The 72,089-nt window shown below is 38.7% G+C and overlaps 3 protein-coding genes across 4 annotated transcripts; all 3 read left to right on the top strand.

Moving 5' to 3' along the window:
* Positions 1-34,940: 34,940 nt before the first annotated feature.
* LOC122345545 (ankyrin repeat and protein kinase domain-containing protein 1-like) lies at positions 34,941-44,646 on the top strand. The gene is made up of 15 exons (XM_043239776.1): positions 34,941-36,911; positions 37,510-37,648; positions 38,417-38,559; positions 38,645-38,731; positions 38,815-38,965; positions 39,494-39,655; positions 39,750-39,859; positions 40,251-40,379; positions 40,453-40,544; positions 40,614-40,725; positions 40,862-41,032; positions 42,699-42,769; positions 42,859-43,026; positions 44,295-44,412; positions 44,494-44,646. Exons 1-14 carry the CDS (start codon positions 36,834-36,836, stop codon positions 44,365-44,367), a joined length of 1,686 nt encoding a protein of 561 aa, XP_043095711.1. The 5' UTR covers positions 34,941-36,833; the 3' UTR covers positions 44,368-44,412; positions 44,494-44,646.
* On the top strand, positions 44,514-46,525 carry LOC122345120. The gene is made up of 5 exons (XM_043238949.1): positions 44,514-44,655; positions 45,537-45,742; positions 45,817-45,902; positions 46,028-46,182; positions 46,298-46,525. Exons 1-5 carry the CDS (start codon positions 44,514-44,516, stop codon positions 46,342-46,344), a joined length of 636 nt encoding a protein of 211 aa, XP_043094884.1. The 3' UTR covers positions 46,345-46,525.
* A 418-nt stretch (positions 46,526-46,943) lies between these two features.
* Positions 46,944-67,486, top strand: LOC122345544 (E3 ubiquitin-protein ligase UBR2-like). 2 transcript variants are annotated; one of them, XM_043239775.1, is made up of 30 exons: positions 46,944-47,309; positions 49,503-49,762; positions 51,689-51,767; positions 52,545-52,655; positions 52,878-53,008; positions 54,240-54,378; positions 54,620-54,682; positions 55,036-55,156; positions 56,325-56,432; positions 56,925-57,013; positions 58,818-58,916; positions 60,031-60,194; positions 61,650-61,749; positions 61,850-61,978; positions 62,059-62,242; positions 62,900-62,961; positions 63,041-63,151; positions 63,291-63,356; positions 63,781-63,903; positions 64,487-64,550; positions 64,645-64,769; positions 64,877-64,929; positions 65,009-65,111; positions 65,230-65,278; positions 65,584-65,738; positions 65,937-66,039; positions 66,137-66,246; positions 66,920-67,000; positions 67,087-67,267; positions 67,343-67,486. In XM_043239775.1, the coding sequence occupies exons 1-30, from the start codon at positions 47,226-47,228 to the stop codon at positions 67,423-67,425; spliced, it is 3,330 nt and encodes a 1,109-aa protein (XP_043095710.1). In that variant the 5' UTR covers positions 46,944-47,225; the 3' UTR covers positions 67,426-67,486. The 2 variants fall into 2 exon arrangements, with proteins under 2 accessions (XP_043095710.1, XP_043095708.1); XM_043239773.1 differs by lacking the exon at positions 58,818-58,916 and adding an exon at positions 59,000-59,098 and having other exon boundaries at positions 46,946-47,309.
* Positions 67,487-72,089: the final 4,603 nt, after the last annotated feature.

Here is a 72,089-nt window from a genome sequence, read left to right as displayed (position 1 = left end):
ATATATATATATGTATGTATATATATATATATATGTATATATAATTTATTTGACTTACGAACATTAATTTATTATTCATCTTATTTAATGAGAAAGAAATATAGATTTTTAACTGAAGTAGTTATCTTTATAATAATTTCATGATTACTAATAATGTTAAATGCTGAAATGTATGAAGCACTTCAACATGATACTATTGAAATGCATTAAGCTCTATTTTTAATCCATATGATGTTTTTGCTCTAACATTGACAACGAAAATATTGTCGGTTGTCTATACTCAGGTGACCAGCACTCAAAGTTCGCTCCAATATGCTTTGACAACTTGCAATCAAAGGCCTCCACATCTAAATGTCATTCCTCTCGGCTATTCTGAAACGATGAGCGCGATTTAATATTGCCGGTGAGCTGATCGTGACTCGGCAGCTAAGCTGGCGTCGAAGTATCTCTTGAAAAGTCTGGCGCTTGCCTACAATTACTCTGTGTTTGACGAGACGCTAAACCGAACATTTTTGCTTAAGCGGCGAACATCAATTGGTCTTAAGTAATGGTCGAAGGTCACCGGAAGAAAACGAACTGTATCGCTCGAAAAGAGAACGAATAAAGCGGCAAAGCGCTCATTGAAACGGCCGCGCTAACGCTGTGACTCGTCCTGTTTTCTTTCAATTTCTTCTTTAGAAATACTCACTGAAGGTGAACGCTGACATGTAATCTTTTGTCACGGTCTTTGGTGATTAATTCACTCCAAGAAATGATAATTCATCATATAAGTGAACAAAGGATATTCGGCAGGTAACAATGACACACAACAACATGAACTTTTAGAAATACGTTAGTCTGCCCATTGGCTTGCAGGCGGCTGCTACAATTGTGATTGTAGAAAGATTGTTGTTAATATTTGTGCAGTTTGCGCAAGCTAAAACACTTTACAATGCATGATTTAGTAAATATGCGACTTCAACTCTGCTACGTGTAATAATATTAATAATAATAATTATTATTATAATTATTAATGAAACATGATTTTTCAAAAAATAATAAAAAAATACAAAAGCTGCCAACTATGCATTTTACAGTATAAACTTTAATTAATAACATTTTAAATATAACCAACAAATTCAGCAACATGATACTAAAAATGTAAATAATGCTGTATGATATTAAACAACAGAAGAAACAACGATAATACTTTTTGCTTTGTAACACTGCTAGTGTATGGTTGTGCATTCTGCTTTCATGCCATTTCTGCATTTAATTTCTGCAATTTGCTGTATTATATGCTGGCAATGCCAATACAATATTCCCCTATTGCATCTGTTTCCAAATAAAATGCCAGCTATAAATACTTTCATGAGATTAATATTGGATTGCATATGACTCTTCAACTGTGACTTTTCATATTCGTCGCTATTGATGAAATAACTAACATGCGATATCAAAAATATCTGGTGAATTTATAATAGATATCGTAATTGAAAAACACAATGTAACCTTTTCTGAAACATACTGTAATAGGGAATGTAGTGATCAGTCTGACCTGGAATGGCAAGCGAAAACAATACAGAGTGGCCAGATCTTATTTTCATTCCTGGAGCATGCCTCTATCTGTGTGAGAGGAGTGGGTGAGTTTTATGTAAATATAACTATATTGCCTAGGGCAATTAATATTCTCTCTTCATCGGCTGGATATGACCCATTGTATGTTAAGCGGCACTAAGCTGTTACCAGACAACTAAAAATGGAGAAGTCGTTTAAGCTTGAAGTGCAATATCAACTGGAAAAACGAAGGCGAGGGAAAAATGCTTCGTTTGATCTGCAGGATGGCGCGAGTGCCGACTGTGCGATAACGACGGTGTGCTGTTCCCCATCAATTACCGGTCTATTTTGTATATTTCTGCCCACTTTATCCCGTCGAAGATAAGCAACTTATTCTTGTCTTGTCGCTACCAGCGACTGTAGATGAACTGGAAGTACTATTGAGAGAAATTGCATTTCTCGCGCAACGCTTGCGAATGATTGAAGGAAATCATGGAGAAGAATGGACGACCGAATGACGAATCTTGCAAATCACTGTTGGAGAAGACGGAGGCGATCGATTGAAGAGAGAGAGGAAGCGGCACGAATGCTTGCACAAAAAAGCGATAAACAGACACTACTGTGCGAGCCGGTTTCAGTCTGAAGCATCAACACAAGCATGATCCTTCTAGGTGAAATCAAACGTGCAGATGAAGACTGTTGAAGAATATATATTCATTTCTTTCCTTTAACGATCCATTCATTATCTATTATCTGTGCATTTTATGAACTATCAGCAAAAAAAATGGTCTTCCGAAATATGATATCTTGAATTTGCTGGAGCGAAGGAAAATATGTTTGCAGTAATAAATGATAAATCTGTGCATTCATTCATTGGCGATGGACAACAATTGTACATTAAATCGATTCGCTCGTAATGATGCCGGTAAAATATGATTTTATTAATAGTATTTAAATGCATTATTTATTTGGTGTTTGTTTAACTTATTTATTTATGGCATTAGTAGCCAGAGTACATGTCGAGACTGTCGTGAAACTCTGGTTCGATTTAGAAGTGGTTTCTCTGACCTACGCTCACCTGTATATGTTACGGAGTGCGCTGTGCAGTGTCTTAAGCTGCTCACGGCACTTGGCAGCTTGTAAATTCGTGCTGCTTGCGGCCGCGGCAATAATCTGCAACTACAACATGTCAGCACAACAATAACCGTCTATTCTCGGAGCAAATACATTAACATCGTCATATAATTACATTATGGTGTGCTTTCAAGCGCACCTTGAGTAAATATGGGGTGTCAAAATCTTTTGAATTAACTGTTTCGCTAACGCATTTATTTAGAAGACCACATGTCAGAATGGTTCTTTATATGTGAGGATGAGAATATTGTGGTGTGGTTAATGGGACTTGTTGTGCTCATGACACTTTGCTATCGTTGTTGAGCAAAGCTGCAATGCCAAGTCTTCGGTGGCACACAACGTGTGACCAGCTAGTGAGCCAGCAGAAGAGCTTTGTAGGAGCATATACTAGCTTTTGTATGAATATTAAGACAACATGAAAACATATGTTGCTGCTATGCTACACGACTAAGTGTACTAGGGAGGTAAAGCAAGATTGCTGTTAATTTAAACTGTGTTTGCTTATTGGGTGTAAAAGAAAGCGTGCTAAGCATTATCTTATTTAACTGTTTAATAAAGGCTGTTAGTGAAAGTAAACACATATTAATGTCTGCATACTAACTTAGCAGCTTAACAACTACCTACTAACTATTAATAATAATATTTATTGAGAAAGAACAACAACTGTTGAAGATTCCAACAACTGTTACCTATTAAAAGTTATGCGAAATTATATTTACGTGGTGGCAAACGGTGTAGTTTACACTATGTTAGTAGTTGATGAAAGAGTGAACAAAGTGAAGCTCATAATGTCTAAAGTGAGCTTAATTCGTATTTAGGCAAATGTATTTTTGCTTTTGACACGAGGAAAATAGCACAATTCTAACAAAGCGATTATCAATATGACTGAAATAGCTGCTGTTAGGAAAAATCGCTCATCGTCTCTGTCTGGTATGGTCATTAGAGATTCAATTCAGTATATTTTTAAAACTGAATTTAGTGTGCTTGCTAAGTGAAGTGTGGTGGGCGGCTGCTGTGTTTGACAACTGTCTGGGCGCGGCTGTGTGGCCTTTGTTGGCTGGCGTCTTTGGTCACATATCACTGCGTCCCGACTATTCCGTTTGTGTTTGTGCGTGTGTTTGACAAACGCGGCCTGCTGATTCGCGTAATGCGCACACACGCACACACACACACACGCAATTACTGCAAACTATAACTGCATCGTGCCCGATATGCCCGATAATGATGCCGATGACTCAGCGAGAAATGTACGACTTTACACCACGTCGCTTGTCAAGCTAGCATTTCTGAATCGAAACAAACCTGTTATTCCAGCTTGATTAACCGACGCCTTGAATTTTTTATTTATTTATTTATTTATTTTTGCATGCAAACAACATGAAACTGCTAAATTGCCTGGTCATTGACAAATCAGTTATGGCCTTAGCATAACATTTGAATGCTGCGTATGTCAGCTCATTACCGCTTACTCTGGCCTCAAGTGAGTAATGCAATATTTTCAAACGTAATATTTGAAATTAGACTTTTAATTTCACACCAGAAGTGTGTTAATTTAAATAAGCTTCGAATGCGCAACCCATTGGTTTAGAAACGTGACATTGTTATAACTGATAAATGCCTTATATTAAATGTGACTCTTATTACATTTAACGTTGATTACAATATCGCACTCTGCGGTGTTTTAATGACGCGGCGCTTTCACCCCCATTATCTATTGAATGCGATGACCTCAAGTAAATGCCAGATAACGGCGTTACTGATATGCTCGTCGCGGCTTCTGCCGGCTTTCAAAACCAATGTGTCTTTGATTCTCTCTTCGGTATGAATGATGAAAGCTTCGGGGAGAACAATGTGACTCGGTGTTCGTGCGAAAATGTCTTCTCCTGGCCAGGCTGATAGGCAGGCTTTGAAGCTGCATGTCAATGCAGCGACAACATTGAATCAATGCCAGAAGAAAATCAACTGCAATCATAATTGCTCTCGCGCTCTGCGCGAGTAACAAGCTTTATGTATAAAGTTTATATAATGTTTTATCTGTGTTATGGTGTTTGCACAGAAATGAACTATGATTTAGTTTTCCACTCAATAAATTCTTAATTACACAACATTATCGTGAATAGTTGTTAGTTTAGGTATTATTGGGAACGAAGATAAACTCATGCATTAATATGTGTTAATTGCAACTGATAAATGGCTAATATTCTAACAACTGCGTATTTTATTAAACAACGGATTAAAGGAACTAGTTAGAATTTGCTCTCGTAAATGTTTCTGATATTTATAACAATTAACATATAAGTTATATGTTATTATTGGGGTCAAGGGCTGATTTGCTGTGACTTTATGCATAATTTTCTCTTGTTAAAAATTAATTTACATGCAGAAAATAGAACTTACATATTTAAATTTAATACCAAATAATTATAAATATACGAATAATGCATTAGCCAAGCAAGCAAAACATGTCTTTTGCGGATTTCATATTCATTAAATGTCTTATTCAAGCGCTTGTAAACCTTTTTGTATTCTTTGAAGGCAACTTAGTTTCGAGGAATCTGGCCAGGGCTTCACGACGTAAATTAGCATAATGTAAATGATTGACTGGAAGTGTGTGCGATTTTCACCCGGAAAACGAATATTAAAATGACCTTTACATCTTCCTTTATATGATGACCTGGAGCCTCCTGTGACATGATTTAGATACCCATCTTTACATCTTACTCGTTACATGGCCACATGACACCCGATCTGAAAATACGAGCCTGATACATTACAGTTAACTGAGTGTGAGCGATGAAGCGTAATGCTGCTTCATTTGACAAATCGCTGGCTTCTGTCAGTCTAAATCGCTTTATCATCCACTTGAAGAACTCTTTGCTGTTCCTTTATTGGCGGTTATGTTTACATGCTGCATGAAAACCAAGCGACTATCTTCTCAATCATGCGCCATTTGAGAAAGATATTGACTTCGAAGGCGTCGCTAACGGCTGAGCGCAGCATATTTCGAATAGCTAGAAGTGAGAAAAATACGAAGCTGTTGTATGATGAACACGAACAAACTAACACAATCAATAACGAACAAATTCAATGAATTATTGCTTGCAGTCCCGAGCACTTACAAAGAAGCGAATGTTACCTTCGAATCGCTTCCAGCTGCATTTATGGCGGCTTGATAATTAGAAAATACGAAATATTGCAGTTGTATCTATGGCAATGAGAGGAAATGAGCAACTATGTGATAAACACATTAATTAAAAAATTTCTAATTTAAACTGCCTTTTGAGAAAGCGTGGTGTGGTTATATCGTATTCTGCGGCTAATTCTCCATCGCCGAGCAATCGCTTTTCGAAATTACCGGCATTTATGAGCAGAGAAGCTATTATTATTCATCGTTCGTTTTAACGCATAAAAAACAGTGATTTATTAAATTCTCTCAAATATATTGCTCTTCATAATTAAAACTGCTAATCTTTAATTTACAAAGTACATATAAGCGTGTGCTGTTAGATCATTCAATGATTCATACAAATCACAGCACACAAGTGAGAATAACTTTAATAAATGTTTCTATTTTCTTGCGATCTGCATATATTGCTATATTCTTTATTTACTTTTATATTAGGCACAATTAATGTTATTGAATTTTTAATATGAGTATAAGCATTGTGCGTGTAACATGTTGAGACACTGCACTAAATATGTATTGCTTTACAGTTCATATTCAAACGCATGATCATTAAGAGCAAACTGAGAATGCCATATTAGGTAACGCCTTTACAATGTACAATGAATAATTGGAAATTTTTAATCTTGCTTATTGTGTGCATGCATGTGCTATTTTTAATACCTATATGAGCAAGGATGGCTACTGAATATCTTTTTGTATAATTATTCATTTAGTAGCTTTTAAATAACTTTTAATATGAAAAGGAAACGGCTGTCATACGAACCATCGCTGTCGAGAGCACGTAAAAATCTTTGGATGGAAGCGACGTGATCTTCCAGGTGAGCTGCTAATATAACTCAGCTTGCTCTCTTTTCGTCGCTTTCATGCGAACTGGAAGATGCCGGCCGACCGTCGAAGCCGCGGCTCTGTGAGCCTATGAAATCTGCCCTTGGCCGAAGTGTCGGCATATTCACCTAAGAGTGTAGATCACGGTGATAACCCGAAACCTCACAGCTACCATCTGCCTGGTGTCCCAGAAGGAAACTCTGATTATGAGCCGCTATGTTCGCTGTCGCTGTTCCTCAAAATCGCCTTGTAAACAATGGTGGCCGGCTGGCGTAAAGTCGATTTAGCGGGGAAGCGGCGCGAAGTAGCAACTGCCGTGGAGTCGAAAAAAGTCGACTGGCGGCGGATCATGCATGACGCACAGAAACAAGAAAGATCCTGTTCACGCCATGTACGCTGCGCTCTGGTACAGCATAAACTTCGACAAATGAAATCAGGGCGTGGCGATGCGATGAGAAGTGCCTTCCGGTCAGCGACCGCAGGCCGCACGCGTGATGCGACGGCTGAAGACGTCCCGCAGCTACCGGCGATGAAGACTGTTATGCCTGCAACAGGCCTCGTATCTCGGGCTTTAAACACCGGGCAATTTCCCGGCCAATGACTACGGTGATAAACTATGCCTGCTCAATTCAATTAGAAAACCGGCGTAGCTGTTACGCAACTAGTCTGGCATAATGCTGACAGTGCAATGTAATCTTTGCGGAGATATGCGTCTTTTTGTTTGAAATCGCGCTGTTGAACTCAGTCTATTTCTTTTGCATGCTGACTGTTTAAGTTCAAGTGATTATTTTGGTGCACCAAGGGGAAATAAATTCCAGTGCTAACTTCTGTGAGAACTGTTTTTGTTCCAGAAGCAGTCAAAGAGACAAGTAGCTGGCGCTGCAAGTGTTACTGGCTGTTGCTGAAACTATGATCTCTTTGAGAGAATTGAGTAATTTGCTAAGTGTTGTGTGTTTCGTTTGATGAAACTGCGTCTGTCTACTAATGAAAGAGTACAATTTAACTACTCGTAAGAACACACATACGAAATAACAACCTGTGAAAGAATACTCTTTGATGTGAACTGAATATAAATAATGTAACTATGGTAATGTAATTTGCGCTACAGATGTAATATATCCAAATAATATATACGAATGTATATATCTGCATATATAACAGATATTGACATGTATATTTATGTTGTTAATAAATTAATTAATTATTCTTTTAAGTACTACGAAGTGACAAAAATATCGTACATATTTAACACAGTTGCTGCCTTCTAAATGAGTGTGTGATAACAGCTGAGGCAATAGTGAAACCTCTGTGGCTGCGAAGTAGGCTATGTAAGCAAACGAATATTTTTTTAAATGCGCTTTATTCTACGCAAAACATGCAGATGTTCATCGTGTTCTTATCACATCGCATCTCTGTCCAGTCGAAAGAAGCCGTTGGCGTCTTCTATTCACGCGACCTCATGCGGTGATGCTCTTGCTATTTTCGAGGTCGCGTCGGCGGCCTCACACGCGACGCGCGGCAGCTTTCAGCGTGTGTTACTGCTGCAGCCTTTCAGCGCATCGCGTATCTGCAACACTGAAAGCCAACACGCTCTCCTGAGGCCCAACACAATAACGAATAACTGCTAAACATACATATAACTGAGTCATAAAAAGCAGTCGGTTCATCAGAACAATCGGCGCGCTCTAACGCAGGCTATTTGTGTTGTGACAGTAAACGAGTTTGAAGTCGGTGCTGGTAAACGGAAATAAAGATTGATCGCGTCTTCTTTGTGCGATAGCTTTTAACTCCGTGACCGATTCGGCACAGTCTCCACGAAAGCGAAGACAAATGTGCCAATATATTTTACAAATGACATGAGGCGTCGGCGATGCTGTCACTGTTTAAACAAATGTCCTGAGACTAAACATCCTCCAGTCTTTTGTGTGTCTTAATGTATGAGTATATAGATTTCATCTCATCGTCTTCTTATATACATACAGTACTTTTCATGTCTTGTTATGAAAAAATATGAAGTGTTGGATAAAATATGAAATATACATTCAAAAGTTTGGACTTATCAGTTTTGTTTAGTTTTTGTTTTGTTTTTCTTTCAAGGAAGTCTTTTATATTCCACAGTCCTTAAATTTATTTGATTAAAAATTTGTAATATTGTAAAATATTATTGCAATTTAAATCACTATTTATTATAGATATTGTCAAAAAATATATATATATATATATATATATATATATATATATATATATATATATATATATATGTGTGTTTTTTTGACAATATCTATAGTAAATAGTTTATTAAGATTATAATTTTTTAATTCACATCTTATCCATTTTTTCTTATCGTGTAGATAATCAAGTTGTAATTAATACAGTCATCAAAATTACCAAAGCTTGACCAGAGCATATTTTTGTGAAAGTCTGCCATAGCCTTTTAATAGAAAACCTGCCTTAAAGCACGCAGAAGTATATATATAAATTTTTTAAAGTTACAGAGTTCAAACGGTTCTGCAAAACACGAATGAGCCGTGTGTTATCTGTGGGAACTGATTAGTCTTGTCTCTTTGTTTCCGCTCATGCAGTCTGGTTTACACGAGTCTTCTCTGCCTGAATGCGTATTAACGGGTCTATCGAGTCATTACTGATCTGCTGGAACATCGCTCTCTCCCCGTAATCTCGTGCTTTCTCTTTATCTCGCTCATTTTCTCTTTTCATAATTCTGTCTTTTTAAGCCACCGGCAGAGCTCCGCAGTACCGAGTGTGCGAGACACTGTAAGCTTGAGGCGACTAAACTCTTCCTCTTAGAGTTCTCTGTGGTGTCTTTCTTCGCTATCACAAAAGCACAGCGTGCAGGGCAGCATCCAGCATCAGATACACATCAAGTTTGGGTATCGACAGCTAAACACCTGTCGTGGTAATCAGACGGCTTATGCCTAAAGAAACCTTAAAGAGTCATTTGAAGGGTAACGTCACCTCAGAGAAGCTTTATATCTCTGATTGATTCGGTCAGTCACACATTTAAACTCAGGTTAAAGAAGGGTAGGCGCATGAATATTTTGAAATGTCTTTACTATATTTTAAAATGTAATGTCTTTCTCTAATCAAAACTGAATTTCGGCATCATTACTCGAGACTTCGGTATCACATATGATCCTTCTGCTCTGTCACAGTTGGGGAAAAAAAAGATTCAAGATTCAGACTCAAATCATTCAGATCTTAGAGTTTCTCACTGATACTGACAGTTTATTTGATTATAAGTAACAGATTTATTTCGCTTTTTATTTTAACAACACATAAAACTTAGAGACATTTAGAAACCTTCACCATTTGCATTTGCTGCTTTTCAGATGCCAGTTTTTGAAAGAACTAATTATTTCACCCTGGTTCCAGGCCCAGACTTTCCATCTAATCTTAAGTGCAAAGAAAAACTTATATTTCAGAATTTGTCTCTGAAACACTGTAGAAACCGTTACATAAATGCTTTTGTTTGGAAAGGATGCGTTAAATTGATCAAAAGTGACAGACTTTTATATTGAAATATTTCAAATCGAATTGTTTTATTCATCAAAAAAAAAAAAAAGCAAAAAATATCAATGCTTTGAAGCCTCAAATCTGTTTTTAACCTACTAACAAATGTTTCTTGAGCAGGAAAACGGCATATTAGAATGATTTCTGAAGGATCGTGTGACACTAAAGACTGGAGTAATGATGCCGAAAACACAGCTCTGCATCACAGGAATAAATTGTATTTTAAAATATATTTAAATAGATAAACATGTAATAGTATTTCAAAATATTGCTCTTTTTTGAATTTTGATTAGCTAAATGCAACCTTTGTGAGCATTAAAGACCGCTTTCAAAAACATGTATCAAAAATATCTTTTTTATTTTAATATTTTTCTTTATTTAGTCCATTTAGTAATATTTATTTATTCAATCTGGTATGTTCAGCTGCAGTGTTTTCTTGGATCGAGTGTGTTTTCAAATGAGCCGACAGCCCTGGGTGCTAAAACCTGCACACTGAATTTGTTAGCAGTCTCTTTTTTTCTCGGGTCATCAATAAGCGGTGACTGTGGAGCAGTTTGATTGGAGAGCAGGAGAAGACGGCTGGCATGTCTGTCATTTCTTATGCATGCTCTTTATTGTAAATGTCACGGGTTCACGGGGTGGTGGGGGAGGTTTGGGGGGTATTGATTATCTTACATAATTAAGCATTCTTTAAGTACTTGGCTTTTGATTGGGCTTTCAAATGCTAATTCTGACCGCTTGTCTCAGAGCACGCCACAATCGGAGCTTGATTTGTTGGGATAAAGTTGATGTTAACGGATAATGGCGGGATTGCAGGGGTGACCTCTTGCATTTTAGCCAGTTTCCAAAAATTAGAGGGTAATGCAACAAAGGCCTGTCAGATGTGAGGTGTCAGACACGGACCCTGCTACATCAATGACCTTGGCCCTCTGCCAGGCTATCAAAGGTTATGAGGCTGTAGGCCAGAGATGATAGAGACTAGTTTATGAGGCTTTGTCAGGGGTCCCAGCTTTCTCTCCTGAGTGTAAAATCTCCAAAAGAGCTCAACAGACCACATTTTGAAAGGTGAACAAAAAGGGTTGCAAGGGAGGTTTAATTTTTATATATATATATATATATATATATATATATATATATATATATAATCCACTTTTAATCACAGTAAACAATAATTAAAGTCCACTATACTTGTCACAAGTTTTGTTATATTGTTGTAATATTTTCTTATAAAATAAAATAATACGTAATATTTTTTGTTTGTAATTAAAAATTATTTTATTTCTGGAATTATCAAATAGCTCCTTCCTTTAATAATACTTTTGCTACCAAATAATTATTCCCCCTAACGATATTTACAACATTCACTAATCACTCGTGCCAATAAAGCATATATTTATGCAAAAAATGATCCAGATAATGACTTAATGTTTTATTATTTGCATAATTTGTAATCAAATTGATCCATGTAATCAATTTATGTCAAATTCATTGTAACAGTTTTACATTTTGACAAATTATTCATATAAATGCATGCAGTCTCATTCATATCATACCAGTCACCATAAAAATGATACGATTGAGATCATACAAATTCATACGACATCAACATCCATTTCCTATGAGACCAGGTTGTATAAATTAATATTGCGGATATTAATATTCAGTCATTGTTGCGTCATTGCATCACACACACCCCACCTACATCATACATCTATATATACACACAAAGAACATAAAAACAATGACATTTAATCAACGATTTGTTTCTCTCTGTAGCATAATTTTTTTTATTTGCGTCCAGTGGATATTCTCCAACATGAAAGAAGAGAAATAGCCGAGACACACTGTTATTTTTGTTTTCTTTGCATACAAAAGTATTCTTGTCACTTCATATACTTTACTGAATTGAACTGCTGATGGCGGAGTGTCTTTCATACTTGACAGTGTTCATTACTTGGCAGTCAATGGGACACTCACAAGACAGTCATCCAAACATATCTTAGATTGTGTTCTGAAGACAAACTAAACTTTCATTGGTTTGCTGCAACATGGGAGTAAGCGATTAATGGCCAAATTTTTATTTTGTGGTACAGTAACCCTTAAGAAAAGTTGGAAAAGGGGAGAACTGGTCTGAAGCTCACTTCAGTTATGAGAGCGGGTTTCATTTATTCGAGTCTGTACCCCTGGGCCAGAGTCCTGATCTAAACCAGTTTAAAAATCTCTGGAAAAAAAATTTGGCGACAGTGGTACGGCTAAGAAACCTTCTACAGTCATGGAACTGTGGAAGAGGCTGAAAGAGTGGGCTAAGATCACTTCAAACTAGTGATGCCCTGCTGCTGAAGTCATTCAAGGCAAGGGCCCGTACACTTCCTACCAATTTCTGACAGCCGTGACCTTTAGACGTTCGAGTGTTAATCGTTCTTTGCTCCTCAGTCATTGCTGTTCTCTAAATTTGATCACTTTGTAGGATAGCCACAACTAAAATTACTTCACATTTTGAACAATGAATATTACATTCTTTCCAAAAAAAAAAAAATATATTTAACCTCCACTTCTGGATCTGTTAGCTAGCATATCTGTAAATGTGTGACACGAAAAACGCTTCTTATAGCTCCGTTAAAACACACACACACAGCTTGTGCCGTTATTTGAACAATCAAAACAAATAGAACAAAGCCAGTTTCATCATCTAAGGTAATATTATTTTTGACTGAATTCCCCAAGGCAAGCACAAGCAAGAAAATCTTCTTACGGCTCAAAGAGAAACAGATTGCATTTAAGATCGTGATCACACGGGGAATAATGCAACCCTGTACGTGCCTGTATCTCTTCGGCCCTGAAATGAATATGTCTGTGTGCCTGTGAGCTCCGGTCATTTCTGCTCAGCTCTAGCAAATTTCACTCCTAGACAGACTCGAGGGGTCACGATTAAGAGGTGGATCATTGCGGATCCAGACATATGGGTCAAGACTTCTTCTGGGTCCGCCGGTCTGTCTCACACATAGCGCATTATGATGTTGCCACAACCTCTTTTGGGTCGAGATTATCACGCGTTCATAAAAATCACACATAAAAAGGAATTCACATTTTATTTGACATATATATCATATATCAGTTGCATTTGCAGTAGGCAAATATCAGATGCTTGTTCATTTGTATCATCTAAAAATGTCAACTGTGTTATTGTGCTGTTTTTATTAATAGTAATTATATCTATTATTATTTTTATCTATTACACTTATTATGTGAGGTAACCTTATCAGCATACATCGTTCTAATCTGCCAGCCTGCTCTCACCACAATTTGTACATATTTTACAAGGTGGCTAAATTGTACGAATTCGTACGACCGCACAATTCATAAGATTGCAATAAGAAATTACGAGTTGCCAGGTCTTATGAATTTGTACGAATGGCCTACACCCAACTAAATGTAACTGCCCTTAAACGTACCCGTCTCTGGGGTTTAGGCAAATTGTGCAAAAACGTATGAGTGAGGTCGTATGAATTTGTATGAATTGGCCACCTTGTAACATACCTATGAATTGGTTGTGAGACCGTATTGAATCTGCTGTAAAAAAAAATTTACAAGCAATTTTTCAGTAACAATTTTTACGCTAAGCTCTTTTGCAGTGATTAAGGCCTAAATATATATAGAGGTCCCATATATATTTGGATTGCACCACCGTAAATCGTATTTTGGTGTCAGGTATACAATTACTTCTGCTCCGGAGCTTATTAAATATACATTTTTAGTAGTACAAAAGACGCACAACTTATATGAGGAAAGTGTTAAGATGAATCTTGCAACACAATTTAATAATGTTTGCACAATTTTTTTTCCTGAGAAACAGCCATTGTTAGCCCAAGTCATGTTATTTTTAATTTGCTTTAGGATATATAAGATGACTTAGAATGCTCATCTATGAATCACAAGTAAACCCTTGCAACCCTTCATTTTTTGACCTCCTGTTCTTTTCAACCTACGGTGGCTTCTTTATTTCTTTATTTGCAACTGCTAATTTGCGATTGATATATTGCGTTGGTCGATGGTTCTTCAGACGTTCTTTTTTTTTGCGCGCTTTCGCAGAATAAAAAAAGAGCCATGCATTTCAGATTACAAGGTGAGTAAATAATTGTGCTGATTTTTAATTCAAATTTTGCCTGAGCTAACCTTTTAATACGAAAAAGGTAAATCCGTGGTCAAGTTTGAAACATTCATTGGCTGGTTTTCTCCTGTGGAGGGAACTGCTATTGTATCTGTAACACAAGCTTTTTATCTGGATTGCAGCGTGCTGGAACCATAAGATCCACATTAAGTAGCTAACTAACCCCTGCGGTTGGATTAAATTTAGAGTTGCCGTGGACCCGCTGGTTTCATTTCCTAAAACATTTCTCGAGCGTGACTCAAACAGCTGCGTCAGTCAGCGGGAGGCACTATACATTAAGCCGCCTCCCTGCCGGCAAACTGCGAATAGTAATTAAGCTATGGAAGCAGCTAAATGAGGCTTTAACAATCGTGCCAGGCTTATGGTGGCGTCTTCGTAACTCCGTGTGAGCGAGCGTTTGGCACGGAGAGAGGTCTTTTGGTACAGATCAAAAAGAAAGGTGGGAGTTAAACTTTGATCGTCCTCTTCTTCTTCGCGTCTTTTGATCCCTCCCAAACGACCCGTACACAGGAGGAACTCTTTGAGCTCTGAGGATTTGAAGTGCTCTGTACTTCGACTTTGTCAATTGTCATGAAACCACACGTTTACACGCCGAACAAAAGATGTCTGTTTTGAGGCAGAGGCGGTCATTAGTGGGTGTCTGTATTGATTTCATTATGTTGTAATACATTTTCTTTTCTAAGTAAAATTGAATTGTACAACACAGCACAACTGATCAATTTAATTGCACAGGAGGCTAAACAGATATTGACCAGCCAAGCATGAGATGTACAGGCTTTTTTGCCGTTTCTCTGGCAGACGTTTTATCATAGTTGTGCCTGGCAGATGGTGGATCCTCCAGCATGACAAAATAAAATCAATTGAAGTTTCTTTGTCTCCCTTTGCGACTTTTCCCCATCATTGCTGTATATCACTTCAACTTTCATTTGCCGTTTCAGGTCTTACTGTGCTGCATGATTCTGAGCTGACCATGCCAAATGAATGGTACTGTATAACATTAACATAACTGCTTTTGCCAGGTGCCTGCAGCATTAGATCAGTACTACGCTAACTTTTCTTGCAGAACCCTTTTCATTCAGTGGCAGTTCTGGCTGACTGGAAGACTTTTTGATGTCGTGAATGCTCGGATATAATAACCCTCTTGCGAGAAACCCTTCTATTTAACTTTGAATCCAGCTAATTTGAATTATAAAAATCGCTGGGAAAAATATTGATTTGGTTTGTTTGCTTTAGAAAGGTGTCTGTTATGCTCGCCAAGGTGGCGTTTATTTTTCTATTAATTGTGTGACATAGCAAAAACACACAAATAACATGAGAAAAACCATATCCTCATTTTTAGAGTTACACATAGCTTGGGAGAGCTATCGTCATTCATCTATCCTTGGTAAAATGAATGACATACATGGAATTCCAATAGAGGTGAGTTTTAATAACGAAAAGAGTAACGATTGTGTAAATACTGGGACACTTACACAATTACATAAGTAATTAATCAATGATCTTGAACTAAACTAGAACAGGAATGACCAAATAAGGACAGACAGGAACAAATTGGGAAACAGGAAAACGAAACCAACAAAATCTATATATACACACTAGTCAACATTTGATGTGGATCAAAACCTTTCATCAAAGTTGTCCTAAAAAGAAAATGCGTTCTTGTCTTAGAACTTCAATGAACTTTTCAGATCCACTTCAAATGTTGACTGTTACACACACACACACACACACACACACACATACACACACATACATACATGCATATAAATATAATATAATGTGTGCTGAATTAGTTGAAATTCTGGTAATTTTTCTTGGTCGTCTTTCTTCGTCTGCCTGTTCGACTGCGTATGGTACCCTGAAGGAGTATTGGATATATATATTGGAGTATATATATACATATTGAAGTGAGAAGAATGCTTCCCATACCCAAGAGATAAACTGTGGTCCTCTATCCGACACAATGTCCTCTAACTTGCTAACTTGAGGGCAAGCAACTCCCTGTTCTGTTGCCAATATCTATTTGCAAGAAAAGGTATGAACCTGTGCAGAAACTTTCGGAGTACCTCATGCATGAAGTCCTGGAATACGGAGGGGGCATTGAGAAGCCCATACAGCATGACCCGATATTCATAGTGACCAGTAGGAGTTGTGAAGGTGGTCCACTCAGATATTCGAATGAGGTTGTAAGCACTGCGGAGGTCCAACTTGGTGAATACAGTGGAGCCGCAAAGCTGCTCCAAGGCCGCTGGAACGAGAGGAAGCGTGTACCACGATTCTTCTTTCTAACCACTGGCTGCCACCAGAGTTCTGAGTCTAAGGGCATACTCAGTGATAGACATAGCACCTTGACATAAGTGGTATGATTGCTCACCAACCGCTGAATCACCCTCGGTTCTGCAAAAAACCTGTTTGTACAGCAAGACCCATCTGTCAGATAGATTCTGCCCATTGCAGTGTTGAACCTGTTAGCAGAGAAATGACAAAGGCGATCTTAACACATGATATAGAGAAGAGATTGCATCTCCAGCGCCAGCAAGCATTGAAAACCGAAACCGTTCCTCCGCCAGGCCAGAGAAGGGCGCTGGAAGGGCCAAGGGTCTGGTGAGGACAGTAGGTGAAGGATCGGGCAGCGTGTCTGCTACATACAAATGAGCTCCAACAACGAGGAGAACTGCGGCATGGGCTTTATGCAGGACTTGATGATGGGTCCAGAATGGTGTGCAGGTGCTCGCAATTAATATTCAGGTGAGAGTGATCGCTGGGATTGGGATAGGATTGAGCCGGATCAATCCGTAACAGCTGCTTCCATTTCTTCTTCAGTGGAAAGATCAATTTTTGTCGAGGCTGATTTCATTTAATTCGTTGTGTCTTATTATATTCACTGCAAATTATGACTAAAATGTACACGTTTAATAAGGTTAAGAAGAAAATACACTTTATTTACGGCCTTTATTTATGTTGATATTGGGTTTTTTTGTTGTGTTTGCCTAATAGATGTTACGAATGGTAAAAAAATATAATAAATTAGCCCTAGCATGTACAGGAAGGTCGAGGCAGCAGGTTTAGTTGTCGTTTCCCCCGAGGGAAGGGGGAGTGTACCCACTTCTCCAGGCACCACTGGCTAGAACTAATCTCTTTCCATGTCTTTCTCTGTGTGTGTGTCCTAAAAAGTTCACCTCTCAGTAAGCTACACTCCTTCATTGCCATGGTAACAACATGTCATCCCTCTGTAGTCTTTATTTTTAATTATTTTTAGACAAATGTGAGCCTTTTTTCCCTCTATAATTCTAATATTTGCTGGCAGCCTGCGAGTCCCCAGGCAGGTCCAGCGCGATTAGTGCGCCCCCCCGCCATTTGCATAAGAAAAGTGAGGCGACGTTTGCGCTAGCAGCCCTGGAGGAGGATTAGCAACATTAGCATTCTGCAGTCTGCAGCACGGTGTGTGTGCTGGAGACTTCAGCTGCAACAGGTTGCTACTGTGTGACCTTTACAACTTTCTGTCCAGTTTTTCATTGTTAAAGTATTTTCAGTGTATTGCATTATAATGAAGGTATAAATGCAATATGGCTGTAGATATCTAGAAACTATTCAGATAGGAAACATGTTTTGTTAGTTGCTTTTAAGGGAAATCTATGAATATCAGTTTTGGATTGTTCTTACTTTTAGTCTGCATGTAGGGGAGTAGGGGAAGATGAAACATGCAGTATCACATTGGCATAGTTCACCCAGGAATAACATTTTTGTCATCAATTACTTACTGTTACTTATTGAAAAGACCCTCAGGCCATCCAAGATATGAGTTTTTTCAACTGAACAGATTTGGAGAAATTTAGCATTGTACCACGTGGATGCTTCACGGTGAATGGGTGCCGTCAGAATAACAGCTAAGCATGTATGTGCTTCCAGTTACCATATTTGGCGTTCTCAGTTTATGAGGATTGATCAGTTGTTAAGCCTACATTAAGCCTGCGTGTAGATTACATTCATAATGTTTTTCAAAATTTTAGTGGAGGGACAGAAATCTCCTAAATTTCATGAAAAATATTTTCATTTGTGTTCTGTATACGAATGTAGGTCTTATTAGTTTAGAATGACTTAAGGGGAAAATTACAACATTTACGAATTTTGGATCAACTACCCTTTAAGCTTTCAATAAAAAAAATATCTAAATGATAAAATAGAAATCTTATGATTATAAGATTAACTCATATTACGATCATTCAAATTAAAACAGATGTTCGGGGTTAAATTTACTGGCTTTGGCTCCTGTGAAGATGTTACTTAATGGTCTCAAATGAACCCAGACAGCTGGCATATTTCCTCTATCTATTCACACAAAAGCGAATCGGCAGGGAGCAGAACGTCTGTGAAGTGAATTTTTTTCTTTCCGATTTGATAAGCTTGTTTTGTACTACATGCACTCAGCCGCTATCATCCTTTATATCTACATTCATCTTTAGAGATCACTCCATTTCACATTTGTGATTTAAAGTTCCACTCCACTTAGGTGTACGAAGACGTCCGAGGATGTGTGTGTGTGTGTGTGTGTGTGTGTGTGTGTGTGTGTGTGTGTGTGTGTGTGTGTGTGTGTGTGAGAGAGAGAGTGAGTGCCATCACATGCAGATTTAAGTAGTCATTAGTCTCCTAAGGGATAATTGGTGTGTTGTGGAAATCTTTGGTCCAAAGCAAAACGCTTCCCCACAAAAGGGACCACATCATTACACCACGCTTGTTAGAGGAGAGGATTGGACTGCCACTTCGGGGTCGGGCCCCTGCCTAAGCTCACACACATTCATCTTCACTCATTTGCCGTCCATAATTATCCTGTGTGGATTTAACAGCGAGTTGTTTCTGCGGAGCGGGAATATGAGGGACCTCTTTGGCTCTGTTCCCCATTAAGGTGCTTCTCCTCTCCTCCTGGAGATTAGGCGGCTCAAATGAAAGGCCTCTCCTCTCAGAGCGTGACCCTGAGGTGCCTGTTGGGTGCGTATCGGCATCGTAAGTGGTGGGCCTCCCCGTAAGAGCAGCGCTCATTAGCGTTTGTGTACGCCCGAGTACGGGACACGGGGCGTAATGTATGATAATATATTCGCTTGTCGTTTCCTGTTGCATTTTGATGAGGAACGTCCAGCTGAAATGACCAGCGTATGTCGTGTTTTGGATGCTGGCGTAGGGTGGCCAGGTCTGCAAAATAGGTTCAACACAATTGCGATTCAAAACTAGCCCAATTACATTTTTTCAGATTTTCTCCTCCATTGAAATATGACCGATGCTTGCTTGGTCAACTAGCGATACTAGAAAGGTCAGGTCAGCCAACTTGACCAGCTGCGTTTTGCTGTTGTACTCTGGGTCAGCAAAAAGAGACATTTCAATTTTAGAATTATAGAACGTCACGTGGTTTAACCAACAAATTCAATTGAATAAAATTGAATATGTGCGAATTTGCACATCTAAATTGCTATTGTGTGTGTAGAAAAAACTTGAAAATATCATTAATTATTCATTTGTGGTAAAGAAACAATTTCGAATTAATGGTAATAAAAATGTTGTGTGTTTTTTACCAACAATATCAGCATGTGTAAATACATGTGAGTTTGCACATCGAATATATGCGTATATAAAAATACGGAAAAAAATAGGCTTCAAATGTAATTAATTACTTCATCATTAATTCATACATATCCATTCATATATTTTTTCCTTTAAAATAATATATATATAATATATATATATATATATATATATATATATATATATATATATATATATATATATATATATATTATTTAACCTAATGTCACGACTCTTTTGTTTTGTGTTTATGTATCGTTGTCTTCAGGTGTGTCTCAAGTTAATTTAGTCATTTGCTTTGTGTATTTAAGTCCAGTTTGTTTCAGTTCAGTTTGTCCGATCAACGCTATTTTTACGTTTGGTTATGTTCTGTCTGCCAGCCTGTATGAATGTTTCTTTGCGCTTTAGTAGAAGATTAAAGACTATTGAAAGTTATACTCTCGTCGAGTACTCCTTCTCTAAACCACACCGTGACAGAACGATCGGACCCTACAAAGTTTAATAGCGGCGTGTTTCCCCCTTTTGTTTTTTTATTTTTGCCTAATGTTTTCCCGTGAGAACAATCCCAATTTCCTCATCCTCCTGCTGGAGCAGTAGGATTGCTCTCTCGAGGGCTACACGGAGGAGTTCATCGCCCTGTGCTTGATCCACTTTTGCGGACTCAACACCTCCACAGGAACTGGGAGCTGTCTGGGAACGGCCCTCGAGAGAGCGTCGCCACGTATTTCAAGTGGGTGCTCGAGGACAGCGACACCAGCCCCACTCCCGATCCCAGAGCCCAGCCCACCACTTCACTGCGACGAGGAGCACCAGCCTGAACCCACCGATGACGCAGTTGCGAAGTCTGACGCGACCACAGAGCCATTGCCAAAGAGAGTGACAGAGTAGGCGAGTGAACCGGCCAGAGAGCATGCCACGGTGGAGAAAGCAGAGTACAGCAAGAGTGCGGAGTGGAGCTACGCCCACTGCACCACGGCTGAGGATGAGCTGATTATACATCTGGGGCTGCTGCATCTACAAGTAGAGCTGAATAACTTAGATCTGGAGTTGGATCTGACACCTCCCCTGTGTCCTGAATGCCCGCTGGACCCGTCCAGCCGTCATGAGTCCCTTCCCCAAGGGCACCCCTGGACACTGTTCACCAAGGGCGCTCCCCAGAGACTGTTCCCTAAGGGCGCCCTCCAGTGATGGCGCCTCCTCCAGTGACCGCGCAGCCAGCACCTCCTCTGTCGTGGGTGGAGGATCCCTCACCTCGTTGTCAAACCTCTGAGTCCTGGACTTCCCCCACGGCCCATAGACTCGCCGGCTCCCCCTTGGCTCCTAGCTCCCTCCTCTCCACTGTGGCCCATCAGTCCACCAGCTCCGAAAGGCTCCGTTGTCCCTCTGGCTCCGCCTGTCGTCGACCATCCGTCACCTCGGGATTCCTCTCCTCTGGCTTCACCTGTCCCTCCATCCCTCCGGCTCTGTCAGGCTCCTCCATCCCTCCGGCCTCACCTTAGTCCTCTGTCGCTTTTGTCTCCACCGCATCCTTTTCATTTCCCCGTTTCCGCATCGGTTGCTGGTGGCAGCGGCGTTGCCTACGCTCTCCAGCTCCTCGGTGTCAACCTGGTTCTTTGGCTCTCCGCCTCCGTCTCCGTCTCCTTCACCACCTACTCTGCCACCGTCAGCCAGCCCCATGGAGTCGACAGCCACGGATCTCCTCCTGTCTCTTCCATGGCTCCTCCCTCCGTCTGTTCCACCGTGGATCCTCTGGGCTGTGCTCTCGATCCCACAGATCTCCTGCTCTGGGGGGGTGGGGGTTAATGTCACGTCTTTGGACTCTTTTGTTTTGTGTTTATGTTCCACGTGCTCTTTGTGTCCTACTTTTTGTTCCTCTGTTAATTGTATAATTGTCTTCAGGTTTGTCTCGTTAATTTAGTAATTTGTTTTGTGTATTTAAGTTTGTGTGGTTATGTTATGCCTGCCAGCCTGTATGAATGTTTCTTTGCGCTTTAAAAGAAGATTAAAGACTTTTGAAAGTTATACTCTCGTCAAGTACTCCTTCCCTAAACGACACCGTGAAACCTAAATACATAGTCATGTTTGTCAAAAATAGACTATATGATTTCCTGTTATGTTTTTATTTTCCTTCCCGCATGGTTCTTGCTTTGGTTGCATGTTTATCTTCAACAAAACTGTTACATTGCTTTTTTTCTAATTAATAATAGTAAAATATTATGCCAAACTACCTAATATGATTTTATTTTGGGAATGTTAATGGCTTAAGAGGCTTTATTCTTCATTATGATATAAGGAGTTACGCAACCCTGACATTTTTGACTTCATGCCCACACTAATTAATAAGTGAAAATGGATTTCAAGTTCAAAAATTCTAAATGTCAAAATGGCATATTTATGTCCTTGTCAGTTGCCTTTTTTATAAGCATTTTTGAACGAAATACATTTTGGAAGAAAAAGAAAGAAAAAGAAAATTGTAGTACCATTGACCTGAATAACAAAGCCGTATTTGTTGGTTTTCACCAGTTGGACAAAACCAACACCAGTTTATTACGATTTAACATTGAAAAGAATGAGATTTCACACTGGTTTCACACCAAAAGATTTCTTGCAAACATGAATCTAAATGCAAACATTACATTCCTGTAGATCTATTTCTATGTCACATTTTACATCATTAGATTGTTTGAGAGCTTATGACAAGCATTCTACTTTTGATTTCACATTGATTTTAAAGAGATGTGTTGCACTGTGATTTTCTTTGAACCCGAAGAGATTTGAATACTGTTCCAAACCTGCATGATTTATTTCTAACTCATCTCCTTGTCCATGCAATGAAACTCAGCGGGGTCCAATGTTATTTGAACCCTAAATTTCTTTGAAAAAGAAAGAAAGAAAATCTTTTAGGTTTGTAATAAGTTCAGGGTGACCTGGCTGCTTTTGACAGCTGTTCCCGCCCCGTGCTAACTCTGTGCTTTTTCTTCTTCTGTCTCCAGCCGGCTGTCCTGATTCGCTCATTAAAGAGGTTCATCATTTCCGAGTCCTGGGAAATGAGCAGGTAGGTTTGGACTCTGAGATCCGCGGGTCTCACTTACACACGTGTACACACAAGCTTCTAAGCAACCTTCCTCGTCCCCGATCATGGCTCATGAGAAATCCAGGTTCATCCTGATTGTCAGATCGTCACATGCAAGAGGCTCTTAATTGGCCCATCTGCTGTTCCTCCATGCCATCCAGCTCCGTGCCATGGTTGCAGTCAGGAACGGGTTTCCACATCCTTTCTAACCACCTTTGAATCATCTTTCACACCAATTGGAGCCGTTATTCCACACCTTTGCAAAGCACCATTAGGGATGTTTCTGTCGACATGCTTCCAAACATGTTATGTCAAGTGGCCTCTCCTGACATCTGTGTGCATCTTGTTCGTCTCACTCACTCTTGTTCTGTTGGGACAGCGGGCTTGTGAGCCAGATGTCAAAAATAAATTTACTCTGGATGCATACTTGGTTATATTTAGATTATTATTTTCGTGTGTGAAATCTTTAGTATGATTTTAACGAAGTAAACTTAAAATACTGTTATATTGTTAGTAATATTTCAAGATGAACACTTGGGGGACTGAAGTTACATTGCTTGATTATTCATGCAAAAAAATTGTGAACATCAAATATAATGAGACCTTTGAGGAATGTTTATTCGTTGATTGCCAAAAGTATTGGGTCACCCCCTTCTAATGGATAGGTTTGACTACTTCAATAATATTTAGTGATATTTGCTATATATGCAGTGCATGTAAGTAGTCTTTTATATAGCTGCAAAGATATCATTGGTTACTTTACAAGCAGAATTTCAACTCACTTTTTGTCAATGTCAGCCACAAACATATGCAGATTTTGGGCGTCTTACTAAAACTGAGGTGTTTTTTCCTCCTCAAAGTATGAAATGTGATAAATGACTGATAAAAAAACTGATGTTACAAATATAACACTCAACAAAAAATACACGGTTGAACTTTTTTGTTCTCCAAGCTGTTCCATTTACAGTTTTTGTAAATTGCTTTGGCACATTTTATGAAACAGTCTTAGCATTCTCTAAGCTGTAAGTGCAATTGTCAAAAACTGTTTGCCGGGAACATCACAACACTATTGCATGTCTGCAAAACGTAGTAGCTTTCCCAAAACATTTCATTCATGCTTCAAAACAGAAATTGTGCCGGTGACCGTAAGTCAAATTCACCGTCGCTTACATTATCTTACTATTGCTGTTCCACAAGATGTGAATTTTCATGTCCCGCATATCTACAGACAGATGTGCTTTACAAATATAATACAGTACTGCTGTAGCTGCTGCTGTTTAAGGGTGTACGTGCTCCCGAACTTGATTGTTTGGAAAAGTTGGGATTCCATATTTAATTACAATGTCAAGTAGGGTTGCAAAATATCTGGTAAATTTCTTAGCAGGCATGTTACTACTAGCCATTTATTAATAGTAATTAATCACATACTAATGCTTTATTCTACATGAGTTTATTCTACGTCCCTAAACCTACCCAATAACTAAACTTAACAACTACTAACTAAAAATAAGCAGCAAATTAGGAAATTATAATGGCAAAAGTTGTAGTTAATGGCGACTAAGGGTTCTCTAAAGTGTTACCAAAAATATCATATCATATATATATCTCATTTGGTGCATGAGAGGTTAAAACAAAAACCATCGCTATTACAACCAATGCTTTTTATTTTCAAATATATCAATCACACTCAAAACATCTTTATACAATTCAATTGCGCATAAGGTAGTTTCCATAAAAACACGTGTTCGAGGTTTATTAACATACATATGTAATTAACAGCAATTAAGCTCCCTGTAGTGTTTTTATATCTAACTAATTAGCTGTGAACGGTGAATAACTTTCCTGAGGTAAATTCAATGTTAAGTGACATATTGTTCACAAGCTGTTTTCTTTGATGTCTTCCTTTTGGTTAAAAGATTGCACGAGACACGATGTATCTTTTTAACCCGGACGGCCCTAAATTCACCGGCCGACGACCGTGCATCCCTACTTACTTTATTTAAAAGTCTTATCATCATCCAGTGATTGAACTTGGGTTTGTGAGAAACTTTAAAGTGCCCCCATCATGGATTTTTGAAAGTTACCTTTCCTGCAGTGCGACTGAAAGAAAACATCCTGCAGAGATTTCGGTCTGAAAGTGTGTATAAAGTTACCGTCTCTCAAAGAAAGAGTCGACTCATGAATCATTGAAACTAGTCGTTTTTAAACCGATTCCCAAGTCGGTTTAGTGTTGACATCAACATGAAATATTAGCATACATTACCACTTGTGCGCGCAGACCTGGGAAAACTCTATTTTTAAGTTGGTCCAATGAAAATGCGAATTAATTTTTTTGCCGCTAGGTGCTGCTTTTGATTCAAAATCTAAGTAAACACTGCTTTAAATGAAATCGACCAGGTCACTGGAGGGGTTCGGAAAAATGAATCGTTTGGGAGTCGTGAATAAATAAGGTACAAATAAATGCATATTATCAGACAATGAAAGCGTTTGTTGTTCCTGCATGTATTTCAGCCTGTTGTTTGGGGACTCCCGAAACCGAAACATGAACCCTTCATAACCCATAATAGGGACGTTTTAAAACGCTAAAGGGATAGTTATACCCAAAAAAAAAAATTGCTATCATTTGCTTACACTCGTGCTGTTCCAAAACGGCATGACATTCTTTCATCTGCGGATCACAAAAGAAGATATTTTAACAAATGTCTCAGTGTTTTTTTTATCCATGCAGTGGAAGTTTTTTTAATTCCTTCTTCAAAGTATATTTCTATGTTTCCACAGCAGAAAGTAAGTCACGCAGGTTTGAAACGACATGAAGGCGAGCAGTCGTTGGGTCTCTTTGTAATATAACCAGGCTGTTTTTAGACTCGGCCCTTCTCTGTTTTTCCCAGTACGAGCGCTACCAGCGATACGCAGCGGAGGAGTGTGTTCTTCAGATGGGAGGAGTTCTGTGTCCCGCTCCAGGATGTGGCGCCGGGCTACTTCCTGCGGATGACGTCAGAAGAGTCTGCTGCGAGATGGGCTGTGGGGTAAGACCTCCTCCGCTCACCTCACAACAGCTTGCGCTCTAATATGCAGAGACCGCTATCTGAAAATAAAGTTGGTTTGTGAATCCCCACCAGCCCTAAAAAGTCATTATTTCTGCCATTATTCCATCCTGTGACACTAGCGGTGCAGAAATGACACGCTATGAGTTTGGTAGCATTTTTACAAACCTCTGACCGAGTGTATCCCGTTTTGGGATGGCATTCATGTGTGAGAGGACTGTTGTTTTGTTTTTGTTTTTTTCCCTTGCCCTCTATCGCTTGCATACTTCACTCGTCCAATCACGGTGAGATTAAGATGTAATTACCACACAATTTGCATGATGTTTTCTAATTAGCCAGTCGATTAAAGATTAGGGTGCAGTTCAGCTGCCATTAGCGCTGACTGATTGCGTGTTTGCAAACACAAACATCATCATTCCGGCGGGACGAAACCCCCGTATCTGTGCTTCTGTGTCTCTGCATCACGGAGCACTGCCTGAAAGCCTTTTGTTGTCATGGACAGTGGTTTTGAGCTGTAGACGGGCTTTGGTCCTAGATGCATTTGATTTATTACATTGGTTTTTGGAACACGATTTTGTAAGACGAAACAAAGCAAAAAAAACAACTGCATTTTGCAGAACTGTGAGACTAAAAATGAACAAAACTACACTTTGTGTTTAAATGCCTTTGATTTCGTGTTATACCGCATTGGTGTAGTTTTAGTATTAAATCAGTATAGTTTTAAGCAGTAAAATAGTATAGAGACCATAGTATATTAGTATAGAAACCATTTCTGACTATTAGCTAGAGTAGGTGCTTATCTACATACTTATGATTTACATACTGCCTGTTTATTAGTATTTATAAAAAAACATATTCAGCTTGATCGTATACTACATCCCAATACCTCATTTATTAGTAAGTCATAACTATTAATTATTAATAAGCCATTAATTACGAGTTTATTGTGGCAAAAGTCGTAGTTAAGTAGTAGTCAGTGGTTTGTTAATAGTGAGAACTGGACCTTAAAATAAAGTATGTCCTTTTAAGTTTTATTTATTTTTTTTAAGTTTTAAGTTTATTGATTTACATGGACAATGCATGCCAATAAACACAACGGTAAAAAAAGGCTATTTTGAACTATAGAGGTCAATAGACCATAGGAGTAATCACCTGAGCATTAATTCAATTATTTAGTTATTTTATAAGTATTGATTTAAAGAATTGAAAATGAAAAAAAGTTTCATTAAGAGATTTAAGTTAAAATTTAAGTAAAATACATTTGGTAAGAAATAGAATTTGTCATTTAGTTTGATACACTTTTCAAAATAAAATAAACAGGATGTCAAAGCAAAACATGGTGGCCAAACTCTCTTTTATTTCTTTCTTTTTGGTTGCTTTGTTTTTTATGTTTTGTTTTGTTCTGAAACATTTAGCTAAATTCTTGTTGAGGCTTGTCAGAGTAAAAAAATTTGGTAACGGGATTCCAAAACAAACTGTGACCAAAAATATATGTTTTTTTTATTAATTTTTTTACTGCAAATTGATTGGGCGTAGTAAAGTAGGCGTTGCACTCAGAAAGAACACTGACATGGAGGGGCGTGGTTAATGATGTCACGCTCATGCCCAAGCTGTCAGACTGATGTCATCAGAGATACTCGTTGTTTCAGAGGGAGGAGCGTTTTTCAGAGATTTTTATTTTTTGTGGATTGATCGCGGATGAATTATTCACCCCAAAAATAACAATTTAGTCGATTTTGATTTCATGCCGACTAATAATAATAATAATAATAATAATAATCCAGACTGAATCGAGAAGAACTGAAACTAAACTGAAAAATCCACCTGCAATTCTTTGAAAGTGTTTAGGCACTTGCGTAAAAATGCTGTGAAGGATGCTTTCAAAAAAAAAAAAAAAAAAATCCATTAATAGATTTCATTCAAGACAAAAATCTTGTTGGACTATTACAACAAATAGCAAAATGAATGTTTGGAAATGTAAACCGATATTGTAACCGATAAATGCAAACCGATATCTTACAGCGAAAGGTAGATATAACCGTTTTTAAACCATTTTTTGCCGCTGAAAATACTAATTACCTACGACTTTTGCACAGTGGTGTGTATATCATAATTTCTTCTGATACATTTTTGATAAAAAAGGCATTTGTTTGATAATAAGGCATATGGCATTGGCTTATGGTTATGCACTGTCGTACTTTACGGGTTTCGCTCCTGTTGGTGGATTGGAGTGTATTTTCGAGTTTGTTCGTAAGTTGGGAATTTGTAGAGCTCGCCCTTTATCTCCTAACCGTACCTGCGTTTACAGTATCTGTTTGAGAGCAGTGTGTGTGTCCGGTGTGTGACAGTGACGGCGTGGTCAGCGGCGCGTCTGTGAGCCTCAGATAAAGGCTTTATTGGAGTTGGCGTTAATGAACCGTTGGCACCGGGACACACACACATACACCAACGATGGCACATAAAAACACTGACACAAAAAGCGGGCAGTTTTACACGCTCTGGACCTGAGGACACCTCGCAACCTACCTGTCCTACTTCTCTTACAGAAAAATCAATATATCCCCTCTCTATATCTCCTCTGCCGTTTTATACAGCCGTCCTCTCTTTTGTTTGGGGGTTTAGGGGCCCTGTATCAGCACTGTGTGTTGAATACTAGAGTTGATCTCGCTGTAAGCCGGTGGCAATAGAGCAATTTCTGGGTTTTTGTGTGTGTGTGTGTGAGACTTCAGGAGGGTTTGTGTGTACAATATGTGTGAACTATCAGCTTTCGGCATCGTGAGAAGCAAGATTAGCTCACCGGTCTCTAGCGACAGAGAAAATCTGAAGCTAACCGAGCTACTGAAACAATAGTTTAAAAAGAAAGTGGAAAAAAATAGATCGTGGGGTGTGTGTTTTACAATGAAATAGAATTAATCGTGAAATCGTAAAAAACTCTCAAAATGCAATCATTTTTTTAAAGAGTTTATTCTCAACATTTTATTTAGCTTTTTTCAGAAAAGTTTTATCTTTAAATTTTCTTTAAACTTTTTCTCAATTTAGGTAATTTTATTTTGGCTCACTTTTTTTAAATAAATTTTATTCTCAACATTTTATTTAGATATTTTTTTACTCACAATTTAACAACTTTAATATCAACATTTATTTTATTTTATTTTTTGTTATTATTGCTTGGCCAAATTATTTTCTGTATTTTTGCAACCCAATAATTTTCCTTTATTTTCTTGTTTGCTTAAGTAGAATTTACTGGATAATATTATTAATGTCCTAAAAAAAAATTCTCAATTTCTGCTCTTTAAAATAATGATAAAAGATGTGAGTTTTGCAAAAAAAACTAATCAAAACAATAGAAAAATCTTATGAACTGCTAAATAATACACAAAAAAAAATTGTGCAGAAATTGCTCATAAAACAGGAAAAACAGCACTAACTTCAGCTGATATTTTGGTTTTATTTTTTATTTATTATCCTCATTTTTTTATCACACACCGTGTTTGTGTTAAGCGTCCTCTTTTCGCACCCGTTTAACTTTTTTCTTTTTACTTTTTTTTTTTTAAATAAGAAAACCTTGACTTCGTGCTTCGAAGTTCCGAGCCCCATTTTGTGCCCTAATTGTGGGAAAAGTCAGGTAACTAGATGAAGCGTGTTTTTAAAAACGGCATGTTATTGGTTGGTTGCGGAGTGTGAAGCTGTTCTCTCATTGTGTCTGTGGCTCTGTTCTTTCTCCCGCGCTGTGTTTAGAGCTGCACTGAGCGCTGGGGACAGTGAGCCAGGTGTCAGAAAGATGCTATTATTGCCTTGAAGCCGTACATTTGGGTCAGGGCTGTGAGCGTGTGTTTGTGTGAGAGAGAGATCAGTCTGGCAGATGATCAGAGAAGTCTCTCTCTAAGAGCTCTTTCAGCGTTTCACTCTGACGTTCTTATTTAACACACATCAGACTGCCACTGTCAGATCCTGTCTAAGTCTACACACACACACACACACACACACACACACACACACACACACACAGCGCGCACAAACAGAGTTGACTGCATTTATAAATGCTGGAGCACAGATCAAAGCATCCTATAGCACAGTGCCCACAATGCTTTGTTCGTGTGCAGAATGTAAATGTGACAACATCTATGAAAAGATGTTGTAATTACAACTTTTGCATTAGATTTTTCTGTATTTCTCTACACTAATTAACCGCAGTTCGGTGTATAAATAAACAGTCATGCCAGATAGCAACGGTGAGCTGCGTGTTTAGCATTCTGTAAGGACAATGAAATCAAATCAAATAGAATAATGTCAGCAGTTCCAGTTAATAAAATAAAATAAAATAAAACGTGTGTGAAATCATTCTGCATTCATTTATAAAAAAAATTGAATAAAATAAAATAAAATAAAAATGCAGTGTCAGTCACGATATTGGAATACATTTTACATTTTATTATATTTCTTGAAAGACGTCTTTTATGTTCACTAAAGTCGCATTTAAAACGTACAGTAAAATGATGTAATTTTATTACAATTGAAAATGTAATAAAAATGTTACTGAATCAAAAAGTTAAAATATAATAAAATATTGATATAAAATATATAAATATGTCTTTAGTGCAACAAATCAGTCTTTGAGAGTAATTTCTAAAGGAATTAGACTGGAATAATAATGCTGAAAATTCAGCTTTACAGCACAGGAATAAATTACATTTTAAAACAATAAATGAGAAAGAATTTATTATTTTAAATATAATATTTCACAATATATTAATATTGTGTGGCATTCTACTAATTTAAAAATAAAGTCAAATTAAATAAAATAAAAACACTATCAGTCACAATACTGGAATACATTTTATTGTTATTTTTATTATTATTATTATTCTTATTATTATATTTTTAAAAGAAGTCTTTAATGTTCACCAAAGTTGCATTAAAAAGTGTTAATTAAATGACCTTTCCAGTAAATAATAAATATTCATAATTAGCTCATATATTTAACAAACACATACTTTGTTAGCAGTGACTTCGTGAAGCCATCCGTTCTGTGCACTTCTCACATAATAAATAAATAATATGCATCAGACGTAAGAGTTAACAATTCAAACATCACGTTGCTTGAAAGGTAAAGACAGCTCAACACTTTGTTGAGGACTGCAAAGTGGCATTAATTTCACACTAAGAAGGGTTTCACACTGTTCCACGCTCCGCATCGAATACATCTTCCCCGTCTCTCTCACCGCAAGAAAATGACTGCACCGGAGAAGGACACCAACCATGTGGGTAATAAACATGAATGGTGGCGCATCTGAGAGAGAACAAATGAGAACAGGGCTGAAAAAAGTAGAAAGAAGTGGCTGTCAAAAGAGCTCTGTTTTCTCATCATTACCGAGGAAGGGGAAAACAAAGAAGCATCTGTCTCTAGACCTTGAGAGGAGGATCCGTCTTGAGCAGGAGAAATAATCAAGCAAAAAGATGATGCGATGCTTCCCTACTTCACAGCCTGGATCTCTGAAGAAATACTAAATCAGTGGAGCTTCAAAAGAGCTGTGGAGGAAGAGGATGCTGAAGCCCCGAGTGATGGAGAGGAATGGAGAAAGGCTGTCCCCTTGTGTTTGCTTGGGGTTCTGCGTGAACGTGCGGCGTAACCTGCGTGATGCTGTCAGACCGCCCTTCAGGAGACGCCACGGAGACCAAACGTGAACGTTGTTTTGAAGCTACAACCGTTAAACCATTTTTATATAAACGTAATGACAAAAACATCTGAAACTATGATATATAGATATAAAGAAGCTTCTTCGGAACGCCAACAAATACTATAATAGTTTATGAATAATACTGTGAGAATATGAACGTTAAAGTGGCATTTTATTGTAAAGGTCATCAGTTTCATCTGTGAAGACAACATAAAATGACATCACATTTTGACATCACATAGCAACACGATTACATCACATAGCAACACATGAAATTGAATTATATATATATATATGTATCATTTTTTTATTCTTTTTTTTAACAACAGCAACACACAAATAGCATGAGAATTAAGTTGACAAAATTACAAATAGCATGATAGAGATGTTCTTTGGTGTTTTGTTGTTGTTGTTGTTTACAGTTTCCTGTCACACCATAGGACACACTGATACGCCAACAACACACACACACACACACACACACACATTATACATATATATATATATATATATAATTTAAAAATGAGGCAAAATTCAAATATAATTCAAATTAAGCCATTAAGAGAATACCTTTAACCGTTTATATATAAAACAACAGAATCTTAATGCATTCATTATAATGCCCTCATATTCTGTATTATACCTACAGAAAGTATAATGCATCAACACACATGGCTAACGTCCAATTTCAGGATGTTAACATAAATTATATCTATAGTTATGTTTTACTATATTCCTTAAATGCTAAATAACGAGGGATTACTGTGAATTAGCGGTCAGTATAGGAGCCGTGTCCTGCAGCGGTCGGCAGTAAGTGGTTTGCTGTTTGTGTCAGTTTGTGTTTTGCAGGGACTGTAAGGCAGAGCATCACGAGGGCCCCTGCAGACAGAGGACAGGCACCGCGACAGGAAGCGCCCCGCAGGTGAGCACTCCGCACTTTTAATATTAGCTCATCACATATGCATGGACACAGTTCAATTTATGTTGGCTGGATATCATCAGTCATCTCACGAGGTGAAAATCTGCTTAAATATTCTCGAGCGGCCCAGAGAATCTAGTCGTAATGGTGTCGGGCGGAGGACAGTGCCTACGAGCTATTCACAAATCACCTGATTCATAAAAGAATCATATAAGAGAGGAATTTAAAGCTCTTTAAGATCAGATCTGTCTTTCTCACTGTGCTGCGTTTGATCCCTGCTGTGTGTGAGTTTCAGGGTTATATTGTAGATGAAGAGGCAGCTCTCCGTGCTCGCTGGGAACAGGCCTCACAGGAGACTATAGCCAAACCACTCACCCCTGCCCCAAATGCCAAGTTCCTGTGGAAAAAAATGGTATGAATAGTTTAGGACTATATATATATATATATATATGTATATATATGTATGTATGTATATATATATATATATATATATATATATATATATATATATATATATATATATATGATTCTGAAAGTGCTTGTAATTATATTGCATTGTATTTTAAAAATAGTACTTTTTTCTTAAATGATTGCATAATATTGATATTGGTGGTGCCAAATTATAAATATATAAATGCAACCCAAATTCTGGAAATGTTGGGAGAGTTTTTACATTTGAATCTAATGACAACAAAAGAATTTCAAATCAAATCAAGCCGATATTTGATTCACAATAGAACATAGATAACGTAACAAACTGAGAAAATGGAAAGGGTTTATGCACAAAATGAGCTCATTTTCTGAGTTTCTGGAGTTTTGTTGTTTGGTATCATACCTGTCTGATACAGGTTTCCAGCTAGTGAAGGGTTTGTGGTCATCTTCGACATGTTTTTAATTTAAAGGTGAAAGATCTGGAGGCCAGTTGAGCACCGTACTCTTCTTGCTGTTGTAATAGCTGCATTGTCCTGCTGAAATACACAAGGCCTTCCCTGAAATAGACGTCATCTGGGGGAGAGCATATGTTGCTCTAAAACCTTTATATACCTTTCAGCTTTCATAGTGCCTTTCAAGACCTCTCTAAGACACCCCTTCTATAGCTGATCGTGTTACAGACCTGATGGCAATTAACTTAACTAGCAATGTTCTTCCAGCTTAATCTTTTCAAAATGTCTTCCTTGTTCAGCCCTTTGTTGTCTCCATACCAACTTTTTTGAGACCTGTAGCAGGCATCGAATTTGAAAGGAGCTTATTGGATAAAAGTGTAAAATTTCTCAATTTAAACATTTGTTGGGTTAATGTTCTACTGTGACTAAAATATTGGCTCATGTGATTCAAGAGTCTTTTCGTTTTGATTTTATTCAAACGTCCAAAACGTCCCAACAGTTCTGGCATGAACCTCTAGATGGCGCCGTCTGATAGGTCTAACTCAATGTGACACGATGACATCATTATCACTCGGCGCAGCTGATTGGTTCTCTCCTGCTACACGTTAAAATACACGACTATTGCCTGTAGCAGATGCAGCTAGTGCAGCAAAATGAACGGATCTTTTTTTGGAGTCATGTCGTTCATTTTATCAAAACATCATTCAAATGTTATGAGTCACTTCCCTATGTCTACTACTTATGCAAATGTCGATCACACAGCAAACAATACAAAACTGTAACGCTGTGAAAAGCAGAAAAGACTAATTCATTGTTTACCTGGATCTTTAGTCTATGATTGGCTCAGCTCTTATCTGACAAGTCTTTGGGTCTGAGTTGTTTGTTTATCGCATGACGACCTCGTACGATTAAACCCGATGCAGCATGAGCCGTAAAGAGAATTGATTTGTTCGTCTCGAGTCTTCGGGTTCATCATTTGACAGCCCCATAAGCTTTAACCAATGCAGTATGATCCGGAAAGAGAACTGAGTGCTTCGAACTAATTCCAGTGCAGAATCTATAGGATATTGCGAATATTTACAGTATCTCAGTCATTGATAAGTTATCTTTGTTTTTATCTTTTACCTTGAAAATTGCACTGTAAAGATGGAGTCTCTTGCCTTGTGTCTGTTATCTTGCTCAGGTGGCTGCATGCACATGGTGTGTCCAAGTCCGCCAGTGTAAGTTTGAATGGTGCTGGCTCTGTTGTGTGGAGTGGAACAGAGAATGCATGGGAAACCACTGGTTCGGATGAGCCAGATGTGCTCTCACCGTGAGCTAAACTCAGGAAATGGAAACCTCGCAGGACTCTAGCCAATCGTTAGCGCTGCTGCAGGTACACGTCATGAATGCTGCTGACGTTCAAAAGAATCTGTGGTAACCACACATATTTTGAGTGTGATGGAATAAAAATTGTAGTGTTATTAAAATGTTATAATGAAATGCTGAGTCATGTTTTCCTTTAAGTCATCAGGCTCCAATGCGTGTGATTTCCTGGGAGTAGGTCTATTACAAGTAATCACAATGGAAGTGTTTCAGGTTTTCTCACCCCTAATTTATTTTTTTTGAAAATTTATTTTTTTTCTGTGACGTGTGATCATTACTTTCAAAGCTGAAAAACAAAGCTGATTGGCTGCATCATTCTCCACTTACCCTAGGCACGGCTTGTGGAAAAGACAATATTTTCTACTTTCAAGGAAGGCATCGCGGGTTTACTACCGCAGAAGCCGACGAGCTCTATTGTTTTTGAACTGAAGCCAATAAGTCATTTTTTAGCGAATCAGCGCGCTGTATTCAGGTCAGGTGACAAGGAGTCAAGCTTGTGTTCTTCACGAGTAACCATAGCGACAGTGACGGAAGTAATTTCAAAGATGGCGACGTCCATAAAACTAAAAACTTGAAGTGGCGCCCCAGCCAACGATCACTGTTGGACGTCAAATACAGATAGATAGAGAGAGAGATAGATAGATCTGGGAATACAGACTCGACTCCTTTTGCATGTTCATACAGACAGAGCTCTAAACATAACTACGCTGCTGTGTGAACAAGACTTTTTGAGACGCACCTGTAAAGAAAATATGGTTGTCAATCCCAAATACTGGACCGACTACCGCTGTGTGATCGTGAGATGCGCTAGCTGAGGGAAGTCTCATTATTAGTAGACTAAAAGTGTTTGAAGATAGATTATTTCGATTAACTTGATGAATCTATGACATCTTCTTCAGGGCGTAAAGGTTAAAAAATGTTTTCTCTAAAACATTGAATGTTGCTATAAAAGTCTCTAGGGATCTCTATAGGGACAGTAAGATTCAGTTACATTATCATTCATGAAGAAAAAAAAAAAAAAAAAAAAAGGGCAATCAATTTGAATTCATATGCTATTTTACATTCTCAGCCTTAAGAAAAAATGACCAGTTGTCTACCGGTTACGGTTTAATGTTCAGTGAATGTCAGCCTGTCGACTCGTGTTGTTTTCCACTGCTGATGTAATTTGACATCTGTCAATGCATGATGTCACCGCATTCCTATCATGTCAATCATTTACGGCCGCAGTTTCTCACAGCTGTCCGCTCATCAATATGATCCAGACCAGCGGGGCAACAGTTTCCAGAGGAAGTGAACACGAGGCCCTCAAATCAAGCCCAAGGCTGATAACTAGTTTAAGCAACTTAAAATAGACTGTTTACCCAATATCCATCTGCGTTTTCTGTTCACCTGTTAGCTTAGCAACATGCTAACAGTCCACTGTAATCAGCGTAGAGCTCCACTGGTGACGTTCCTTATTAGATGCTGCTTTCAGAAGTCCACACAAACCTATCTGTGTGCTTTATGATTTATACGATGATTAGATGACTCTTGATGGTCATTATCTGTTAAAACGGGACACTCAGTGCTGGTGCCATAAACAGACCCTAAACATAATCCTGTGCCGTTCCCTCGAGACCTTTAGTTAAACATTATGAGACATTATGTTATTTTATTATGATTTATTGCAGGGAGGGTGTAACTGGATGTCTAACACACATGTGCTTAACGACTCAGCAAATCATCTGAAGACAAACACAGCCCGTTATTAAAAACGCTCGATACGCAGGCTATACCGATGTGAAGCTGCTGATTTTCTGCTCTACTGGCTCCATTGCACCTCTGCTCAGTTTATGTTTTGTGCTGTAAGTTCACTCTTCTAGCATCTTAAGAAGGAAAAGGAGATCTTCGGGTGCTCTCGGCTGAATACAGCAGGAGAATGAAGAGATTCAGTGGAGTTGGACCTGACAGGCCCGAAAACCTTGAGCTTGAACTGACCGATGGAGTCTCTTGTCAGGTGGGGGAACAGCTTTCTGTCTTTGCTTGAATTTTTTCTATTGTTGTTTTTTTTTTCAGGAAAAAAAAATCTATACAATTTATGGTAAAACAGCAACAGCTGTTCTTTGCAGTTCCTAATTAATTGTGCATGTATTTGATTCATTTATATGCGTTCATGTAACAATAATTATTGTAATAAAAGTAATAAATATAGAAATAAGTATTGTAATACAAAAAAAATGATGGTAAGGACAGATCCACATGTTAAATCAAAGCTGATGTAACTTCATATATTAGTAACTAACACAAAAAAAGCTAAAACAATAAACATTAGCAACTTAAGAGGCACATATCTGATCAAAATAAATAAACAAAGATTAAACAATTATTACAAGGTAATAATATAATGTAAATTTATAGTATTTATGTGTATTATTTATGGTTATTGTCACTGTAATCTACAAAAACAGAATTCTTTTCACTTCTAAGACAAAAATATTAACCACTTACTGTTTATTAATTGCCATTTTTTTACACTTGTTTTTTTTTTGTTATATTAATAACATTTTGAACCGTCATTTAGTGTTGCTTTTACTCTTTTGTATGTGTGGCTGCAGTCGGTGAAGCCATCCATTGCTTCTCCAGTGTCTGTGGCATCGGTTAAAGATGTGGGGAGGTCAGTCGCTCACCTGGCATCCTATGCCCGAGGACGCTGGAAACATGCTGCCCGCAAGTCCGTCAGGAAGAAACCCACAGGTATTTCACATAAATGCGTGTCATATGCCATTACATGGCAACAAACTCTTCGCCTGCTTTGAAGATGGTTTAATAAAATAGTCTACTCTTTAAAAAAAAATATGTGTTTTGATTTGTTTACCCTTAGAAAAAGGTATTGTAGTTATACCAGAGCACCGATGGTATCAGAGGACAGTATTTTGGCCTAATTTGAAAGAATAGAAATAAAATTAAATAAAGAGAAGCTCGTTTGAGAGCCATCCTGTCGCAGATCTAGACAGGTGGAGCTGGTGGAGGTGGAGGGGTTCAGAGGAACACTTACAGAGCTGCAGAACCAGCTTATTTTCCGACGTGCATGCAAGATGTTTTCCTGTGAATGTGCACGCTAAACGTTTACAATAATGCATTTAAAATAATAAAAATAATAATAACAAACACCATTTTGCATTATCAAGCAACACAACAGATAGTTGTTTGTATAGCTAAATAAAACTGAAGCAAATGACACCAGAAGCCACATATATGAATGGCCGTGCATGTTCTTACGTTCTCACACTACAGCAGGCTATTTAAACGTGAGCAAGCAATCTCAAGAACCATAGAATTAACTGAGGACAGTCTGCTTGTACTATACAGTAAATTATACCTTTGCTAGCAGATTGCTTATAGATGGTCTATCAGCCTTCGACATCGAGAATATAATCGCTGGTTATAGATTATCGTAAGATTATATAGAGATACACGGTACACGTGAAAGTCAGTCCGAGCTCTAAATGGTTGTATTTTTAGAGGAATATGTAGGGAGCAAATACAAGGGTCTTGCAACGGATGAAGACACGGTAGATGGACAGAAGAAGACGGAGATCCAGCTGAATCGAAGGCTTCTGGATCACTTTCGAGATCTGGCGGACAGCAATAAAGACACAGATGAGGTAATGCACAAAAATAACCAAGTGGCTCCACTGAGCTTCGGGAGGACACGGTGCGTCACGCAGCGATACCGACTTTTGTTTTCAGGTGGACCTGCAGTTTTTGAATGACGTCCTCACGAACGGAGCTGACCCGAACTCAGCAGATAAATATGGGCAAACGGCCCTCCACGAGGTTAATGTTTGATTTGAGCGTTCAGCCGTCGAGAATATAGGTGACACTGTAAATGATTCACAGTTGTTTGTGTTTACTGGTAGATATCTCGGGCATGGAACGTGGACGTCATGCGGTTTTTCCTAGAAAGAGGGGCCGATTTTCAGAGGGCCGATGCTTTCGGAGTGACTCCTCTTCATGTAGCCGCTGCTCTGGATTATGAGGAGATGATGCTGTTCCTGTTAGAAAGACAAGGTGCGTTTATGTGCGTCGTTTATCGGCAAAATTTTGAATTTAAGAACTGCGTGTATGTGAACTCACCTTAACACGCTGGATGCTGAAAGAAAAAGAATCGCAATTAAGCCTGATTCAAAGAAGACATTAAGCAGTATATGCCATTCAATGTCTTTTACATTCAAGTGAATCAAATAAATTGTGCTAAATCAAAAAATCTATAAAAAATTATATATATATATATATTATTATAATTATTTTCACAAATATACACCCCTGAAATAAATAATATTTTATATATATTTAAATTGAAAGTAGTTGTTTTAAACCGTAGCAATATTTTAACAATATCAAAATATAAATATTTTTGTTGAAATAAATGTAGGCTTAGTATTTAACAATTTTAAAAATATCAGTGATTGCAAACTTTTAACTGACTTCTTACAGAAAATATATATTTAATTTTATTTTGCGTATAATTCTGATAACATTCCAAACACTGACGCGGTGTCTGCATGCTTTGTTTCTGATATTTTATTCTTACGGCAGCTGACATCGAAGCTTGCACGTATAAAGACAAGCAGACCCCCCTGCACTTTGCTGCCAAGAACGACGCTGTCGGGGCGGTCAGGATCTTACTGCAGAACGGGGCGGACATTGCTGTACGAGACTACAAAGAGAGAACACCTCTACAGCTGGCTGCTAACTTCGGTAAGGCTTTTATAACTCCACGAAGTCGGACCTGATCTGTTGACGTCTCCTGATGCTGATGTCTCTACTCTTCTGACTCCTGTGTGTTATACAGATCGGAGCGAGGCAGCGCGTCTGCTGCTGAGGTTTGGAGCAGATGCCGGGGTTCAGGACTCTGATGGACAGCTCTGCATTACTGCCATGATTGCTAAAATGACCCCCGTGGTGAGGATTCGAGGATCGGATTTGATTCAGTACAACTTAATCAGCGGCGTTTATGGCATCACATGTATTCATTTAGCAGATGTTTCCAACATGACTTTAAAATAAGCTTACTGTCAAATCCCATTAATCCGAGAAAAACCACAGTGCAAGTATTGCTGCTATTATTTTTTTTCCGTTCTTGCAAGGTTCATGCAGTTTTTTTTTTTTACGCAATGCAAGCTAGGGAAATAACGAACAAACCTCACGTGAACCTCAGCTTATTTTTTTAATAAACGGTCGAAAACTTGGTCGAGGAACGATGCTGATACCTTTAAAATGTCCTTAACGACCTTAAACGTTTGAACTTTTGTACACGGAGATGTTTTAATGATCCTCATCTTTGTGTTGACAGGCTGATCTGGCGATGAATCAGTTCCACATGAAAGACCGAATGGCCCGGCAGCAGTTCTTCTACCTTCATCTGATGGAGCCCAAGCCTGCTGACAGGACAAACCCCAAAGCTTCTGATCCATCATCACCGGTACACATCTTTAAGCGTGTTTCCCACATACGTTTTTGCACATACGGTTTCTGAGATTCGTCTCTGTCCACAGCTGGAGTTTATAGTCAGTCAGGGTAAACTGGATCTCGTCATGCACCCTGTAGTGCTCAAACTCATCACGGTCAAATGGAACTTATATGGCAGGTAAACCAACATCAAGTCTGATTCAAGGAGAAACGCCAGGTTAACGTCACATTAAATGTTGTCCTACAGAAAGGGCGCCTGGATACTCCTGCTTCTCAACTTCCTATTTATCGTGTCCTGGACAACAGTGGCCATATCTGTGTCAGTACGCCCGGATGGAGATCGGTACAATCTTCCTCAGGTCGGATTGACTATAATCTCAGTAGAACTTTTTAATACACGTGGTTACACTGGACATGTTTTTTTTCCCCACATTATCGAGAATGCATCGTTCCAAAATCATTTTTATGCTCATGCCAATGCACTTCTCTTGGTAGGACTGGTGGCGTGTGTTGCTGGTGGTTTTGGCTCTAGCTCTGACCGTGACTGAGGTGTACAGGGAGGTGATGGAGATTGTGAGGTCTAGGAGGAAACTGAGGCACTGGCAGCGCTGGACTGTGAGGAAAGTCAACGAGGACTTGGGCTGCTCTCACCCTATGTGGCCCGAGGTAACGCGCTGAAACGGTTCACGCTCACTTATACTCGGTCTCATTTAAGAGTGGAAATAAATAAGGGATAGCGGGCTTACAGACTGCATTAACAATTCAAATCTATTGATTTTGAAATCAATCCAGTGTTTCTGACTATAGGGTTAGTTCACCCAAAAAATACAATTCTGTCATCATTTATTCACCTTTGTTTCAGCTTTTGTTTGTCGTTTGACCGTATCTGGTGTGAGCAGTGTTTACGTGTGAATAAAATCACGATATTGAGATGCATGAAATCTGATGAAATCCTGTGTAAATCCTTTCTCTGGATTAAACATTATAATTTCACGATGTTTCTATATAATATTGAAGCATTACGTTTTGTGTAGAGTTGGACTTTTACTGGAAGAGGTACAGAACTCTCTTAGTTTTATTTTGATGATCAGAAGTCTTAAGAACAATATGAAGATGAATAATTGATGACAGAACATTTAAATATTTCAGTCAACAAGCCCTTTAAAAATTATATATATACTGTATTACATATTTCAATCTATATATTCACTTACAATGTTGTCAATGGGGGAGTGTTAAAATACAAACATTTCAAATCTGAAAAGAAGGCACCTTTTAACTGCTATCTTAGTTAATCAGCCACTCTCAAACAACCAACAGGTGTGTGTGTGTGTGTGTGTGTGACAGAGAGAGAGAGAGAGAGAGAGAGAGAGAGAGAGAGAGAGAGAGAGAGAGAGAGAGAGAGAGAGAGAGAGAGAAGAAACAAGTTAACAAGACACTGATTAAACCATGACACTGAATGATTGTCAGTGCTGGGAAGGTGACCATAGGTTACAGGTTACAATTGATCCTGTTAAAATGCAAAAGTGAGTTCAGTTACTTTATTGATGAGCCCGATATGATTTGATTACTTGTTGGGTACTTTTTCAAATTTCTAATGAATGTTTTCACCTGCTACTCATTTTCAAACATTTTAAAACAGGGAGGATTAACCACACGGTAATACTCAACACTGATTACCAAAAATCCATTTGAAATAAGGCGATAATAAGATAAATAATAATAAATCAGATGAGGATCTTATCAGGAGGAATAAATAAAAAATAAAATAATAATAGTAATTCATATACGTTGGCCACAAAGGAAATAAAACGTTTTGAATGAGCATCCTATTCTGTGTTCTGAAACATTAGTGTCTCGTATTTTATAGCAGTCAGTTCAATTGGGGAAAGGAATCAATTAAATCTGTGTGTGTGTGTGTGTGTGTGTGTGGATTTTTGGGGACACAAATTTGTTTAATGACATGTGTATGACAGAGGTATTACAATTTGAAGGTGGTTTATGAGGTCGCTGCCAATGTCCCCATAATTCAAAAGGCTTACATTTTTTTTTGAAAATCTAAAAAAGCTGAAAGTTTCCTGTAAGGAGTAGGTTTAGGTGTAGGGTTGGTGTAGGACAATAGCAATCCATTACGCATATAGAGAGTACTCATAAACCACAAATACCAACATGTGAGTGTGTGTGTCTGTGTGTGTGTGTGTGTGTGTGTGTGTGTGTGTGTGTGTGTAAACCCTAATCCTATAGTAAATGCATATAACACTATAATCCTACATAGTAAACGCAGTCTTGGTGAACATAAGAGATGCTATGTTTTTTTGTTTTCTTTTAACAGGAACGCAAATACTTGGAAGACCAAATAAAGTATATTCGAAACCTGAAAGGATCCTACTCTCAAGACTCCTGGTAATGCGCAGCACTCATAATAAGCTAGCACACAGTGGAACGCGAAAGAGGTATGTGTGTGACTAAACATGCTGATATGTCTGACGCAGGAATATCTTTGATTGGCTGGTCTATTCGCTGCTGCTGGCCGTTCTGGGCATCCACTTGGCAGATATATTCCTAGTGTCTGAGTCACTTCGACAGAACAGTCTTCGCCTCTTCGCCGTGTCCATTATTTTCCTGTGGCTAAGGCTGATGAAGCATGTCCGAGCCTTTAGGTAATGCGTCTTTTTGAAATCTCCATTTGGAAAAAAAAAAGCGTTTTTGTAAAATAGAGGTCATGAAGTGTGTGACTTTTGGGTGAAGCGCGGAGAACCGTAGGCTCTGTAGGAACACCTGGTCAGTGGCAGTTACCATAGATACTCAGATATAATGTCAACACCTTTTGGGTGTCCTGACTGCTGTGACACACGCTGCCACCTGGCCAGGGGCCCGAATAGCACTGCTTTCACATCTCAGGTTTCTCTGAGGCTCCACAGGTGGCCTCTTCTTTGTGGTGCTAGGTAACCATGGGAACATATGGTCAGTGTTACGGTAGTCATGGAAACATAAGCACGCTAAGTCACTTCTGAATGCTAAAATCGCAAATTTAATTTTTATTGTTACTTATATTTTATTTATTTATTCATTTATTTTACTCTGTATTCGTCAAAGAAAATTCTAGGGGGAAAATAATAAACAACAAAAATGTTAAGCAGCACTGTTTTTAACGTTGAATATTAGAATTTCAGCTTTGCTGTTGAGGAAATAAATTACATTCAAAAAGTTAAATGGTAATAATGCTAATTATTATTACTGTTTTTACTGTATTTATGAGCAAATAACGACAGTGGTGCTTTGATGGGCATAAAATGCTTCTTTTAAATAAATAAATGCATACATACATAAAGGGTTTAACCATAAAATATTCTGAGCCAAAAATAAATATTACACCATTTCCTGATTTACTTGATTTACCCACTAAAATGTCATTCAGTGTAAGAGTTTTGTCAGGCATATTATTACCAAAAATCGATTTATGACGCATTAAAATATACTCCAAATACTAATGCGTTTTTTTTAAATTTGCTACAATAGGTTTTGCCCATTTTTCAAATTTAATACGCTTCCTTATTCTTTTATATATTTTAATATGTACAAGTCAGAATAGGCATATTGTTTGAATTTGAATTTTCTCCAAAAACTTAAAAAAAAAAAAAAAAAAACTATTTAAAAACCTTAAAAGTAGACACTTTACTTTCTATGGACATAAAACCTCTTTTGTGAATTTCTTTTGATGTTGACATCTTGACATCTTTGACCTGCATACGTCGTCATGACCCCAAAAGAAAGAAAGAAAAGAGGTTTGGAACAACATTTAGGGATAGCAAATCATGACATTTTCTCTCTTTGATGGTTTTTACTTCTGAAAACTGATCTTTGCACTCTATTGGCCTACAACAGGACACACGATTATACTCGGGTAATGTCTAGTTTCATTCTGTAGGGCGATGGGGCCCTTCATTGTCATGCTGGGGAAGATCGCAGGAGATGTGCTGCGTTTCTTTTTCTCTATATAGAGATCTTCATCCCGTATGCCTGTGCTTTCTGGATCATATTTGGAGGTACTGTCACAAAGACTCGCAGTACAGTATATAACTGTATAAAAATGCATGCGATATAAACGTCGTGTCTGCTGCTCTCAGGATTAGCTCAGGTGCCGAGCATGGAGACGGTTCCTGTTCTGCTGTACAGCCTGTACCGCATCACGCTGGTGGACGAGTATGAGTTTGATGCCATGCTGGATGTGGATGCGGTGATGGCCTGCCTGCTGTGTGGGGCGTTCCTGGCCCTGTCTGCTGTTCTCTGTGTTAATTTGCTGATTGCTCTGCTTTCTGACACCTTCCAAAGGTATTAATTACTTGCACACACTTTTATCATATCATATGTTTATTAGGGTGTGACAATACATGAATAAACTGACACATCAATCAAGCAACTAATGGAATTAATTTTTTCAGTGCTGCCAAAATGATTTATATATATATATATATATATATATATATATATGTATATATATATATATATATATATGTATATGTATATATGTGTGTATATATGTGTATATATATATATGTATATATATATGTATATGTGTATATATATGTGTGTGTTTATATATATATATATATATATATATATATATATATATATATATATATATATGTATATATATATATATATATATGTATATATATGTATATGTATATATATATGTATATGTATATATATACACACAAACACATGCATGTATATATTTATATACATTTTTATATTTATTATATAAGAAAATTATATATTCAATATATTATATATTCATATATATTCAATATATGTTTATATGATATGATATGAATATAAAAAAACGTATTTTCAAAATATATACTTAATGTGTTTGTATTTAGAGATACATAATAAAAATACACATCACACACGTTATGTATGTTATGTAACAAAACCTTTTTATTTTTAATGCGATTAATTGCAATTAATCCTTTGAAAGCACTGTTTTTTCTTTTAATACTATGGATGCCACTGGTTACCGTCAGTTGTTTGGGTGAACCATCCCAAATCAAAATGTCCCACTCCCAGTGTTTATAGCTCTTATTTTGTTCTTTTGGGAAAGGCACCGTCAATGTGATTTCCCGTTGTACTGAAACCACCCTCGCTCTTCCGTTTGTGTTTACAGGGTCTACGACAGCGCTGGCCAACGCGGTGATGCAACAAGCCGCTATCATCCTGCAAATAGAGGAATCCATGCCCTGTCTGAGACGTTGCTATGACAACGAGTACATCCACCAGCGCTGCGCCCCGCTCGGTGAATTCTACGACGATGACGTCACCACTAACCCAGAACAACACGCAGAGATGAAGAAGCTCACGGAACAGATCAAGGTGCCTGCATTGACGGCCGCCGCGTGTGCTGTCTGTCGCATCCCAGGATAACTGAGTCTTTGCATGTTCTGCAGGATACTTTAGATAAATATTTGAGCATCCAGAAGGAGACCCTCTCACCCCAGCTAGCCTGCGCAGGTGCCAGAGAAGATACCACAAGGTCGGCTGATAAACGTCTTGAAACCTCTTGGTCACAGATTGTTACATTTTACCATGAATAACGTGTATTTTGATGCTGCTGGAAAGCCTGCATAACATTATTACTATTTATTTATTTTACAAAAGGAGAAGCGCTGCGCTTCCAGAGAAAGAAGAACATCTCAAGACTCTTCACAGACTTCAGAAGGACCAGCAGAAGCAGAGTCAGGACCTCAGTGAGCTGAAGGCCGAAGTGAAGGAACTCCACAGTTTGCTTCTCAAACTAATACAGCCCAAGATATGTAAGATATGGGTTCATTCTAAATTAATTTCAGTTCAGTTAATTTCTATTGACACTGCCATTGATATTAAACGACTGTCTGGTGTGTGTTTTTTTTTTTTTTTTTTTTTTTACAGCTGCTGATGATGACAAGAAACCCTCAAATCAACCTAGCTTACAGTAAAAAACTCTGAAACTAACAAACGGAGTGCAGAAATCTATATTTAGTTCACAAAGACTTCGTAATTTTGCAACCTGCAGTTGTTATGCATTGTACCCGAGTTACTGTAACACTATCTGCATATTTGCACCTATATTAGAGTGGCTTTATTTGAATGATTTTAATGATAAAATGTGAAACAAGATGTTTAAGTCTCTCGTTTCTTTCAGTTGTAATCAGAAATGTTTGTTGGGCAGCACGACAGGATGATTTCTGAAGTATTGAAGACTGGAGTGACAACGCTGAAAATACACTCTGCATCGCAGGAATAAATTACATCTCAAAATAAATTCAGAACTTTGTTTTGATCCAAAAAAGCATCAGTGATTTTGTGAAGTTGTTGACATATTGTGCGAAACATAACTAGTTATCAGCTACTAGTCCTGATAACCGAGGGACGGAAGTATTAGGGTATCGATTGATTAATGAATTAAGTAGGATTATTGCTACTAATAATCTGCTGTAAAGCTATCAAATCTGTTTTGTGTTCGGATTCAAAAATGTGGCGTCATGCGAAGATCAACAGAGCTGCTGTGAAACGAAAACATTTCTTCATAAATCCACTGTGTGTCAAAACCGCGTTATGTAGCCTATTCAGGGCGCTTACTAGAGAAACAACAGCGCGAGGGACAGTTCAGTTACTGCGAGAGCAGCTCTTCTAAAACTCCTGCGAGAGGGAGTGGCTATTATTATGGCGTGTCACCGGGGCAACGGCGGGGACACTTTTCCATTAGTCAGCTGAAAAGTTTTCCAGCTCTTAGGCGGAAGCAGCGCGCGCGGCTGATTTCCGCTTCCCTCTCCGCCGCTCGCTTCTGCTGCTGCTGCTGCTGGACGCTGAAGGAAAGATGGCGGCGGCCGAGACCGATCGCGACGCACCGTCCGCTCTGTGTAGCGAATTCCTCAATTTCTCCGCGAAGGACACCGCTGCGGTAAGCGACAGTTTCTCAAATACTCCCCGAAACGCATCTTCCGACGAATCGAATGCATCGGTTGGCTGTAAAAGAAGCGCCGCCGATGTATTTTGGGTTTTTCTCGCCCCTCGTCTCGGGTTGTTTTGCTCAGCGTCGCTCTGCTAGCGCGCTAACGGCTAGCCCGTGAGATTTTCACACCTCAAGCTCCAAAACGCGCGCTTGACACTCGGTGTTTATTGAATGCAGCTGCGAGTGAAACATTTCGTTCGTTTCTCGCCTTTCGGGTTTAGCTCGTGGGTTCGCTGGCGGAGATATCGACGTTTAAGGAGATCTGTCAAGAGTTGGATAAAAACAACTGGCTGCTTTGTTCGTCGTCTTTACGTCATGTAGTTTACGGTGTAATTAACGTTGCCTCACGAACAGCTCTTTTAAAAGTCTTAAAAGCTAACGGTAAAACACAGCTCGGGAATGTTTGTAGTATTGTCGCATTGTAAAAATAACAAACAAACAAAAAAACAGTATTTCTGGTTTCTTTCTTTGTACAGCAGGTGTTGTGGTTTACAAACGAAACATTAATTTTATGGCCCAGTTAGGTGTTTTTCATTTTGTAAATTGGCTGACCCGCCGCATTTACATGCCGCGTCCGTCTCAAACGCGTAAGTAGGTTTGTTTTCACAGAGCAGCTCAGGTGGTGGTTGTATTAAACCGCACGCAAGTTCGGCAGACAGAAAGACAGCACTGCAGCGTCATGTGCATGCGAGACGCGGGTGACTGCGCTTTAGGTCTGCGCGGAGACCGCTTCAAGTCTCAAACAACTTTTGAATGGTCTGGAAACGGATGCTGGATTGTTTAGCAATACGCTCCGGCGCCGAATCCAGGTTAGTAGGTCGATGTAGACGGTCGCAAAGACTGCCAAGTTCCGCTTACTGTGCGCACGTAATCCCTGGCTCTCCTTACATGCGTGCGGGTGCTGCGGCACATGCGTCCTGTTGGGCATCAGCTAGGCTGTTACTGTACAACAGTGCTGTGAAAAAGGGCACACTATAAAACCTATTGAGCCATGACTCTTATGACTGTCTTCTAAAGAAGCATCTGAACTAGGAAAAGGAAAAACAAGGTGTTTGTGTCATTTCTGGAATGTTTTTTGGAGTGCATCTTGGGATTCTATTCATAATTAAGTTGTTATTGAAGTTTTATATATATATATATATATATATATATATATATATATATATATATATATATATATATATATATATATATATATATATATAGCCATGATGGTTATGAAATAAGCACTTTTAGAACAAAAGCTAGGGTATACTATTATTTTAATATTTTGGTAGAAACTTATTATAGTCACCAAGTCTGCATTTGGCCTAAAATAAAAGCCGTAATATAGTGAAAAGTATTGCAATTATTAAAATTCAATAGCTTTCTAATCCAGTCTTTAGTGTGCTTTGCTGCCTAAGAAACATTAAGACAGTTGTGCTGCTTAACTTTTTTTTTTTTTTACACTTATTATTCAGGGTTCTTTAATGAATAGAAGACTCAAAAAGAATTTCTTTGAATTTATGTAACATTTTAAGCGCTCACTTTTCACTTTTGACTGGTTTAATGCATTCTTGCTGATTTAAATGTATTCATTTATTTAAAAAAACAATTAAAGAATACATGTTTAAATTGTTTCTTATATACCCATACATAAGAAACATCAGATGAATTCTATAATAATGCATAAAGTTATGGCAGCTATATCTTGTGATGTCTCCACTTTCCTTTTTTTATTATTTAATGTAATTCTTTTTTTAATTCATTTGAAGGTTGATGCCTGAACTTAATCTGGCAAATACATTTTGAAAAATATGAAAAACAATATGCGAAATAATCAGTAGAACACGGTTATGTAATATTTAATATTATTTCCAACTTAAAATACTGTTATTGTGAAAAGATTTTGGTCATACCGCGTACCTCTATGATCTTCGTGTCATTGTACTTGTCAGAGAATAAACTTGCGTGGGAAATGTTTTAGAAAAGTACCTCGTTCCAGGCCATGCAAATATAAAACGGCGGTGCAGTCATAGACCGGCCACCTGACCTTTGTCCACCCGACCTGTTTACTTTGCCAGTTATGGTTTTAGTTCATTTCTTGGGCTCTGTGTGCCTGCTTTTTGTCAATTAATTCAATGTTTTATTATCTATCCATAGAAATGGCTGCAGGTGAGCAACCTGCCCAAAGAGGTGTACCAGCACTTGGCCTGCTACGTCCCCAAGATCTACTGCCTGGGCCCCAACCTGAACCCTCAGAACGAGGACCTGCTGGCTCAGCTGCTGCTTCAGAGCCCGCTGGAGTGGTACCTGTGCGGGGAAGAGCCGTCCCTGGGATTGGCCAAGCTGGAACAGAACAACCAGCCCTCACAGCTCTGTGGCCACGTGTTTAAAGTGGGAGAGCCGACGTACTCGTGCAGGTATCTCTTTCCGATCCACCCAAAGGAGCGCGTCAATTCTCATCTAGAGTCACAACGATTCTCAGTTCATTCGATTTCGAAAGGCACTAAAGATACAACATTGCGGCTCTCTTCCGAAACCTTGTGAGCTGCTTGCCGTCAGGTGGTTTAGTAGGTTTTGGTCTCCTAATCTCAATAAGGCTGCATTTATTCGATCCGGCTGTTTTCCAATACAAAGTATTTTCAAATTTAACCAGAAACTTTGGCATCAGTCTTCACTGGTAGTGTGTGTCACAGTTGAATTTATGAATTTCTTTCAATGTGTTATTTTATTTTTCTCCGTACCACTCGTAGGCCATGCTGTTGAAGTTGAAGTTGTCGTAGCCGTCTGACCCGGGATACTGTGGGTCAGTGTGTTCCCACAGACACGGCGGTCTTGGCTGAATTAGGTCAGGTTGCTCCGAGGTTAAGTCCTTTAGGCAAGATCGCAGTAAGCCGGCTAAGAGGCCGGAGGTGACTGGACTATGTTCTGTTCTGCTCTGTTTCTTTGAGAAATGAATAAACGGGCTCACATACATCCCCGATACTCAATCACGCTGGTATTATCAGATTTGAGTCTGATCTAGATGATGTGAATGGTGGGAGAAATATATTTAGCATCCTGAGAATTCGCGCAGGTGTCTACATTATACCTAGTTTTGTGTCTTTCGCTGCCAACACCATAGGAATACAAAGAGTCACAGAAAAAATACAAATGTGTAAAAATTGCATTGAATTTTTTTCGTCTTGTCATGATGCAGTTTGTTTATCATTTAGCTAGAATACAACACAATATGAAAGTGTCACAGAGAGAGAAAACTTTTGCCAAAATATTAAAGGCATGGCACAGAAAGCACAGTTCATGTGTGTAGCTTGCGCATTAAAGCCCTGAATGCAGGCTTTAGCAGTAGTCCGTAAGAAGAAAGCTGCTCTGAAAGGACGTCGGGAGCATAATATTGTTAGATTGCCGCTTCAAATTACGAGTTACCGACGACTACATTGTTTTCTGGCACTCAGAACTTCCCGCTGGAACGCAGACTTCTAATGTGGCACTGGATCTGATCCAAAATGCCATTTAAAAAAAAAAAAATAATTATTTTGATATTTGCTCTGGGATGGCTTAATTTATTATTGTAATCAGTGGAATCCTTACCTCTCATTCAATAAACACGAGTGAGTGCAGCGCCTACTAATTTGAAGCAAAAGTTATTCATAAAACAAACCGATTCGGAGTAACTATTTATTTTTTCTAAATGTAGGAAAAACTTAAACCACATGTGCATAAATTCTGAAAGGCTGTGTGGAAAACCTCTTACATGGCGATAGACAATTTCCCCCTTTTTGTCTAAAATATAGCTGTTTTTCACAAGTGAACACAACTTACAAGCAATATAAACAGTTATTTCTCATTTATTTATTGGTGTATAAATGTGGAATTCCTGCTTATGTTTGCACATTGGATTTAAAAGTTACCTAATAGTCTTATAGTCCTAAATGGTCTTATTGTTCAGATGCTTTCAATCAGGATAGATATTATTATTCATTCAAACTCCTTTTATGTAAATCTCTCAAACCGTTGATAGTGGGTTTTAGCCAATATTAGCCTTTAGATTGTACACATCTGCATTTTGAATTTCCAGTAGGAAAACAAATCATTAAGGTACGTTTTAATATACTGGTTTTGCATACTACAATTTGGGACACGCTAATTAAAATTGAGGACTATTTAGGACTGATAGTACGTGAATTGGGACATACTTTGTGAATGCATGCCTTAGAGTTGAGCTAAAATAGAGTATTCAAGTGTTTAGAGCGTCTCTGTGTTATTTAAAACACGGATTAATAGTAGGCAGAGTTCTTTTTTTCCTTATTTGTAATTTACACGATCGAATGTTTTCTTTTTTTTAGGGAGTGTGCAGCCGATCCAACCTGCGTGCTGTGTATGCAGTGCTTCTTAGGCAGCGTTCACAAAGAGCATCGCTACAGGGTAAGAGGAAACAGACACACACACAGCTCTTAAACATCTCCCTCAGGTATGTAACAGCGTGTTGGTGTGACAGCTGCAGGGAAAGTGTCAAATACCGAGTGTACGGGTCCATCTGCTGCAGGTCGGTCTCGTTTGCAGCAGTAGAAGCTCACTGCGCTAGTGCCACGTGGACCCTGACTTCTCGCTAACAAAAAAAAAAATCTTGTTTACATTTGCACAACCAAACTAAGTCCGAGAAGTCATTACGGCTCGACCAAAATGACAGTTTATATATATATTTTTTTAGACGGTGACTCATGGTGCAGATCTGTAAAGGTTACAGGACAGATGGAGCTGTTTATGAATTTATGAAGACCAAACAAAATGACAGCCTGCTCTCAAACCGAAACGGCACTTAAGTTATTTAAACTGTTTTGTCGCCATAGATGCATCGTTTAAAATCAGGTTGTTGCACATTTTAGCATTGGGTTTGCTCTAGAAGATATTCATGTATTAGTAACGCAGGTTTTACTATTTATTCATATTTTTAATGAGTCCCAAACTTTTTTGGAGTCACTATATATAATTTTAACCCCTTAGTGTTTTTTTTTTTTTTTTTTTTTTTTTTTTTTTTTAAGGAACACTAGATCAGACAGTCGTATGCGTCTCTTGACTAATGACTTTGTGACAACGACAGGTCTATTATTTCTAAGATACAGATGTAAGAGACTCTAGATCAGCTTTGAGCCGTCATGTGCTGCTGTCTTTGAGTAAGCGGCTCTTTTGTTCTCTCTGTAGATGACCACCTCAGGTGGAGGAGGTTTCTGTGACTGTGGCGACACGGAGGCCTGGAAGAAGGGCCCTTACTGTCAGAAACACGAGCCCAATATCAGCGACTCTTCTCAGAAGGTGAGACACCCCTTCCCTTTGTGACACGGCATCTAAATACTACAATGATTCTAAATGCCTCTTAATTCTCTACCCTACTTGGCAGTACCACACAAATACTTCAGCATGATGTAATATTCATAGGAACAGCATCGCATCCTATTCACTAGATCTTGAGGATTATTAGAGCTTATATGGGTTAAATCGGAAACAAAGCCTTGTGTTCCCTGTTGTGTTTGGCAGGATCCGTTGGCTAATCTGTCTGATGAGATGATTGCCCGCACATACAATGTTTTCTCCATCATCCTCAAATATGCTGTGGACATGCTCACCTGGGAAAAAGAAGATGAGCTACCTGAAGGCCTCGAGCCACCGTAAGATGCATTCGACTCATGCTACACCTCTTTAGTGTTTTGAAGCAGGGTCACATATTAGCGGTTCGATCAGGAACAGTAACGCTATGTCCTAACTAGACTCGATGCTTTGCCACGACACATGATTGAAAAGTATCTTTCGCGTGTTAATCAGGTTAGGTTTTGTCCTAAGTAACTGACACGTGAAATCGCTCATTTAGAAACGGTTTCTATTTCTGCTATGTCGCGGATGGAACAAAAGCATACAAACTATATGACAGTAGAGCATTTCAGGTGATTATTTGCTTTATTCAAAGTTAAACGTATCTAATATTAGTTCAATCATCATATTATGTACCTTACAGCCACACCGAAAGTAACGACAGTTTACCTCAGATCTTGAAAATAAATTAAAGCAAAGATGACCATTAAATCTGTGAACTCAGTCTGATCAAACAAGTGTATTCCTTGACACATATGTTGTAGATTTAATGGTTAAAAACTATTGTTTATAAATTAGGTTATAAACGTATCAATTTTATTGAATTTATGAATTTATCATTTATTTTGGACAGATTGCCAGTCCATCTGGCAAAGAAAAAGAAAACACAAGTTTTCTATGCATCCAAATTCTGCACAAGAAACACTTTGAAAATGGCCATCTAATAAAGTCTAATTTATTTTATTTAATTTTTTTATAGACTGGAAAAAAACAGTCTTTCTTCAGATTTCAGAGCTAAAAATTTTGTGACACTCAGATTGAGCAAATAGTTTTTCCTTTGACTGAGAAACAGTTTTCTGGGGGATGCGTTTTAGGATTACTGTATATTAGTATATTGTAGGGGTGTAATGATTTGCGTATATCATGTATCGTACGTTTATTTTTAGTTTTTGTACATTAGTTTTTATATAGCAGCATATTCTAAAAATAGAAAAAAAATAAAATGTATGTTTATTTGCGACAAAAAAAAAGACATTTATGACATTAAAACAGCAACATCTGCTGAAGTGCATTGTGCTGCATTTGTTGTCACTGGAACATCCAAGCTGAAGATAATGAGGAAATTACATGGCTTCTTTTGACAAGTGCAACCCCAACAACTAAAAGACACGCCCGTGCTGTGCTCACTAAAGTCTCCACTAACAAGGGGATAAGGATAATCGCTATGATTTGGAAAATGACCATGAATGCGCATTTCGTTGCACCCCTAGTATAATTGGAAGAAATTTAACCTGCTGATTTTTCCTTAAGGGCTCGTGGAGACACGTACTACTGCATGCTGTTTAATGATGAGGTCCACACGTACGAGCAGGTCATCTATACACTACAGAAAGCTGTGAACTGCACCCAGAAAGAGGCCGTCAGCTTCGCCACCACTGTGGACAGAGATGTAAGTTCACCTGCTGTTAGTTCAGGCTTGAAGCCAGGAATGCACTGCGTGTTTTTCAGCTGTCCCAGACGAGGGATTGGATTTGTGAAACAATTGTGGCGAATCAGAAACCCCTGCCTTTGTTTCACGATGCCAGCCTTTAGCCTGAGACAGCCGAAACCGTGCAGTGCGTTTCGGCTTAAGGTTAAGCACAGCTTGTTCTTGCGTTTGTTTATTGATCACTTCTGTTCACTGCATTCAGGGCAGGAAGTCTGTGCGCTTTGGGGACTTCCAGTTTTGCGAGCAGGCCAAATCTGTTATTGTGGTGAGTCCTAAACAATCACAAGTTTGCCTCGGATGTAAAGCTTAACGTGTTGGTTTTTTTGGTGCTCTTTGTACCTTAAGTTCTGATTAATTAGGATATTTAACTAAATATGGAGAAATACTCCCCAATTTGAATGGAACAATTTTAGCATCAGGCAATAATACATAGATTACAAACAAGAGTGATAGTTGTTATTGGTTAAACGATCATAACTATTTCTTATTATCGTTATTGCCAAAAATATGAAACTTTTGCAAAGACACATAAGAATCTCCCACAGACTGACATTATAACACACCTTGCCAATCATCTAAAACACTTTTTGTTTTGCTTTTTGAACGTGTGTTTTGCAGAGGAACACAAGTCGGCAGACGAAACCCCTGCGGGTTCAAGTCATGCACTCGTCTGTAGTGGCTCATCAGTGTTTTGCACTCAAAGCTCTCACCTGGCTCGGCCAAATCATCAGATACTCGGGTCAGTTTCTGCATCTTTATCTGGCTTTGGTTTTTGTTTTTTGTTTTCTCTCATTTGAATTCATTCCATTTAATTCTTTTGCAATAAATTTTGCTTTAAAGTGCCAATATTATGGTTTATGAAAGGTTCAAATGTTGGTTTTGGGAGTCTCCAACAACAGGTTGACATGCATGCAAGGTCAAAAAAACACTTTCATTGTCTTATAATATGCATATTATAATAATATTGTCATCTCATCATGCCTGAAGCAGTGTTTGTGAGTGCAGTGCCGCTTTGTGTACAGCGTTACCAGGAAACCACTATTTCTTTTATTTTTTAAAAAAAATTTTTTACAGCTCTAAAAGCAACATCTAGTGGCAAAGATTGAATTAGCATTTTCATTCAGCTCAATGCGAAAACGCCAAGCGGGCAGACAGTATGTTTGATGTTGACATCAACTGTTTGGTATTAGTTTTAAACGCGACTCATTTCAATGATTCAGAGTAGACTCGTTCATTTGGTAAATCTCCAGTAGCTGTGTTGAATGCAAACGGCAGTTAATACGCAGAGCCGTAGATCACTGACAAGCTACTTCAGTGGATCACCTGCGAAAATGAACGCTATATTGCATAACCTGTCAGTGATCTATGGCTTCATTTCAGAAGAGGTGATGGACATTTGCTAATCGAAGAACTGGCTTTACTAACAAGATCTACTCGTATTCTCTTTGATGGTCAGCCCCTTTCAGGCTCGTCAGTAAATGGCCACTGTTCATATCATTTTATGAAACGCCATCTTGATATTACCCAAGAGTGTTTAGAAATCATTTTACATTTAAAACTGCCATTTAGAGACCAAGCTTTATGAAAACATCTACTTATGGTTGGTGTTGAGCTGCTGCTGATCCAATACGGTTGAGTGCTTCATTGCAGACTCTCCATGATTTTGTTCAAAGCAATGTTTTGTAAATGTGGCACAAACACTTGACGCTTTGCACTATGTATATATAACGAGGAGGATGTTTTAATCTATAAAACTTGCAGGAGGATTTAATTGTAAGTCCTTAATAGTCTTCTTATGTCAGATGATCAGAGCAAATTTGATTTGTCACTTACCACTTTAACGTAGCAGTGTGCCTTTTGTCAGTGTTTGAAGAATGAGTACCTGAGTTTATTGCTGTTCCTATCAGATGCTCTGAGAAGAATCCTGTGTCAGGTGGGTCTGCAGCGAGGACCGGAGGGAGAGAACTCTTCTCTGGTGGACACTCTAATGCTTTGTGACTCCAAGATGTGGAAAGGTGAATGAAAGAGTGTGCTGGCATCAGCTACACTGAGATATTACAGCATTCGAGAAACACGCAGCCCAGTGAATGCCATGAAAGCATGTTCAGATCACACTTTACCCCAATAGAAAAACAGATTTTGATGTTTAGTATTCAAGAAAAGTTTTTATTTATTTGCATTTCATGACTGACAAGACTGATTTCCCTTCCAAGTCTCATTACCGTCATATCTGTATGTTTTACATTTTTATTTCCATTATTTTTAGTTGAGCGTCTTTCCATTCTGTCTCCTTGTTTCACATTACATAAACTTGTATATGAAACTATATTTAATTAAAAGCAACTAACCCTATAGAAAGTATGTTAATTAGTATTAACTAAATGCTGATGTAGATGTATTATATACTTTAAAACAAAATGAATCATGACTAGAACATTTTCATGATGGATTTTGTGAGATTCTCCAAGTTAAGTTATAATCCAAGTATCTAATCTTGTTTCCTGCAGGAGCAAGAAATGTTTACCATCAGCTCTTTATGAGCAGCCTACTCATGGATACAAAGTACAAGAAACTTTTCGCAATCCAGTTTGCAAAGGTAAGGCTTCATTTTACTATGGCATACTCTTATATTAAGAGTAAACCACATAAAGCCCCAAAAAGTAAAGAGAATTTTTCACATTACTCATAAATTTGCATTTTCGTGATACCTAAGGAATGGGATGGAAAAATAAATCGGTTGTCTCTTCTAAAAATTCTTTAAAAATTTACAATTATCTAGCAAATGTCAGAATTGTGAGAAGTCACCTTTATTTTACTTCATTTATTGAATGGCAGAAACAAGCTTCTGTATTAGTGTTAGGCATACTTGTTAAAGGAACACTCCACTTTTTTTGGAAATAGGCTCATTCTCCAATTCCCCCAGTTGTAGTCAGTAAGTTGAGTTTTACCATTTCTGAATCCATTCGATCTCCGGGTCTGGTGATAGCACATTTAGCATGGGTTAGCATAAATGATTGAATCCAATCAGACCAGTAGCATCGCGTTTTAAAAATAATTTTTCCTATTGTCTGGCTGTTTTTTGGGGACTACGTGATAAAACCGTGCCTGATGCGGTCATGTTATGGCAGCAAATTTGATTGCACAAGAATGGGAGTATAATTCCTGATCTCATCGGCCTAGAAAATTCCAACTTTTCATTTTCTGACGGGCTTAGTACATAGTATAATTATAGAAGTGTCAAGTTTTAAATAGTTGTTTTTTTTGTGTGATGCTACTGGTCTAATTGGATTCAATGATCTATGCTAAGCTATGCTAAAAGTGCTTTGACACTTGAATATCCAGTTCACTTTCACTTCACACTCAGTTTGATTCAGCTGATCTGGGAGGATAAGAGTTTGAGCGGCCATGCCCTGTTCAGCGAGGGGTATCGTCTCGGAGAGAGAGAGAGAGAGCATGTGTAATAGAGAGAGATACTATGACTTAGCAGAGCTGCTCTAGCTGTCTTTGATTTGCTGCCAGCTGCGGTCTTCTGACCGACCGAGTCATGCTGTGACCGCAAGAAATCTCTCTTAGAGTGCACTCTGATGTAGGGCCCTATGAAATCTGCTTTTATTCATTCATGCGCTCAAATGTGTCCGTTTTAATATTTCTGGATTGTATTTTTTTCCTCCTTAATTTAATAATTTACTAAAAATAAATAAATAAAGCTGCGTTGGTCTTATTGTAGTTTTAGGTTTTATGAAAAATAGATGGAATTGAAAAGAAAGCATAACATTTTTAAAATGTAATCCAATTAAAATTTAACACTTGCTTTTATTTTTGGGGGAAAGTGTAGAAACATTGTTAAAATTAAATTTTTAGAAAACTTTATTTTATGTATATTCTACTATATAATGGGGAGATTTCTCTCAAGTTAACCCAAACTTTTGATGTGGGTTGTAGTGAAGACCTTTGGGTTTCTGTGCGTGTGTGTTTTTAAAAAAAAAAAGCTGCTGAAGAGCTTTTTAGATTAAGTTCATGTCCTTATATGAGACTGCAGAAGCTGAAAATGACACAATCGTTACAAACCATTAAGAATATGATTGTAAGTGTACAGCCCTGCTTTTGATTTAGTTATTCATGTTTTGTATAAATCGGTTATATAGCATTTTTTACGCCTCCATTCCTCAGTTGTTTGTGTTTTCCACAAAGCAGAAACCGTAGGGCCCTGACTCGGGTAGTTTGAACAACTCCAGAAAGTTTAGCTTCAGCTCGAGTCCCCCGGCTCCACGTGTGCCCCAGTGCCGCGGTGTAACTTCAAGCCGTATGCGCCAGACACAGAGCCGAGTCGGGGGATGTAACTTCAGATGCCCCTGACCTCTGACCCGGAAGGTGAATCTGCCCCTTCCCCCTTCCCTTAGAATTACCGGCGCCTCCAGACAGATTTTATGGAGGACGATCACGAGCGTGTAGTGTCAGTGACCTCTCTGTCAGTGCAGCTCTTCACCGCTCCTACTGTGGTGAGTACCGTCAATCCCACACACCTCTCCTCTCTCTTCTGCCTCTTTCTCCTCTCCTCTGCCTCCTTCACCACTGCCTGCAGAACTATGAGCGCTTGCAGAGCGACTACGTGAAGGACGACCATGACAGGGAGTTCTCCGTCACTGATCTTTCTGTGCAAATGTTCACCGTGCCTTCTCTGGTAAGTATGTGCAGGGAGCGATGGCCTGCTGTGAGGATTTTCGGGGGTTTGGTCTCTTGTTTTCTTTTCCTTTTCATTCTTTCTCTTCCCTATACATGTTTTTTTTTTTTTTTTTACTCTTGGTTCTTAGGTTTAGGTTTTCAGATAGTCAAATAGAAAAATTGTATAAGCAATTAATAGTCAACAGTAAACACCGAGTTGTATGCAAAGTTGCACAACTTGTAAGTCAAAATTTTTATTAATAATTATATAATGGTATAATTTGTTGTAGTTGAAATGCAAATATTTAAATTTACCATAACTTTTTTCATGAAAAAAGGCACTTAAACATAATAAACAAGACCTTACTAACAGGTAAAGAATATATTAAATTTGTAAAATAGTACATAAATTCTAGGAGTATTGTTAAATATATATATTTTTTTGTAGATGACTAATATGGACATTGGATGGCTTTCTTGAGGGGAATGTAAAGTTACTTGACAGTTTATTAAAAGTTAGTATGCAGTCATCAAATGATGTTTTAGAGATGTTTTGTTCACGCTTCAAACCAGAATTGTAGATCAAGATATCAGCTGGCGGGTTTTTGTTGTAGCTTGACATAGTCACCTTGCATCAGTGGAGAAGTACTGATATAAATTCAGTAAATTATTTAGTTCTGCCAAGACCAGAAATGTATTTCTGGACCAATATTTTTGGTTTCTCCACAAACTCTTCTTGTTCTTGTTCTCTTTCTCATTTCCCCCGTGTCTCTCCCTGTCTTTACTTTTTCTCTGCACCTCCACATCTGCTTTCTCCTCTCTTTCCTCCTCCCTTTCCCTGGCTTTCGTTTGTTTTCTCTTCTTCCAGTAAATCTTTCACATCTTCTCCACCCGACCCTCCAGCGGTCGTTCTGTCAGATGTGACAGTGGTGTATGTGATTTATTTTCCAGGCGCGGATGCTGATCACAGAAGAGAACCTGATGACCACCATCATCCGCACTTTCATGGACCACCTCAGACACAGAGACCTGCAGGGCCGCTTCCAGTTTGAACGATACACCGCACAACAGGCCTTCAAATTCCGCCGAGTCCAGAGCCTTATAGGAGACCTCAAGTAAGATACTGAGCGTGTTCGCCCACTTGCACAGGACGGACTTCATAAACATTTTTTTTTAATGGCCGTGTACACGCTTGCAAGTCTTAGGAGTGACAACCCAAAAAACTGTGGGCCAGCAAGGCCTAGAGGAGAGGTTTGGGGGAAAAGCGGCATTGCTCTTTGCCTTGAGAGCGTCAGCATTGCAGATCATTGCAGAAAGTAAACAGCTATATACCAGTGTCAAAGACTTAGTTTTAGTTTAGCTTTAGACTTCTAGTTTTAGCTCAACTCAATTTCAGACAGCAGCGAGTGTTTGAAATAACTCCTGTTTGAGATCCGATGTGAATAGTGATCACCATACAAGGCAGAAATATTTTTAACCGGTGCAAAAGACTATAGTAAATCCATAAATCATATGTTAACTTTTTACCGTCACGATTGTGTATTTATTAACGCCTTTTCTTTCATAAGTCTCATCTATGCTCTGTCAGATTTATTGTTTTCACATTCATTTAACAGGGGTTTTTTTTTTTTTTTTCATTGTAACACAAGTGATTGCAGTTAATCACAAATTAATTCATGACAGTCATGCGATTTAATCATGATGAAATATTTTAAATGATTTTAGTTCATTTCATAATAATGTTTAATGTTTGCGGAGCTCCTACGGGTGATATTTTTGATGGAAAAAAAAAATAAAGAAATGATTGTTGTTTTTTTAAATGACGTATACTGTGACTACAAATAAACAAAAAACGATTCCACTGAATAAGTAGGGTGCTACAGGTCTGTGGCTATTAGCCCCGGCTGGCCCATTTAAAGCACTGGCATGCACTGGCCCATCAGTGGCAAAGTGGCTATTTGGGCATCTTGCAAGAGTGAAGAATAATTAGCTATTTGGTGTCTGACTTTTTTGTCTGTGGGTTTTAAACTACACTTTCGCTGATAGATGTGTTGTTGTGTTTATGCTTGGGAGGCTGCTTTAGCAAGCGTTGCCTTGAACGGTTGCCATGACCTTAGCGCTTTTAGGCATGTTGTTTGGTTCTGTCTCATACAGAGTTAATAAAATTGTCTGTTGCCGATATGCAAGAGTTTTGTTTTTTGTTTGTTTTTTTTTTTGTCATCACACTTTTGTTTTTCTCGAACTTGAACTTGTGTTTTTATGCCTTTTTTTTTTTTTTTTCTTCTTCCTATGCACATCTGGCAACACTGACACTACACCGGGAGGGCTTGTGAGCGCACCTATCCTGTATCAAAATGTGCTAAGATTAAGACTGTTATTTTCTTGATTCTCACATTTCCAACGCATGTTTAAACGGCTAGCCATTCAGTTCTGTAGAATAGAATTTCTATAAATAGTTGTCACTACCTGCAGTTTTCAGGGAATCATGTCACAGTGTGTATGTGGCCCTTTTGTGTCTAAAATTCCCATTCCTTGAGACGTTTGTCAGGATGTATCTCTCTTCGATGCAGGTATGTCCTGATCAGCCGTCCAACAGAGTGGACCGACCAACTCAGGGAAAAGTATCTGGAAGGTTTCGATGCTTTCTTGGAGTTGTTAAAATGCATGCAGGTGACTATACTGATTTTTGTTTTTTTACTGATCAGTGTCATTGATATTTGAAACTGGGCACTGAAACAGCTGTGTGTGTGTGCGTGTGCGTACTTTGCAGGGAATGGACCCAGTAGTGCGTCAGGTAGGGCAGCACATAGAGATGGAGCCAGAATGGGAGGCAGCGTTCACCTTACAGATGAAGCTCACACATATCATCTCTATGATGCAGGAGTGGTGTGCCAGTGATGCAAGTACTCTGTTAGTCACTTAAGTTCCCACAATGCACCATGGGACCTTGATCAAGTCTGTTATTTGTCGCATGTACAGGAGCGAGTGCTGATCGAAGCCTATAAGAAGTGCCTGAGTGCGCTGACTCACTGCCACAGTGGTTTCACAGATGGGGAGCAGCCCATAACCCTCAGCATGTGCGGCCACTCCGTCGACACCATCCGCTACTGCGTCTCTCAGGAGAAAGTCAGCATACACCTGCCCGTGTCCCGGCTTTTAGCAGGTCAGTCCGACATGCTCGTATACATGCTACAAAGTTTTGAGAATGAGGCCTCTCGCACCGCACCGAGCTACCCGCTTTGTGTTCACACCACAGGAACTAGGAATGATTTTAGTTCCAGAAACTCCATATGGAGGAACTAAATTAGCTCCTACTTCAGAGTAGGGTTTAAAAAAGTACTAGAAGGGTATCAGTGACGTAAGTGTAAGCTGACTGGATAAACGTGTACGAAAATGCCCTCACTGTGTAAACATTGTATCAGTTTATTTCTTTTATAAACTGCATTTACCTGAAGTCTACCTCATTTTCTGCTTCTATCAGCCTCAATGACATGTAGCACAGAGATTCTTTGTCCTCCTTTCTGTTTTTTCAATCGCTTAACACAGCGGCCTCCGTCCTCCTCTTAACGCTTTTTGTTTCTGTTGTTGAACGCTGTGCACAAATGATTTTGCTGTCAACCAGCTTGCGTCACTTCTTAGTATCCACTGTTGGTGCAAAATCATTCCAATACTTCAGTACTGTACTTTTAATCCTGTAGCTAAAGCGGTGTGAAAGGCCCCGTTTAGTCTGGTAGAGTTCTTTGAATTCTCATTGTGTTTGTGGAATGGAGGTAACCTCACCACATATTAGCTAAACCTCAGTGCCCTTTCTTCCTGTTAGGTTTACATGCTCTGCTGAGCAACACTGAGGTTGCCTATCGATTCCCTGAGCAGCTGCCATTGGTAAGTTTGGGGGGTTTGCTTCATGATGGTTGGTGCAAATAAGTCTCGTGATTTCTGAGGCCTCTTTTGTCTTTCGCAGAGTGAACTGAGTCCACCCATGTTGATCGAGCATCCTCTTCGCTGCCTTGTACTCTGTGCCCAGGTGCATGCTGGAATGTGGAGAAGAAATGGCTTCTCTTTAGTCAATCAGGTAGAAGCTTTTACATTTAGTTTTATGTTAATAGTCAAGACGTTTAGCAGCGTTATTACTATTAATTGCCTTTTGTGTTGATGTTACTGTTAATGCCTTTTTATTAAATGTACTGTGCTTTTTCTTATTGTTCTTGCAGATCTATTATTATCACAATGTGAAGTGTAGAGTGGAGATGTTCGATAAAGACCTCAGCATGCTTCAGGTCGGTAGCCTGAAGATATTGAATTTCAAAAGTACTCACCAAAATGTATTTAATTTTTAAAATGAAAACAGTAGCATTTAGTTATAGTTGTACATGCAAAAATCAATTTCCGTTAAAGAAAGAAATGGATTTCATTTTAATTAATGCTGTCAAATGATTAATCGCATCAGAGGTGTGTGTATATGTATACACATACAGCATATATTCACTAAAATCCTTTGGTTAATGCGCTGAAACACTGTAGTTTTAATTATTAAAACATTGTAGCAATTGTAGAGAAATAAGAATCTATGGAGATGATCAGTTTGGCACTAATGTGCTTTATTTATCATAAAAGCAAACTACAAGAAACCTTTTAGCACAATTTGAATCATTTTCTATTATGCTAAGTAGAAGTTCATATTCATGCTTTTGTTGGATTTAGGCTGGCGCTTCCATGATGGATCCAAACCACTTCCTGATGATCATGTTAAGTCGTTTTGAGCTCTATCATATCTTCAGCTCAGCAGACTGTAGAAAGAGATACAGCAGAGAGAACGCTAACAAGGTCTGCTTGCCTCCAAACCACTTTTTGTCCCCATTTCTTTTCGCTTTACTTGATTTGTCTCTGCTTGCACTCATTTCTATTGCCAGTAATATCTCTCTCTGTCTCTCTCTCTCTCTCTCTCTGTCTCTCTCTCTCTCTCTCTCTCTCTCTCTCTCTCTCTCTCTCTCTCTCTCTCTCTCTCTCTCTCTCTCTCTCTCTGTCTCTCTCTCTCTCTCTCTCTGTCTCTCTCTCTCTGTCTGTCTGTCTCTCTCTCTCTCTCTGTCTGTCTGTCTCTCTCTCTCTCTCTCTCTCTCTCTCTCTCTCTCTCTCTCTCTCTCTCTCTCTCTCTCTCTCTCTGTCTCTCTCTCTCTGTCTGTCTGTCTCTCTCTCTCTCTCTCTGTCTCTCTCTCTCTCTCTGTCTCTCTCTGTCTCTCTCTCTCTCTCTCTCTCTCTCTCTCTCTGTCTCTCTCTCTCTCTCTCTCTCTCTCTCTCTGTCTCTCTCTGTCTCTCTGTCTCTGTCTCTCTCTCTCTCTCTCTCTCTCTCTCTCTCTCTGTCTCTCTCTCTTTCTGTGTGTCTCTCTGTGTCTCTCTCTCTCTCTCTCAGGATGTGGTTCAACAGAATAACACACTAATTGAGGAGATGCTGCATCTGGTCATTATGATCGTGGGTGAGTGAATATTTCTCAAGATGCATCCTATTAAGCTTATTTGATATCCTAGATGCTTTGCTTAGATTCATGCTGTGATTTGTCTTTCCTGCAGGGGAGCGATATACAGCAGGTGTTGGTCAGGTGGAGTGCTCTGACGAGATAAGGAGAGAGATCGTTCACCAGCTATGCATTCGCCCCATGGCCCACAGCGAGCTGGTCAAAGCTCTGCCTGAGAACGTAAGTCAAGCCTCACATGTTGATGTCAAAGCAGGTGATGAGTGCCACCTGTATTTGACTGCCACCTACTGGTAGCTAATCAATTTTGCACACCTTTCTTCACACAGGAGAACAAGGAAACCGGCATGGAGAGGGTCATTGACAGTGTGGCTTTGTTTAAGTGAGTGTCCCGAATAAAAGAGTTTTATCCAAAGGGTTGAATTGGTCTGTGTGTAGCTTTGGGGAATTGTGTTGAACAGGAAGCCTGGTGTGACTGGTAGAGGACTTTATAAACTCAGGCCGGAGTGTGCCAAGATGTTCAACCTTTACTTCCACCATTACTCCAGAGCTGACCAGTCTAAGGTAACACTGCATTATCGACTTCAAAACCCATAAAGAGCAATTGTTGAGAATGATTAAAAACCTTTTTGTATGTTTTTACACCTATATTTATATTTATTTAATTATTTTTGGCCTTCAGGCTGAAGAGGCCCAAAGAAAAATAAAGAGGCAAAATGGGGAAGACTCAGGTACTAAGTTAACACACACACACACACACACACACACACACACACACACAACACACATATGCACACAGCCATACATTAAGTGTGGGTAAAAATCTAAACGACCACTTAAGTGTTTTACAAGCACTGACCTCTATTTAATGCAAATGAAAGGCTATAGACACGAGTGGACAATTAGCTGTTTACACATGTATTCATTTTAAGTGCAGTCTTCACCAATTAATGTGTTTTGGTTTATTCTGATTAATTGGGCGCCCTGATGTTATATGATGTGTTAAAACAGATTTTCTTGTGTTAATTTGTTCTAGTTCTGCCTCCACCCGTTCTGCCTCGGTTCTGCCCGCTGTTTGCCAGCCTGGTGAACATACTGCAGTGTGACGTGCTGCTGGGGATTCTGGGAGCTGTGCTGCAGTGGGCGATGGAGCCCAGCGGGGGGCACTGGTCTGAGTCCATGCTTCAAAGGGTACGTCTGTGTGTCAGGGAGACAAACTGGACCTCGCACTCATATAAGAGCATCATTTTTGATAATTGGCATCAGCACTCGCCTAATGTATACTTCTCGAGTGCCGCTCACTTGGAAAGTGTTTACATCACTGGATTATTTGAAATAGGTGTAAATTTGTGTCATGATGTTAGAACACAGTATGAACATGTCCCACAGGTGCTGCATCTCATAGGCATGGGCCTGGTGGAAGAACAGCAGCATCTCATCGGCAGCGCAGAAGATCACGATACCAACTTCAACTTCACTCTCAAAATCTCCAGTATGTCTTCGTTCTTTCCTCTCACACACACACACACACACACACACACACACACACACACACACTGAGTCGAGCTGATTGAATCTGTTCATTGTAGGACCAGGTGAGGCTCCTGCTAACACTCCCAGTATCTTGGCTCTGTTGGAAACCCTGCAGAACGCTCCTCATCTGGAGGTGCACAAGGATATGATCCGCTGGATCCTTAAGGTAAAGCTGATCCAGAATCATATTACAAAGCCACATGTTACTAGAATGAATTTGTAAATGTCTCAGCTAACCAAGAGAGGGCAGCAAAAAAAAAAAAACTAAAACGCATGCACACACACACACATTCACATATTTCTCATGAAATTTGACAACATTAATTCAAAAAAGGATTAAATCCTTTTTTTCTACAGAAATTGATTTTTGCATAATTATGGAAACAAAGCATTTATTTACAATATTTTTTTAATAGATTTGTTTTATTTTTGATAGTTTATTCGAACTTGTTTGGTACAAGAGACATAAAGTGTGTATAATATTTATTATTATTATTATTATTATTATATTTTAGGTATATATTTTTTAGTTAAATATGTAGAGTTTATAAAAACTAAACTCCTTTTAAAAAAAAAAAAAAAAAAAAACTTTTATTGTCAGTTAGCTGTATGTTTTAGTTATTTTTAACCTAATCAAAATAACCCAGCTGCATTTTAATTAAGATGAATTGGTATGTGCAGTGAAAAAAAACAAAGCATGTTTAAGTTATGTTTTTGCAAATTAACTGTTAATGTTATTAATGTATTTATGATAGAAAATACAAATAACATTTATTTGTAAAAGTATTTCAAATCTAATCCTTATGAAGGTGTTAAATTTTCATACTGTGCATCTGCAGACAGTGGCCAGCATCAAAACCACGCGGGAGTGCACGGCCAGTGCGCCCCCTAGTGACAGCTCAGGGCACAGTCAAGAGGAGGTGAGCGGAAGAAAGCCTAACACGTTTGCATCACAACTGTTTAAAGCTGCGTTGTTGTCTCACCGGATGTGTGTGTGTGTGTGCAGACGGTGCGGGATAAAGATAAGGCAGAGCGGAAGAGGAAAGCGGAGATGGCGCGGCTCCGGAGGGAAAAGATCATGGCTCAGATGTCAGAGATGCAAAGACACTTCATCAGCGAGAACAAAGAGTTGTTCCAGCAGAGCCTGGATGAGCTCGACCCTCCACCTCCTCCACTCTGGAGCACAGGTACGCACGCGTCGTCCGCCCGGAAAAATATCACGGATCAAACACGAGTTCCCTCTAATCTCTTTCTCTCGATAGCCCCAGTACGTGTGATAGCACGCTGGTCTGTGTGGGCCCTCGGCGGTGGCGTGCGGGCGGCAGTGAGAGGAGACAGGTGGTGACGTGCATCCTGTGTCAGGAGGAGCAGGAAATCAGGATCGACGGCAAAGCCATGGTGCTCGCTGCTTTGCGTCCAGCGCTCCACGGTCATGTCCAAAACCGCAGAGACCGCCACACAGCCCAGGCACGTCTTTTTATACGCGGCGTCTTTGGGTCGTCGCAGCATGTAAATGCGGCGCTCGCTTTAACGGATGCGTCGTGTTTTTGTTGCAGATAAGTATGACCCTCTGTTCATGCACCCTGACCTATCGTTCGGCACGCACACGGGCAGCTGCGGACACATCATGCACTCACACTGCTGGCAGAGGTAAGGGTCGTCAGGAGAAACGCGATGCTTCCATATGCTCTTCCTATCAGAGGAGCTAAAAATCCTAACTAATTGTCTGCTATTCTGCAGCCTTGGTTTTGGAGTAATTTTTCCCATTTATTATTGAATTGTTTCCACCTGTTGTAGGATTTAGATCATCTAGTGCTTAAAAAATTGGCAGAAAAATGTAACCCTTTAAGAGCATTGTCTTTTGAAGAGTTTTGTAACATTTTGAGTGTTCAGCAATTCTGTAGCGGTTGATAGTTGTTCTATAAAATAAACTCTTAGTTAAGTTAATACTTAACTAGTCATATAGGTTTGTTAGTTATAGTCAAGCTTTATTCCCTTAACAGTTAAAGTGGTATACTTTTTTCTATAAGCGGTCATAAGGTATTCTCTAGCAGTGTAACATACCACATCAAGTGTAAAAATAAAATATGGTAATATAGAAGCAATTTCATTTAGACATGCGTTAGCAGTGCCCCACCATTTTTCTAGTTTTAGACATTTTCAACAACAACATGACACAGAAATAAATATTATAAAATACATATTTTGAATTGTGTTAGTAAACTTACTTTATTAAAATCAAAATACATTGTATAAAATAATGACAAATATTTTTTAGTCATTGAATAAAGGAAAACAAATAATTTTAAGGTTAGGTTGGTTCTTGTGAAGAGTAGGAAAATAAATCCACGTTGCTCAAAACTTAAAGGATGGTCAGCACAAAGTCTTCAAAACATTTTACCTACGGCTTATAAAGCAGTTATCGACACAGATGCACACACCTCTACAAAATTACACAGAGTGTCAGTTTTGAGCATTTTTTTTTTTTTTTCTCAATACAGTAAACCCTAAGCGTTCCTTTGTTTGGTAAAGGTATGTGTCGTCTCCCCCCTGCAGGTACTTCCTGAAGCAGTGCAGGCTAAAGAGCAGCGCAGGCAGCAGAGCTTCGGTGCACACCAGTTGCGACGTGGAGGAACGGAGAGTTCCTGTGTCCGCTCTGTGAATGTCTGAGCAACACAGTCATTCCTCTGCTGCCTCTGGCGAAGACCGGCTGCAGGTACTCCAACAAAACGCACACTTGACTTGGACCTTGGCTGCTGCTTTTCTTTAGTAAATTCAATTAGCAATTTACAGAAGCGAACACAATCGATCACCTATTGGTTTTGGATTATTACATAATATAAACACATAACCGAAAGTGCTGAAATACTAGCTCTTTTGGTGTTACAGCCTATAAAAATATTATGCCTGCAGCACTCTAATAAATATCGTGACCAAACTGTAATGTATGAAGCGCTCAGTTTAAGTAATAGATAATTAGTGTGACCTCTCAGATTAGCGCTCCACATACCGTTGAAGGAGTAAACCATCGGAGCAGATTGCATGATTGTGGACAGTGTTAGTGTAATACTCTCATCTGTAATAAACCGGGCAACCCCTTTCATTCATTTGTGTGAAAAGGGACTGAAAGCCTCTCTCGTGAGCTCAGCGCTGCTATTAATACACACCTCCACAGGCTAAGCACCCAGTTGGTAATTTGTCATTGCACTGTAAGTCATTTGGATAAAAGCACCTTCTAAATGACTGTTTAGTAAATCCATGATAATTAGTCATACCTGCGAATTAGTTGAATTAAAATGTCATTCTTGTATCGTCTAGATTTAGTTTTTCTAGGCAGAGAGAGAAATTGCAAGCTAGTAGATACAGTGATACAAAAAAAAAAAAAATCAGTGTGGCAAGACCTTAAGTGTGCCTTAAAAATGGCTGTGAGATGGCGTGTTAGATCTGGAAGCAGCACTGCGCATGACATCAGAGCACCTCGAGAGCTTCAGAGAGCAGGCCAGCTGCATGCTTTGAATCTCTTGCATGGTGCTTTGATGTTAACCACTGATCGGTCTGGCTGGCTGCTTAAGATCTCAAACACACTCAAACAGAAGACCGCATCCTCTCGGGTTTCGTTTGTAAACTGCATATGTCTCTTTAAAAGATCTTATTTTGAAATGTTAACAATCCTATATTTGACCATTATTCTTAAGCATAATACAACAACTTACACTTATTGACTACGCAAATGTAATGCTCCGTTAACTGAAATAAACCAGGCTTCATGGCATATGCAGCCCTACGAATGCAAAAATATTTAAAACATTAATTTTACAAAATTATTTATGCATAATTATTTTAATAGAAATTTTTTAATAGAAAAAAACTTTTTTATTTATTTATTTTTATTTATTTAATTATATTTTTATGGAAGTGACTTTGTCGCATGTCGTTAAACATTGACAGAAAAGGTCCTTTATTATAAATGAAACAATGTGACACTTAAATCTGTTGCATGTTTGTCTCTCTCTGTTGAAATAGATATATTAGATATATTTGATTGAGTGTTTGTGTTTGTTGCAGCTCTGAACAGCCTGATCTGAGCCAGTGGTTGAACATCCATCACCTCTCTTCAGATGAAAGCCTTGCTCTCTGCTCACAAGAAGCCAAGGCAGCAGATGCTGCCGGTGTTGACGATATGGATGGTGTTAATGACTGTCCTCCACCTGATAGCTTCAAACTGGACTACACTCCAAAGTAAAACTACATACAAATCCTTTATAATTCCACTACACTACAGCGTCCTTGTTCAAAATCATTTACTAATAAAAGCGGCATAACTTTCTGAACCCTACTCAAGCACCATAAAGGAGATGTTGACCACGTTTGGGACGGCTACATATAAAGTGGGTCTTAAAGTGCACCCAAATGAGCAGGACCCAGCATTTCGATCATGTGCTGGGGCAGCTGTGCCTACACCATTAGTCACGAATGATCATTTAGAACAAACATTTTCTTTAATTGATATTAGTTTTAAACTGTTTATGAATAACTCTCTAGATGACGTAATTAAAGTTATAACTATATCTTGAAAATATAGAATATCGAAACTTGTTAAGATTATCCATTCTGTCTAAAGGTAAAGCATAAAACTGACAAAGACTCTTTAAACATTTTATTAATAAATATGATAAATCATTATTTTTCTGATATATCGTATTAAACATTTTACCGACGTTATTTTGTGATAATATATTGTTATTTCAAGAACAATGACAATGATTTTCTGTTTGATTGAAGATAAAATGAAACAGTTAGACATTCACTGGACTGTTAATGGATTGGATATATAATAGTATTACACCTTATGCATTTGGATGAGTTAAAGGTGACGTGTATATTAACATATCTCGACAAGTTGATGGATGAAGAAAAACCTTTGTTTGAAGTTTAAACACAGATGGTAAATAAACTGGTATGCTATTGAATATTCTTTGTTTATTAAATCAGCGGACGGATGATTATCATGTTCTTTAAATCTTACATAGACTTAGTTGACGACCAAACAAATGTTTTGTGGACGTTATTTGGTTCCTGAACTCGGTTTGCAAATATTTTCTTGAAGGGCGTCTATATTCATACTATCTGAGAATCGTTTATTAAATATTGTAGATGTTTGGCGCTGAATCTCATACCTGATAACTGATGAATCCTTACGAATCAATTATTGTGAAGTATTTTGGCGTTCCGTGTGTTTGGGTTCTGACTTTGTTCACTGATCTCGGTGGAGAATACACTTATGTAATTCTGGGCGTGAACATATTTCACCTGCTGGTAGGATTTCCTCAGCATCTTGTTCACTACACTAAACAACTACAGCAAAAAAAGCGCCTACTTGGGCTACCTGTTTGAGGAATGACCTTTGACTCTCACGTGACGCTGCAGTGACAGTGTGTGTGAGCTTGGTGCTGTCCCATCCGGTTTTCTGTCTGGATTCCTCAGGGCTGGTATAGACACTGCATGCACACTTCTGCATCGTGCAGTGGCTCCCACATAGTCAGATCCTCAACCTCCGTGCCAGGTGAGACTGTATTCACTTCCACGAGCAGCCAGAAGTCTTCATAAAGACTTGGAAATGATTGTGTTGGCTCCTGTGTGCCCATCAGAGGAGAGATCACGGATGGAGGCAGGGAGAGTGGAGGGAGCCAAGAGAGAGGAAGGAGGAGAAAGTGTGTATGTTCTACAGCATACTTGGGCATCTGGGAGGTGAAAAGCCCTTTTTACACACAATACTACCACATACAAGCAGTTGGTATTTCACCCTTCAGTGTGACCGACTCTATATAGTACTATTATTTAATGACAGTCAGATGGCTTCATTTACTCAGCGGAGAAAGTGAGATACCTCTGTCTAAAAGTTTGAGGAAATTAGAATGGAGATTGCAAAGAGTTAGAGGATGGAATTTAGCAGATTCTTGAAGTTGGCTAAGGATTCAGCTGCTCTGAGTTGGGCAGGTCGTTCCAGCA

Source organism: Puntigrus tetrazona, chromosome 5 (assembly GCF_018831695.1).
Source record: "Puntigrus tetrazona isolate hp1 chromosome 5, ASM1883169v1, whole genome shotgun sequence".
Taxonomy (NCBI): domain Eukaryota; kingdom Metazoa; phylum Chordata; class Actinopteri; order Cypriniformes; family Cyprinidae; genus Puntigrus; species Puntigrus tetrazona.
The sequence above is the reverse complement of the archived record's forward strand: the minus strand, read 5'-3'. Positions and strand labels throughout refer to the sequence as shown.

Coding starts and splice junctions, on each gene's coding strand:
- LOC122345545 (XM_043239776.1), top strand. CDS start 36,834: ATGAAGAGATTCAGTGGAGTTGGACCTGACAGGCCCGAAAACCTTGAG. Junction 38,560..38,644: donor GCAATAAAGACACAGATGAG/GTAATGCACAAA, acceptor TTTTGTTTTCAG/GTGGACCTGCAGTTTTTGAA. Junction 40,545..40,613: donor AAATGGAACTTATATGGCAG/GTAAACCAACAT, acceptor GTTGTCCTACAG/AAAGGGCGCCTGGATACTCC.
- LOC122345120 (XM_043238949.1), top strand. CDS start 44,514: ATGGAGACGGTTCCTGTTCTGCTGTACAGCCTGTACCGCATCACGCTG. Junction 44,656..45,536: donor GGCCCTGTCTGCTGTTCTCT/GTGTTAATTTGC, acceptor TTGTGTTTACAG/GGTCTACGACAGCGCTGGCC. Junction 45,743..45,816: donor AGCTCACGGAACAGATCAAG/GTGCCTGCATTG, acceptor CATGTTCTGCAG/GATACTTTAGATAAATATTT.
- LOC122345544 (XM_043239775.1), top strand. CDS start 47,226: ATGGCGGCGGCCGAGACCGATCGCGACGCACCGTCCGCTCTGTGTAGC. Junction 54,379..54,619: donor CCACCACTGTGGACAGAGAT/GTAAGTTCACCT, acceptor CACTGCATTCAG/GGCAGGAAGTCTGTGCGCTT. Junction 65,279..65,583: donor GCAAAATGGGGAAGACTCAG/GTACTAAGTTAA, acceptor AATTTGTTCTAG/TTCTGCCTCCACCCGTTCTG.